The sequence below is a fragment of the Caretta caretta genome, chromosome 9 (assembly GCF_965140235.1).
Source record: "Caretta caretta isolate rCarCar2 chromosome 9, rCarCar1.hap1, whole genome shotgun sequence".
Classification (NCBI taxonomy): Eukaryota; Metazoa; Chordata; order Testudines; family Cheloniidae; genus Caretta; species Caretta caretta.
Genome location: NC_134214.1, coordinates 57,662,919 through 57,735,007, shown reverse-complemented (window position 1 = coordinate 57,735,007; position 72,089 = coordinate 57,662,919). Strand labels below are relative to the sequence as shown.

General features: G+C 46.0%; 1 protein-coding gene across 1 annotated transcript; it reads left to right on the top strand.

Annotated features, from left to right (window-relative positions):
• The first annotated feature begins 36,887 nt into the window (after window positions 1–36,887).
• Window positions 36,888–40,043, top strand: LOC125642776 (brain-specific homeobox/POU domain protein 3). Its single transcript, XM_048864553.2, has 2 exons — window positions 36,888–37,091; window positions 37,869–40,043. Exons 1-2 carry the CDS (start codon window positions 36,972–36,974, stop codon window positions 38,778–38,780), a joined length of 1,032 nt encoding a protein of 343 aa, XP_048720510.1. The 5' UTR covers window positions 36,888–36,971; the 3' UTR covers window positions 38,781–40,043.
• Window positions 40,044–72,089: the final 32,046 nt, after the last annotated feature.

Sequence of the window (72,089 nt, the reverse complement as noted above, 5' to 3'; positions counted from 1 at the left end):
GTCTGCATTGCCCTTGACGTGGACTGGATCCATTTATAACATCTATGATCCTGGGTGGTTGTAATGTTTCATTGCTAGTGGATCTTCTCAGTGGAAATCAGTTTGAACGCAGGGAGTTCTAGCATGTACTTGTAAACTGTGTTTTATCTGGCTGCATATAGAACAGAAATCCTTAATGCCTTGATATCATGACGAAAGCCAAGACCTTACTGCTGATCTATATGGCGTGACCTGCAGCTCTTAGTGGTCTAGGAGTTCTCTGACTTTTGGGCTGTGGGGGGCCACAACTTCTATTTATGATAACCAAGCCCCTGTCTTCCTTCCCATTCACCATGGCAGCTATTGCCTACAAAGACATTATTGTATGCTTAGCATCTTTTCATGTGGATTTGCAGGTGGAAACAAGGAGGAGGACCCAGCATCATGTGACCAGCTGGCACTCTGAAAGTGTTCTCCAGACTATCTGTGGTCCATTTAGCACAGTTTGAGAACCAGCTGTTTGTAGAGGAGGGGCAGGAGTCTAGGCCATCTTGCACACAGAATGCTCAGATTCTATATAGTGCACGATCCTTTACTATCACTGATGGTTTTATAATGGTGTGGTTTTAGGAAACATTCTGAGCTTAGAATTTATGTGAATCAAGGTGATATATAGTATGGCTAATTTAACAAATGAATCGTCATACAAAGTAGATTCTCTCTCTCTCTCTCTCTCTCTCTCTCTCTCTCTCGTCTTTATCTCCATACTTTTGGCCTCTTCTAAACCTTTGTTGCTCCATAAGCTAAGGTCCTGGGGGAGCCAATGAAAGCAGGGAAAATGGCAATAATAATCCTTCTGTCATCCCCTGGGGCAAGGAGGAGATTTGGGATGGCTCTTGTCTCTTAGTGTAACCAGGGACACTTCATTTTAAGAGGCAGAGGAAATTGGGCGAAAGGAGGGGGACAAGTGACATGGAATTGTGGGGGGATCACACACACACAAAAGCCATGCGGAGTCCCTGAACAATCAGGGTAATGAGGCAGAAACTCTCTGTAATTCTGTTTGCTCAACTGAGCAGTTGGCTGCATAAAAGTCAATAGAAAGAAAGGGGCATGTTACTTCACCAGTAGGTTTGCAGTTGCTGCTAATCCAGGTTGGATTAAACAGGACCCCTTGAATGGTTAAATGATGGTAGCCTTTTGGAGAGCCAGTTCTGCCTCCCCAGTCCAGAGAGGGGGAATTTCCATTGACTCTAATGGGCACTGGGCCTGTGTAACTGGCCCCAGAGGGTGTGTCTGCATTGCAGCCAGGAGCAAGCCTCCCAGCCTAGGTAGACAGACTCCTTCTAGCGGGATTTGAACTCCCATACTAAAGAGAGCCATGTGGCTGCTGCAAGTTGGGCTGCAGCACAGGCTCTCCAGACAAGGGGTCAAGTGGGCTAAAGAGCTGGGGCTGCTACATCCTTACTGCTGTTTTTAGCGCTAGTTCAAGCCCTGCTAGCACGAGTCTGTCCCCCAAGCTAGGAGGCTGTCTCCCGGCTGCAGCGAACATGGGATATTTGTGAGCATTCAGACCTGGCCAGCACTGATCCATTTACCATCTGAGTCCGGCCTGGACCATCCCCTTCCAAAGCTTGGTGATGTGACTTGGCCTGTTTGGAGCTGACTTCCGGGAGAGGTAAGGGAGCAATGCTAGCTCCAGGGAATTCCAGCAGCTGCTGTCAATCTCTCAGCCTCCTAAACGCATAGCTCTGAATCAAACCTTGGGTTCAAACACCCTGCAAGCTCTGGGGAAATTTGAATCCAGGTCCCAGCTCTGAGACCAGCCCCCTTACTCTAAAATCAGCCTATCTGAATCCCCCTATCACTCCACAAACTCTATGAAACCCTGCAGATTGGGCTCATCTCTACTGCATACAATGAGAAATAAAGAGAGCCAACTGGGAGCTAGAGGAGTTAACTGCACTGTGTATCCCTCCTCAACAGTAGAGACAAATACTCTTTCCCTAGCTCTTGCAATGAGGGTTCCAGGGTAGATATAGGCCCATCCCAGAACATGCTGGGGGAAGGATGCATTTCAGAGGTGCGTGTAAACCATGTAGCCAGGGCTAGCAGAGTTGCCTTCTATTTATATTTGTCCTGTGCAATGACAGCCTCTGCTTCTTCAAATGCTGCTTTGCATCATCACCCATTAGCATGGCATCATGGCTTGAAGAACCAAATCTCATGAACATGAGAAATCAGGAGGCAGAGAGCAGTGAGTCCAGAGTTGTGAGTTTTGTTCCGGGCTCTGATAATATGTGTGGGCTTGGCCAAGTCACTTGGCTGCTCTGTGCCTTGGTTTCCCCATGTGTAAAATAGGAGTAATACCTACTTATCAGGGCGTGGGTGAAGGTTAATTCACTAATATTTGTGAAGTGCTTCAAGAGCCTTGGCTGGAAGTACAGTGGAAGGTAACACATGCTTAGTACACACCTCTCCAATTCTTCATTCATTCATACATGCATAGGTCTGAGAGGCCCATTGTGCTAGGCACTGTACACACATATAACTAAAGATGATTTCAGCCCCAAAGAACTTTCACTAAGTAGTAACAATTTCTCATGTACAGTGTCACCATTTCATTTGGGGCAATCTCACCCCGAGATTTTGCGTGTCTGTGAATTTTGACAAAATGGCTGTTTGCACTGAAAAAAATGAGAGAACTTTGAATTTTGAAGTTTGCATTTGGACCCCCTCTTTTCTTTTCAAATAGGCCCATTTTAGCTATGGACCAGTTCACTTTCACTTGGAAAGGGACCCCTGGGCAAGTGAAAAAAGTCACAAAATATTTTAATGAAAATTCACCTGTGCTAGAATATTTTGCACCTCCCACGATATTGAAACAACCCCTATATACGTCATCCCCTTTACATAATGGTAGGCAAAATAAACATAGGAGATCTATTAGTTCCCCTGCTCACCCTTCGTCCTGGAATAGGGATCAGAGACCTAAGGAAACTGGGACCCTCCTTGAAGTTTGAGTCTGTAGGTGATGCTCATATTTCTGTCTTGCTGGATCATTTCATTCAAATGTGAAAGAAGATCAAAATGGAAGATCCCACAGGTTGGTGGTGCCCAACCTTATTACACACAAGGGTCGCATAAACCTAAGCACAGCCTTGTGTGGGCCAAACAGATTCTGTTTTGTATGGATTTAGATAGATACCACCTAGGTACAGAATTGTTGATTTAAAAACAAATAAAGAAATCAGTGCATAAAATATGTATCAGAATTATAGAAAACACGAAAAAACAGTTAAGAACCCAAAACTAAACTAAAATGATGTAAACATCACGACAAAACGTTAATGAATCAACTGTTAGTATATTGTGCTGAAGCAGGCCATGGGCCTTATGAAATACTCTGGTGGGTCATGTACGCCCCATGGGCTGCAGGTTGGGCACCCCTGCCACAGATGACAGACAATCTGTTATTGACTGAGTCTTGAGTGAAAATGACACAGCAAGAGAGTAGAAGGTGTCGGTGGCATTTTCTGCCTCTTGCTTGGCTGTGAAGCTGAGATGCGGGAGAACATAAAAAGGGGTCCTTTAGACTAGAGTACATATGGTGCTTTAGAAAATCAAACCATCTAGGGATCTGGGGCCACTGAGGTGAGTAAATCCCTCCTTTCCCTAAAACCTGTCAGTAGGGGTGTAGAGGCTCTGACACTCTGCACAATCTCTTAGCACCATTCTCTTCTGGGCAGCTTGTTAACTCCAAGCACTTGATCCAATGCCCATTGATGTCAATGGGAGGATTCTCATTGGTTTCAATGGGCATTTCCTCTCCTCTCTCATTTTAGTGTGTGGGGGTCATGGCTGAAATGCCGCCTGCTGTCTCTGCCATGGAAGAGGTTAGCTTTCTCAATTTGAGAAACTGATGGAAAGCACCACAAATCCATGTCCCAGTTCCAGATGTTCCTCTGATTTGCAGGGAAACATCTGCTCACCAACATGGTTCAGGTTGGGAACCAGTCCCTAAGCCTTAAAAAGCACAAATAGTCCCAGGTATTATTTTTGGCCACCAGAGGGTGTCCATATTGTTCCAGAAATGTACTAAAAATGGACAGAGATTGGTGAAAACACAACTGTCAGTTGGCTATAATGTGCAAGTCATTTGCTTCCCCCAGGTCACAGCTAGCTTAGTTCTGTGTTCACAAGAAATGTTAAGGGAATCAGAGATCATTTTGCTGGGTGTTTTGTGTCTTCAATGCAAAAAAGGAAAAAGGAAGGCCCCAGAGTTTTCTGTCCACAGTGAACCAAGAAAAGGGATTTGCTTAGTGGGTGATGTCTGAGTGACTGAGTCAGTCCCAAAACTAGGTAAGCGACAAGTCTCTGTTATATGTGAATCCCTCCATGCAGATCTGATTCCAAAATCTATTCCAGCCTGGCCCCATCCACATCAACCTTGTGATGTTGCACTCCATATGTTTTATGGAAAGATGCTTATGAGTGTGAATATGATGTAACTGGAATATGCTTTATGCAAAAGGTCTCTTGTAAGGTATCATAAAAAAGGTTATAACCTACTGAATATATTCCTCCTATTTGTATGCATGTATCATTCTTGTATCTGAAGCTAGAAATATGAAGTATAACTCTGAGGTCCTATTGTAATTATGCAAAGTGTGGGCCATTAATGGTGATTTAGAATCATGATGACTCCCACTGACTAGGACAATTGGCTGTAAATGGTTTATTTACCTGGAAGCCTGTGTACATGTGGGCCAACCCAGGAAGAATGAAGACTAGGGTCTTACAGTGACATGTGACCATGTCACATGATACTGGAATACATCTTAATCTTTGTACTTTTCCATTGATGAGGTAGGGGTGGGGACAAGCAGAGACAAAAGATTCCTGCCTTGTTCCAAAGCTATAAAAGGGGGTGCAGCCGGACAAATGGGGCTGCCAGTCACAAGAAAACCCCTGCTTACCACCTGAGATATCTGCTGGAACTAACAAGGACTGTACCGGGGAAAGGATTGAGCCCAGACTAGGAAGGAGTCTAGTCTGCGAAAGAAGCTTATTGGAACATTTCTGAGGGTGAGATTTACCTGTATTCAGTTTCTTAAATATATTAGGCTTAGACTTGCGTGTTTTATTTTATTTTGCTGGTGACTTACTTTGTTCTGTCTGTTATTACTTGAAACCACTTAAATCCTACTTTGTATACTTAATAAAATTACTTTTGTTTATTAATAAACCCAGAGTAAGTGATGAATACCTGGGGGAGCAAACAGCTGTGCATATCTCTCTATTAGTCTTTAGAGGGCGGACAATTTATGAATTTACCCTGTATATGCTTTATACAGAGTAAAATGGATTTATTTGGGGTTTGGATCCCATTGGGAACTGGGCGTCTGGGTGCTGGAGTCAGGTAACCTGCTGAGCTTTTTTCAGTTAAGTCTGCAGCTTTGGGGGCGTGGATATGTGCTGTCCATGAAAGAAACAGCACATAGATTCACTGAATCCCCAGCAACAGCCCCAAAGGGCCCAATCCTGCAAAGTGCTGAGTGCCCTCCATGTCTACTGAAATGAAGTGGCAAGTGCCCAGGACCTCTCAGATGAGGCTCTCAGGGCCCGAATCATAATTTCCCCATAGCTACTTTGTGCCATCATAGCCAATGCAATTTGGCCATTAAGCAGCCCCATGTTCTCCTGGGAAATAGTCCCAGTAACAGAGGGTCTTTCCCACCCTTCACAGACCTGGGGCTGCCAACTTCCCCTACATTCCCCATGGAGTTGGCCCTGCCACACAAGCATTCTTTTCCAGTTTGGCTTTAAATCATTACCCTGCGTAGACATGTCAGTCTCTCCCTAAACATTCAGTCACCTCCCACATGACCCAGATGAAAAGCCTTCCCTGGCTATATTCCCAAACCAGACTTAGCTCCTAAGTTACGGGACCCTCCTTGCGGCTCTGGAAAGCCTCCAACTCCCCAGGGATGTGACCCACTCCCAAGGGTTCAGGTTCTAGAGATTGCTGGATGCTACAGACTAAACTGCTCACAAATTGACCATGGATATTATTTTTTTCAGGTGGAAAACTGTGTTATCAGTTAGTCATTTCCCAGCCAGGCCTATTGGTGAGTGAATCTCTACACTGTGATCATAGACTCACAGAAATGTAGCACTGGAAGGGATCTTGATAAATCATTTAGTCCAGCCGGACCAAGCAAATCTAGACCAGCCCTCACATGTGTTTGTCCAGCCTGCTCTTAGAAACCTCCAATGATGGGAATTCCACAACCTCCCTTGGAAGCCTGTTTCAGAGCTTAACTTTCCCTAGTGTTAGAAAGATTTTCCTAATATCTAACCTAAGCCCATGGTTTCTTGTCCTACCTTCAGTGAACAATTGATAACTGTCCTCTTTAGACCATCTGGTAACCAATTTGAAGACTGTCATCAGATCCCCTGTTGGGATGTGACTGCAGTTCATGTAGACATAGCTGAGCTAGCTTTAATATAGCTCCTTCGGGCACCAGACCAATGAAGCCACCACAGCGTGGGCTTCAGCGCGGGCTGTACAACTCTAGGTAATCACTTGTGCGGCTAGCCCACAATGAAGGCCGTGCTGCTGTGGCTTCACTGCTCCAGCCCCAAAGCTCACAAGCGTAAAGCTGGCTCGGGTATGTGTACACATGCTGCAGTCACACCTTGTGAATGCAGTGTAGACATGCCCTGACCAGAGGTGAAAGTAAGCCGATCCGGTCCAGTACAGTACACCGCTGACTGTACCGGCTTCCCCAGGCCTGTGATTTAAAGGGCCTGGGGCTCCTGGTAGCCTTTAAATTGCCGACAGAGCCCCAATGCTTGAGCCCCTGGGTAGCAGCAGTGGCTGGAGCCCCGGGCCCTTTAAATTGCCGCCAGAGCCCCGCTGCCATAGCCCTGGGGTAGCGGTGTCAGCCGAGAGCCCCAGGGCTTGGGCGGCAATTTAAAGGGCCCAGAGCTCCACTGCGGTAGTGGTGGCTGGAGCCATGGGCCCTTTAAATTGCAGTTGGAGCCCTGGGGCTCCAGTGGCGATTTAAAGGGCCCAGGGCTCCCAGCCACCGCTACCGCAGCTGGAGCCCCTTCCACTTGAAGCCCCACCCACCTGCTCAGGACTCCGGCATATCAGTAAGTCCTTTAACTTACTTTCACCCGTGGCCCTGATAGGCAATGAGTGGCCTTCATCCGCAGGCCTCTAGCATGGACTGTGCTGCCCTCCAGCAGTGGGGCTGAACCAGCCTGTGCATTCAGTGGGCTTAGGCCATGATTAGGTTTTGGATTGGAACTTCCCCAAGGTTCAGGTTTGTCTGGACATGGGTTTGGACCCATCTCTAAAGAGTTAGGGATCTAGACCTTGAAAAAACATTAAAGAGAGGGAGCCTGGTCCTGTGGTTAGGGCATGGACCAAGTATGCAGAAGACCCAGATTCAGTTTCCTGCTCTGTCATGGACTTCCTATGTGACCTTAGCCAAACCACTTTCCCTCTCTTTGCCTCAGTTCCTCATCTGTTACATGGGGATAATAACGCTTGCCTACCTCCCAGCATTGTTGTGAGGCTCAATGCAATTAAAAGATTGAGAAGAGCTTTGAGATCTACTGATGAAGAGTACTATATAAGAAATAGGCATTATTATTTTATTTTATTTTATTAATTATTATTATTCACACCTCTAGGAGAGAATTTACACCTCCCACCATGAAGAGCTCATATGACTGCAGCAGCATTGCGAAAATTCCTAGAAACACCCCTGAATTTGGCCCTGTGGATTCACTCATCATCTTAACTGGCCATTGTAAGTTTCCCCACCATGTCCACACATTACAGATGAGTTTCCCAGCCTAGAGGGAGGGAAGAGAGAGAAACAAACTCTTTTTAAAAAGGAGGGGGCATCATTTTTACCAATTATTCTCAAACTGAGGTAGAGGAAGCCGTCATCTTGGCGTTCACTTTTTTTCCTCTTTTACATTTGTTGTGGGGTTTTTTTTAACACACTGCAGATGGCAGACTATCACACAAGTGCCCTGTCAAGAGGTATATTCAATAAATACTTGACACCCAAGCTCAAGAATACATGGCCCATGGCAAACATGAATTATTCAACCAGAAATCAAGATAATTTTGCTTCTTACTCAGAAAACCAAGACTTTCTTTCTTTCTCTGTTTTTCCTTGCCCTTTTTCTCGTCATTTGCTTCCTGTTCTTTCTTTCTTTCTTTCTTTCTTTCTTTCTTTCTTTCTTTCTTTCTTTCTTTCTTTCTTTCTAATTATTACACTAATTGGAAAAATTTACAGTAATAACTTCATTAAATAAACTGGAATGAAACACAATTAAAGTTTCAGAATGGTAGCCGTGTTTGTCTGTAACAGCAAAAACAACAAGGAGTCCTTGTGGCACATTAGAGAATAGCAAATTTATTTGGACTTAAGCTTTCGTGGGCTAAAACCCACTTCATCAGATGCATGGAGTGGAAAATACAGAAGCCGGTATAAATACAACAGCACATGAAAAGATGGGAGTTGCCTTACCAAATCGGGGGTCAGTGCTAATGAGCCAATTCAATTAAGGTGGAAGTGGGCTATTCTCAACAGTTGACGAGAAGGGGTGAATACCACAGGAGGAAAAATCACTTTTGTAGTGCTAATGAGGCCAATGTAATCAAGGTGACCCATTTAAAACAGTTGACAAGAAGATGTGAGTATTAGCAGGGGGAAATTAGTTTTTGTAGTGACCCATCCACTCCCAGTCTTTATTCAGGCCTAATTTGATGGTGTCCAGTTTGCAAATTAATTCCAGTTCTGCATTTTCTTGTTGGAGTCTGTTTCTGAAGGTTTTTTGTGGAAGAATTGCCACTTTTAAGTCTGTTATTGAGTATTCAAGGAGATTAAAGTGTTCTCCTATTGGTTTTTGAATGTTATAATTCTTGATGTCTGATTTGTGTCCATTTATTCTTTTGCGTAGAGACTGTCCTGTTTGGCCAATGTACATGGCAGAGGGGCACTGCTGGCAATGATGGCATATATCACATTGGCCTCATTAGCACTACAAAAGTGATTTTTTCTCCCATGGTATTCACCCCTTCTCATCAACTGTTGAGAATAGCCCACTTCCACCTCAATTGAATTGGCTCGTTAGCACTGACCCCCCCACTTGGTAAGGCAACTCCCATCTTTTCGTGTGCTGTGTATTTATACCTACCTCTGTGTTTTCCACTCCATGCATCTGATGAAGTGGGTTTTAGCCCACAAAAGCTTATGCCCAAATAGATTTGTTAGTCTCTAAGGTGCCACAAGGACTCCGCATTGTTTTTACTATTACAGTTGGTTTTTTTCGAAAGGGTATGTGGGGGGGGGGGGGGGAAAGTTGATTCCAGGAGCTTTGTCTACTCTGGATGCTTGTTTAAAATCTGGCTGGGTTGTGAAGTGAAATGGGGTCGGTGTACTCCCAGGATCACTTGTGGACCTTTCTCGATGCCACAACACTAGAACTTGGGACACAGACCCAAACTCCCCACTCAGGAAAAACTCCCATCAAAGTAAATGGTATTTTTGTCTGAATGAGTCAGGAGGCCAGGCCTGGGCCCTAGGGGCTCCTTGCTGCAGCCCTTACACCCAGAGTGAAATCACATAAACACAAATTAAAGGATTAGGCCTTTAATCTTGAACTATCCGCTCTGAAAGTCTCAGGCTGGCAATGGGAATGAGGGTCACAGTCAGGGTGGGGGTGCATTGGTAGAGTTAAAGGCTCAGGGCAGGAATGGCAGAGGATGTTGTGAGGCTGCATTGGCAGAACTGTGTGGGGATCCGAGCTCTGGGATAACTGGGGGTGTTGTAGCTCAGGACTGGCATCTATTTTACAGTGCAGCATAGGAGGCTCAGGCCTAGACTAGGAAGGCACAGTGGGAGTGAGGCTCACTGGGAGAGGAGTGAGGGGTTCCTGGGGCTGGAATATTAAAGAAGGGAAGAGACCTCTATTTCCTGCTTTTCTTGTGTCCCACCCCTTTTCCCTCCCTTTCTCCTCTTCTCCACATTATACAAATGCCTGTGTAGCCCCCCTCAGTGCCTGCCAGAGGTAGAACATCCCTTAATGCAGGTGCCAGGAGGCAGGACTATCCAAGGTGCTGATTCAGTATGGCTGTGCACAAGGAACTGGTGGCAGCAGCAGCAAGAGAAGAAGAGTCCATGTGCTTTGCCCTGGTGGGAAGCAGCTGTGCATACCAGTCTTCACTGTGGCATTAATGTACCTGTAATCACTGGGGAACAGTAGCATTTCCATGTGAGTCACACAAGGTCCCAAGGTAAATCCAGGGCATCTTTCAGCTTCCCTCTCATCTGCTCCTCTTAGAGGCCTGGGATGCTGCAGCTCTGTTGTTTGCCTGGCTGACCCACTGCTGCTGTTTGGCTATAACATAAAGCATCAATTTTGCAGATTATCAGGCCAGAGCAGCAGAAGCCAGCCACTTGGACAGGAATCCATTGAACCTGCAATGAAAATCTCATAGAATATCATGGCTGGTGGAAGGTACTGGACTGCCGCATTCTCTTTTTACCCACAGAACAGGTACAGCATGACAACAATAATGTACGTTTCCTCAATGCTCTTCCCTGCCAATGGGTCTCACCAATGCCCAGGATGGACCTTAAAGGAGCTGGAGGGATTCATTCTCCATAAACTAATCAATCGATGGCCTGTCTGCCAAGAGTGCCAATCAATGCCAACAGTAGAGGTGAGACCTGCCTGCTAGGAAGTTGACTGAGACCATCCAGCCACTTGTTTCACAAAAGCCACTGAACAGTAAAAAAAAATGAAAAAACTTTTACTCATTGTTGCCTCTGTGTGGATTTGTGCCAGTGACTTGGCTCTAAAAGGATCACATCCCGCAGGAGGAGCTCTCCAGACACCCAAAGGGACTATTAAAATAGGACTAATAATATCTTGGAGGAGACATTCCCCAGGGCAGAAGCAGAGAAAGAAGTGTCTAGAGTATTGCATACTGACCCACAATGATTTGGGAGCCATCTGATTGGGGAATGGTCACAGGAGTGGCAAATGCACTGTTATCTTACTGCTTGTGTTACAGGATCTTCTGATCCTTTCCTTGCCTCTGATGGGAGGAGGAACAGAGAAGTTTGCAATAATTCCACTTAGTCCCTTTAATTTGGTCAATGCTGTTAATTATTTTATTACTCCCCTGCCTTGTCTCTCTGCAAACATCCCTTGGACAGAAGGGGAGTGAGATCCATTTTCTACAACATCATCTCTTTCTTTTCTTCCTCTTCATTCCTCTAAGTCTTATTTTTAGTGCCGGAGTTTCCCCTTCTCCTGTTGAATGGCCATTTACAGCACATAGTGGTTACTTGTGAGGCTGGGACTGGCTGTCAGCCAATCAGAGCTGAGCAGCTGGGATCTAATAGCCCAGGCGCCAGCCATTAAGGAGGAAGGAGAATATAGGTCATTTGTGACATCATGTCTCGGAAAGGTGTTGGGGGGGGGGGGAGAGATAGGCAGGGGGAAGCAATTGTTTAAATTTGGAGAGGAGATAACTGGAAATTTGGGCCATCAGGAGAATAATGGGCATAGAGGAAGACAACGGGATATTAATAGAGATATTTTCTGTAAAAGAGATAAAGTGAAGGTGCAGTTTGCAGAGAGAGAGAGAGAAAGTCACAAGACGACTCAAAGAAGGCAGGCTCATGTGTTCTGGAGAGGTCTATATTCTGTAACATTCTGGAGGAGATGGCAAGGATCCGCTAGGAAAATGACATGGGCATATTAGGGCAAACATTCCCAACGTTCCAGGGAAAGACAGAAAGACCTGTTCCTTCAGATCCCTATTCTGGTAGCAAAATAGCCTTCACCTAGGCAGCTCCTTCAACACTCCCTTTTGGGAGTGGGTTGCTTTCTTCTTACACCACACAGCTCTTGCTGGCATTCCATGGATTGGCTTCTTCACCAGCCTGTGAAAGTCTACACACTGCACTGCCATGCCTCTCCAAGCCGTAACTTACAAGTTACAAGGGCTATGCCTTCCAGTTCTGGCACCAATCAGTCTGAGGGAAAGTCTTGGAGAAGGCGGACCAGGAGAAATGTAACTTCTACAACTGCGGGTGAGCTTACATTGCTCTGGCCCTCCAAGGACGGGGCTCCAGTAAGCAGGGCTCTTCTGAGCTGACATAACAGCACTCACCTTCATCAGCATCATGATGTCAGGATGCAGCACTGCAGCATCGCCACGGTTCATCTGCTGAACCCAAACCAGCTAAAGGGCTAGATGTCAGCTGGTACAGGTTGCTTCATACCCCTGCCCCACCCAGATCCCCATCTCACTCTTTACTCCTTCCAAGGCTTTACTGGGCCTCTGCTTGCTTGGCAGTGGCTTTTCCACAGTGTATGTGGCTCTCAGTGCCAAACAGCCTCTTCAGCTCATTTCCAGAGGGATTGTTTTCTCCCCAGTGCTAGAATTGACAAAGCCCAGGAGAGAAGTGATGAGAGGAGCATGATTTTGAAATAGATGCCATAGTTTAATATGTATGAGAAGACAAGAGAGGTGAAAGCATCTTCCCCTTGTTAAATATTAACCATGAGCCCTGGTTACATGATATTTTCTGTCCTCCAGGAATTCCTAGCTAGTGTAAGTGTTGCCCTGGAGGATTCTTAGAGAGGTAGCAAAGTTCCCAGCATGCAGAAACTGCCCCCCACCCCAGAATCTCATGTGCTGCAGATGACCCCAGGATAGAAAAATCTTGTTTAGAGGATCCCAATGCCAGAGATGTGTGAGGTCAAGGTGTGCTGTGAACTTGACTACTACCATTGGCAGACTTGAACCTGCACCCAAACTCCTCTTCTCTCTGCCTGGGCTCAAGGGGTGTGTGCCCAGAGCAAACATCTAAGAAGAGTTAACCCTTTGTCTGCCAAAATGAACTCACAATGTTGGGGAGGAGCTGGTTGGACTCCAGCAGAGCTGATTGTCTTGGCTTTCCTGCCTAAGCCATGAGTCAAGCTGTTGGTGGATGTCTGTTGCTGTTCATTACTGGAGCTGGGTCTAATGGGGCAGAGCTCATTAATGCATGTTCAGCTTCATCCATTTCCCTCCTTTCTTCACTAGTTGAATAAAACAGTGACATTTCCTGAACTCTCCTCTCAGAATTATGACAATGGTGACAGTGATTGCAAACCATGCGCTGAGGGGGCTTCAAAAGCAGAACCCACCTACCCCACCAGCCCTGCTCTTGGGGTGCATTGGCTGATCCCTCACCACTTGGTGCCAGTGTCAGTGGAAACCATGCCATGGGCAGTGAGACCCATAGGCCCTACTATTAACAGAGAGTAGACCCATGGGGAGGAGAGAGTTACCTAACACTCATGCAATCCCTTCCTCACTGTTGCTACATTTCCATGGGTGTCCCATGCCCAAATCTGCCCTCAGGTATGCCAGAAAAATGAAAATGCTGTATCTGCATATCCTAGGGACAGGTTGGACCCTATGTCTCTCTATCAAACCTGGGATACTTTCTGGAACTCTTATAAACATCCTCTAGAGATTGCATGGGGGTGTGAACCTCAACTGGAACCAAAATCCATTCAGTAACGCTGCAGAGGGGTGGTGGGTGGGGGGCAAAGGTGGTTCCACACCACCTCAGCAGTTCCTCTCTGTGGGGTTGGCCTCAAAGCTGTTCTAAGTTATGACCATCTGCCCCTAGCCCAAGTGTCAGATGTAGATCAGTGGATAGAGGGATGCCTGTGTCATGGGTTGGGGGAGGGGATGTCCCAGAACCCATTGGCTCTGTGCCATGACTGATTCCTTCTACACAAGGGGAATCTTCAGGGAACCAGGTCAGCTGGCTTCTGGCTGCTTCATACTGCTGGACCAGCCTGAGAGAAAGGAAGTGGTTCAAGCACTAGAGTGGGGCACTGCAGGTCTGGTTTCAATTCCCAGCTCTTTCATAGACTCCCTGTGTGCCCTGGGATAAGTCACTGTGCCTCGGTTCCCCATCTGTGAAATGGGGTAATACTCCTCCTTTTCCCTACCCTTGGTTTGTCTATCTCTGTAGGTTCTAGAGTGCAGGGCTCTCTCTCACTAGGTGTATGTACAGTGCCTGGCACATCACTGCCCAAGTTCAGCAGGGGCCTCTAGCAGTACAACTACTGGTGGTGGTAGGGTGCCCAGACAGCAAATGTGAAAAATCAGGATGGGGGTGGGGGGTAATAGGAGTCTATATAAGAAAAAGACTCAAAAATCTGGACTGACCCTATAAAATCAGGACATCTGGTCACCCTAGGTGGTGGTAAGGTGCCGCTAGAGAGTGGGCATTTCTTGCCAAGTTTCCACCAGATATAACATGTGACAGCTTCAGTCAATGATTGCATCCTGGGATCAGTACGGCAGAGAGCCTGCCGGCGTGCAGGGAAGTGTCTGATGCAGGTTGGCCACTTGTTCCAAAGGTTTCCATGTGTTTGCCATCGTCACTGCAAATGGTGATAAATAGGGGAGCAGCCTAACCTGACAATGGAGCTTTTCCATTCACTGCAGGCCCTTCCCTCCACTCTTGTATTACTCGCTCCAGTATCCCCATTCAGAAGGCTTAGCTCACATTACAGCTGTGACGTTTGAACTGCTGGTGCACAGTGGTCTTTGATCTTTTTCTATGGGTACTACGTCTCAATCCCAGAACAAAGGGGCAACAGGGAGGGCTGATCAGGGCTGCACAAGGGGATACCTGTCTCAACAACTGCAATCTCTAATCCCTGCACCTCGACCCCAAAACCCCAGCCCTCAGCTGGTGACACCCTGGGCCAGCAAAGTGGCTCAGACAAGCTCTTAGAACAAGGAGATAGCATTTTACTGCCAAAAGATAACTTCCTTCCTTTCTTTCTAACAGCATTCTACAGAGTCAGCTGAAATACTATGTGCCAAACCCTATAGTCCTTATACCTGTGCTTACGCAAAACAAGTATGATTACTGGATAAATGTGTAATAGTTTTAAAAGGGTTTGCATCATTGTTTTTGTATGCAAGTGAAATGATAATAAACTGGGGCCTTCTTTGGATGGAGATCTGGTTATTGATCACTGACGGAGGGTCTTCTTTTTATTGCAGGCTGCTGATCAGTAGTGACTGGAAGCTATTGCCATTAATGTCTGCTTGATGGCTTACAGGTAACAAACGGGGGGGGGGGGCAGGTGTTTTACATCAAATTCTTACTTAACAGACATACCCACTCCAAAAATCCACCACAAGTGATGCCTTGTTGGCAGACTGAGGAAATTAGGAAAAGAAGAAAGAGCAAAAGGTACCAAGGTGACTTTGTGGGATGCACCATTACCATTAGGTAAAACTTCACACTAAAGGCTGGAAACAATCTTTCATGTTATTATATTGGGTTTTCCTGTAGCTACAGATAATAGTGGTTAGTGCTGGATCCTGATGTCCCTAATGCAGCACTGGGTAGCTGAGGAAACCCAGCTCCTAATTCCTTGCTGATTCCTGAAATGAAGGTTGATCTACAAGGAAGCTGGATCACTACTGGATCACTCAGAGAAATCACCTAGTGAGCTGTTGGGTGTCTACTTGGGAAGACACGAAGGAGACAAGGAGAATCAGGCTGTGACATTCCTGACCTAGTAGAGTCTCCAGTTCTTTGCTGTATAGACTTTGATGGACAGTACTCTGATCAGGCAGATGTGTAGCTGTGCCAGCTGAGAAGTGAGAAGAACACATGTATTTCACTTTTTCGTCTCGCTTTCCCACTGTGGTTCATTTGCTTTCTGTGTCCTGCACCTTTAAATTTCTAAGAATTCCACACCTGATCTCTGACAGACTCTCCTTTGTTCGGAGTTGCTGCAGCATGTTACACCAGAAACACTATGGGAGGCAGGCCTGCTCTGCAGCACTCCCTTCAGGTGGGCCAGCCTGTATTCCACCTTGGTCCCGAGGCCCGTCAGGGACATTAGTTGGCGGCTCCTTCACGGAGCTGTGAGCACAGGCATGTTTTTGATGCTGTTCATCCCCATCCCGGATACTTGCCCTTTTTGCAACATGAGGGAAACCCTGGCACACGTATATTTAGAGTGTGCCGGCTGCAACCCCTTTTCCGGCTCCTCACGAATATTTTATTACGCTTTTGGCTGCACTTTTCCCCTCACCTTTTTCTTTACACACTCCCCATCCGTGGTCCCACAAAGTCACGGGATCTCCTGGTTAACCTCCTCCTAGCCCTAGCTAAAACAGCCATCTATAAAACCAGAGAGAGGAGGTTGGCCAATGAAGCATCCTGCGACTGTAGGCCGTTTTCTGATCCTCAGTACATTCACGTATCCGGGCAGAGTTCCTCTCTGCGGCATCCACTGACTCTCTTGATGCCTTCGAGGAGCGGTGGGCGCTGTCCAAGGTTCTCTGCTCGGTGACCCCGTCCGGTTCCCTCCGTCTGACCCTTTGATTGAGGGGAAGAGCGAGAGACCCCAGCCCCAGCTGTTGCCGCTGTGGATACCATCATCACCCTCACCTAGGAGGGGTCCTATCACACGTGGGTGTACGCCCCCCCCCCAACTGCCAACCCCGCAGCCGTGCCCATCTTGTCGGGCACTCTCAGGAGAGGAATAATCGGTGACACTGGGCGTGGCACTAGGTAACTTGAAGGGATGGAAGACCATGAGTGTCGAGGAAGCCCCCCCACTCTAGGCCACCAGGTAACTCAGGAGGGTGGAAGAACATGAGTGTTGAGGAAGCCCCCCCACTCTGGGCCTGAACACTTCTCCCTCCTGAAGGCTGCTGAGTTATACCTTGCATTTGCTTTTGTTTTGTTGCATAGTTTTGTTTTTTTCTTTTTGGTGATTCTTTGTAAGTGTTATGCAAATAAAATTCTTTTCTGCTTTAAAAAAAAAAGCACACCTCAGTCCTCTGTAAGCTTGGCATCAGTCTCTAAACTATCAAATATCAAAATAGCAGCTCTGGACTCAGTTGTCTGAGCCTTTCAAAGAAAATGGGGAAAACCCCTTCTAATGCAAGTGCCTAGTTGCAGTGCTTAGGCCTTGGCCTGGGTTCTCCCTTAGGAGCTCCTCCTCTATACCAAGCTCATCCAGCTCTGCCCCTGAACAAAAATCTGAAAGCCTTCTTAAGAGGCCTGCTAATTCTTGATTGGTCAGTATTTCCTCCTGGCCCTTCTAGCCCTCTGGAGGACTGCCTTGTTGGTTGCCTGGTCTGACTAGATTTTCCTTGGGCAGGGAGCATCAGGGTGCTGATGCCTCCCACGGGGGCCAGAGAAGGCCAGACAGACCCTGTCACAAACACACACACTGTGTTCTCTCCTGGAAACTTTACATTGGTTCTTTCCTGTTAATATTTTCCTTAATATAAAACAAAAACATCTGGAAATATGTAGCTGCTCTTGGAGCACAGAACCATGACAGCCACTGGGCTGTTCCAATCTGAAGTGGCTGAGTCCTAATATCAGGGCTTTGTACCCTCCCAGAGCATAGCACAGAATAGGGAAATGATCTCTTGGGAGATGGGCAGATCCTTAATGGCTGCGGGTGAAATCCTGACCCCTGTAACATCAAGGGGCATTTTGCCATTGATTTCAGTGGGGCCAGGATTTCACTTTGGGAGCCTCGGTTCACATGTTCATTTCTGCTGAATCTCTTAGAAGAAGCATGGTTTGGTGCTCATAGCACATGTCTGCGAATGAGGAGGCACAGGTTCTATAGCCAGTTGGGCCACCAAGTGTCTATCAAAGGCAAGTTACTTAATTACTCTCTGCTTTACAGTTCAATAGTCACCTACCTCTTTGTAAAGTACATTGAGTTCCTGGGTGAAAGGTGCTCTCTCAGTGGTTGTTGTGGGTAAATTTCATACGTATGGAAGGAGGAGCTGGTAACAATGGCTAGAGTCAGAAAGACCATAGCCAGGTGTTGTGCAGGCTTCCCCACACTGCTCTACTAGTGCACTGACCTTGTAATATTACCTGCATTTCTAGTCCTTGCCTCCCACATACCTCTGCCAGTGCACACAATCTTGATCAGCTGTGACACCCTTATCAAGTTCTGGGCCCTCCATGGCTCTGCCAATGTACCTACACTGCAGCATGCTCCCTTGTACAGACATACACACACTCCTTCAATCAGCTTTGAGAAATACATGTTTACCCTGCCTGTGTTTCTGTACAAAGGTGCCTATGGAGAGGGAGAAAGAACATGGGTTTCTAATGGAAACACTGAGGCCAGGGAATAGACCATATTTCCCAATGGGAAGCACTTTCCCATAGAAATTAGGCATGCCCAGCTTTCCAGAGATGAGCTGTGACAAGCGCTTTTGCAGTCCATGTGGGCTCGAAATGACAATTCCTAATGCTAGGTCTCAGGTAATCTCCGGCTGCATGAGCAAATACATTTGATACACTGAAAGGGTTGCATGAGCATATCAGACGAGGCTTCCTCACTTTGCCCAGGCAGCCCATAAAATATTTAACAGGCCGCCATAGGCAATTACATTAGAGGAGATAGTTAAACACCCCCTACCCTAGGGCACCCCCCCTGCAATGTAAATCAAACAAATTGGACTCTTTTCACAATTGACACACACAATTTTACTTACTGTAAATAATTTAGTATTAAAAAGTAGAGATACACTTTGCCCCATCTGTATTTTCTTTTCTCTCGCTCTCTCCTTCTCCACTGAGTCAGATTGGTGCAGGCTCCAGGTTCCTAATGCAGTAGATGGAATGGGAGAATTTTGCTGCCTGGGTGAGCTGTTAAAAGATTCCCATTTTCTAATGGAAGAAACCACGCTCAAGAAACTTACAAAGTTGCCCATTTAAACTAAGATGTTCCCTGCCAGCTAACACTGAGGGATGAAAAGGTTCCCCCCTCTGGAAGAGCCGCACTATATTTCTGGTTGGCACATCTCAGTGATTGAAGCATCTTCCTATAGACTTGGATAAATGTTTGCACTCTTTAATTAAAAGCTATCTTTCACAATTGGGTGCAGTGGGATTTTAATAAGGATTTTTACAAGATGGTCTGAATCTCTTGACTGCAGGGATATTTTTTTCTCCTGGGTTAAATCCCTGTGTTAAATTGCAGAGCGAGAAATCAGGAAGAGATGGACCTTAGCGTTGCTGGAAGCTGGTTCTATTTCCCAACCTCCAAAACGATTCAGTTGAAAACACATTGTTTTAAATGTCCACTTGGTGGTTTTTAGCCAGACTATGAATGGAGCAGTACAGAGCACTTGCACCTAGTTCAGTCCTGCTGTAACTCCACTGCTTTCTGTGAAGCTGCACTGGGGTCACTTCCTTTAGCTCATTATAGGCCCACTTCTGATCTCATACCAGCTTTAAACAGAGGTAACTCCATTGACTTAGATGGAGGTGTTCCTTATTTACAAGTATGTAAGTCAGAGCAGAATCAGGACATAGAGTTTAGTGCATCATCTTTGAAATACATAAGGCTTGATTTGATTTTCAGCACTTCCTTTCCTGCACTCAGTGCTGGCTATTTAAACCACCCTTCTGCTCCCTGTATTCCATGAACTGCCAAGGGCCCATCCAACCCCTTGAATATGGAAACAAAGAATGTGGAGCACGGGTGCTCTGTGGCTACACTCATCGTGTCCCCTATGCCAGGGGGCCCTATAGATCCATTCTGCCAGCTCTAAACCAGTTCAGGGAGTCATTTCTCCCACCTTTATGACCTCTTTGCCCCACTGGAGTGAGAGACAAGCAGGCCCTAGACTTTCTGAAATGATAGTTTCAAAGCCTGACAGAGATGACTCAATCTTTCATCCTTTTTTTGCAGAGGGCTCTTATACTGTCCCTGGCTGGACTCCAGCATCGGTGCCACAGCAGAAGGGGACTGGTGAGCAGCGGGGAAGACTAGAGACCCTGCTACAGGTGATCCAGGAGAGCCAGAAGGGACAAAAGGAGATGTATTGGGCCCTGCGGGAACAGATGGGGCAGCTGCTTGATGAACAACAGGCCCTTGTAAGATTCCTGCGGAAGGAATCCAGGAGAGATCACAGAGAATGGTGGGAGAGGCACTGCGCCAGGGCCAGGAGGCCAGTGGCAGAGTACAGGGCTTGTTACACCTGCGGAAGGTATGGACATTTAAGGAGGGATTGTCCCTATTGGGATGGGGGCAAAGAGCCTCACCCAGAGCAGGGGAAGGGACAAGGCCCTGGGAAGGCCTATTGGGTGAGGAAACCCAGGGGGCAATGGATATGTTGGGCCTGTGGGCAACGTGGACACCTGCAGTGGGAGTGCCCAGGCCCAAGGTGGAGGGTCCAGTTGAGCCCCAGCGAGAAGCAGGGACCCAACACAGACTATGAGAGGCCTAAGGCAGCAGAGGAGCATGGACTCTGCTTTGGCTGCCACAAGTGGCGTCATAGTAAGAGGCACTGCCCCCTCAGTGGAGGGACAGCCAAAGAAGGAGGTGCCTGGGGAGCCAGAAGGGGCAAAGATGAGTGTGGTCAACACTGCAGTGAAGGCAGTAGACCTGCCCGAGAGTCACCAGCGTGAGGTGGCAGAAAAGGGCACTGAGACAGAGTGGGCCCAGCAAGGTGTCGGAGCAGGGAGCAGGCTATGATGGGAACCCAGACCCTGATGTTAGAGGGTCTGGGGGACATTAGCCTATGTACGTGGCTGACAGTAGCAGAACAGGCCCGCTGGACAGCGGAGGTGGAGCTGCAGAAAGCCAACAAGGAAAAGGAAGACCTGGGCCTGAAGTTGAAGGAAAGTGAAGAGAAGCGACTGCAACTGGTGGGACATCGCTAGGTCTCACATGCTAGAGGACCCCCCCATCCCCGGGCTTGGAATTTTGAGGGGAGAGGGGTGTAGCGGGGCGGTCACCCTGCTCCAGTTTGGAAGGGGTTAAAAACAGCCCTGGGAAAGGGCTGCCCCCAGGCGCCAATCACAGGCGGACTTGAGGCAGCCAATCAGGGCCCGGATGGGCCAGTATAAGAAGGACTCCTGGGGAAAAGGAAGTGAGTCTTGCTCCAGCAGTGGAGCAAGAAGAACCTAGCTGCCTGGTAGAGACAGGGGTACCTTGGACAGAGCAGTACTTGGAAAGGGCAGGCTGAGCTGGAGAGCTCTAGCCTGGTAACCTCCCAGGCTGAGGCCTTGCAGCAAAGGCCTGAGGAGGTTCTAGGGAGGCAGCCAGGCCAAGAAAAGGCAGCAGGTCCAACCCCCTTGCCAGTGATGAGCAGCCATTTCAGACTGCAGTTTGCCCCTGAGAGAAGGGGCTAGATGGCGACTGGCAGTAGCCACTGAGGCAAGGTGGGTATAGGGGCTTGGAATTCCCCTGGGATGGCAAATCCACTATGTGGGGACACTGCCATGGGGCAGCAAACCAAGGGGCACTGGGAAGGACACAGGGCCAGAGATGGTGGAGACAACAGGGCAGATAACCAAGGGTGAAAAAACAGCCAGAGGAAGGTGCTCCTGAGCTGGATGAGCTAATTCCTGGACTAACCAGCAGGAGGTGCTGTGCTGGTGAGTCAGCAGCTTGCTACACAAGCTATAAGAATGGCCACACTGGGTCAGACCAAGGTCCATCTAGCCCAGTATCTTGTCTTCCAACAGTGGCCAATGGCCAGATGCCCCAGAGGGAATGAACAGAATAGGTAATCAAGTGATCCATCCCCTGTCGCCCATTCCCAGCTTCTGGAAAACAGATGCTAGGGCCACCATCCCTGTCCATCCTGGCTAATAGCCATTGATGGACCTATCCTCCATGAACTTATCTAGTTCTTTTTTGAACCCTGTTATAGTCTTGGCCTTCACCACATCCTCTGGCAAGGAGTTCCACAGGCTGACTGTGCGTTGTGTGAAAAAATACTTCCTTTTGTTTGTTTTAAACCTGCTGCCTATTAATTTCATTTGGTAACCCCTAGTTCGTGTATTACGAGAAGAAGTAAATAACACTTCCTTATTTACTTTCTCCACACCAGTCATTATTTTATAGACATCTATCATATCCCCCCCTTATTTGTCTCTTTTCAAAGCTGAAAAGTCCCAGTCTTTTTAATCTCTCCTCATATGGAAGCCACCCCTAATAATTTTTGTTGCTCTTTTCTGAACCTTTTCCAATTCCAATATATCTTTCTTGAAATGGGGCAACCACATCTGCATGCAGTATTCAAGATGTGGGCGTACCATGGATTTATATAGAGGCAATATGATATTTTCTGTCTTCTCTATCCCTTTCTTGATGATTCCCAATGTTCTGTTTGCTTTTTTGACTGCTGCTGCACATTGAGTGGACTTTTTCAGAGAACTATCCACAATGACTCCAAGATCTCTTTCTTGAGTGGTAACAGCTAATTTAGACCCCATCATATTATATGTATAGTTGGGATTATGTTTTCCAATGTGCATTACTTTGCATTTATCAACATTGAATTTCATCTGCCATTTTGTAGCCCAGTCACCGAGTTTTGTGAGATCCTTTTGTAACTCTTCGGAGTCTGCCTGGGACTTAACTATCTTGACAATCAGAGACCTCTTTCAAGCCAAGGGGGTGGGATCCAGACTTGCTTCTAGGCTCAACAGAAGCAATCAAGACTTGTTATGGAGTAAAAACAGCTAGGGGCTGGGGAGGGTTGTGACCAGCTGAGGTACCAAGCCACATGGCAGGTCAGAGCTAAGCCATGTGAACAGAGGGATTTCCCTGGCTGCAGACATGGGGGCTAGGAGATTGGTTGCATACTGTGTGTGCTGGAGGCAGAGCAAGCCAGCATGAGGAGCTGTGAGTGTGATCTTGAGCAGGAGCCGAGAGATGGTGCTTTTTGGGTACAGAGCTTGCTGGAGTGGCGGACTTGGGGATTTCTGAGCAAGGAAAGTGCCTGTTGCTGTTTGTTTCTGTGATGTCCAGGGAAACAGGACTCTGTGTGCTTTTGTTGTAAATAAACAGAATTGTACCACGGACAGGCCTAACTCCTAGGATCCACTTCTCCTCACAGTGGAAACAACCTTGCAGCATGATGATGCCCATGGCACAAAGGACACCCATAGGGGTTTGTCCCAGTGTTCTCTTCCAAAGTTTCCCCTTCCTTTAATGGTGTGCTGGATGCCAAGGATTTGCCTGGAAATTGGGCTCTATCACAGAAGTGACAGCATTTCCGAGATGCCAGATCCTAAGCCCTGGTCTACACTAGGACTTTAGGTCGAATTTAGCAGCGTTAAATCGATGTAAACCTGCACCCGTCCACACGATGAAGCTCTTTATTTCGACTTAAAGGGACCTTAAAATCCATTTCCTTATTCCACCACCGCCAAGTGGATTAGCGCTTAAATCAGCCTTGCCGGTCGAATTTGGGGTACTGTGGACACAATTCAACGGTATTGGCCTCCGGGAGCTATCCCAGAGTGCTCCATTGTGACCGCTCTGGACAGCACTCTCAACTCAGATGCACTGGCCAGGTAGACAGGAAAAGAACTGCGAACTTTTGAATCTCATTTCCTGTTTGGCCAGCATGGCAAGCTGCAGGTGACCATGCAGAGCTCATCAGCACAGGTGACCATGATGGAGTCCCAGAATCGCAAAAGAGCTCTAGCATGGACTGAATGGGAGATATGGGATCTGATTGCTGATATGGGGAGAGGAATCTGTGCTATCAGAACTCCGTTCCAGTTTTCGAAATGCCAAAACCTTTGTCAAAATCTCCCAGGGCATGAAGGAGAGAGCCATAACAGGGAACCGAAGCAGTGCCGCGTGAAACTTAAGGAGCTGAGGCAAGCCTACCAGAAAACCAGAGAGGTGAATGGCCGCTCCGGGTCAGAGCCCCAAACATGCCGCTTCTATGATGAGCTGCATGCCATTTTAGGGGGTTCAGCCACCACGACCCCAGCTGTGTTGTTTGACTCCTTCAATGGAGATGGAGGCAACACGGAAGCAGGTTCTGGGGACGAAGAAGATGATGATGATGATGAGGAGGAGGTTGTAGATAGCTCACAGCAAGCAAGCGGAGAAACTGCTTTTCCCGACATCTAGGAACTGTTTCTCATCCTGGACCTGGAGCCAGTACCCCCCGAACCCACCCAAGGCTGCCTCCTGGACCTGGCAGGCAGAGAAGGGACCTCCGGTGAGTGTACCTTTTAAAATACTATATGTGGTTTAAAAGCAAAAATGTGAAAGGATTACTTTGCCCTGGCATTCGCGGCTCTCCTGGATGTACTCCCAAAGCCTTTGAAAAAGGTTTCTGGGGAGGGCAGCCTTATTGCGTCCTTCATGGTAGGACACTTTACCACTCCAGGCCAGTAACACGTACTCGGGAATCATTGTACAACAAAGCATTGCAGTGTATGTTTGCTGGCGTTCAAACAACATCCGTTCTTTATCTCTCTGTGTTATCCTCAGGAGAGTGAGATATCATTCATGGTCACCTGATTGAAATAGGGTGCTTTTCTTCAGGGGACACTCAGAGGAGCCCGTTCCTGCTGAGCTGTTTGCCTGTGGCTGAACAGAAATGTTCCCTGCTGTTAGCCACGGGGAGGGGGGAGGGTTGAGGGTTGAGGGGGTAGCCACGCGGTTGGGGGAGACAAAATGCGACCTTGTAACAAAAGCACATGTGCTATGTATGTAATGTTAACAGCAAGATTTACCCTGAAAGAGTGTAGCCACTGTTTTATAAAATGTGTCTTTTTAAATACCGCTGTCCCTTTTTTTTCCTCCACCAGCTGCATGTGTTTCAATGATCACAGGATCTTCTCCTTCCCAGAGGCTAGTGACGATTAGAAAGAAAAAAAAAACGCACTCGTGATGAAATGTTCTCGGAGCTCATGCTGTCCTCCCACACTGACAGCACAGACGAATGCGTGGAGGCAAATGTCAGAATGCAGGAAAGCACAAAATGACCGGGAGGAGAGGTGGCGGGCTGAAGAGAGTAAGCGGCGGGCTGAAGACAGGGCTGAAGCTCAAATGTGGCGGCAGCGTGATGAGAGGAGGCAGGATTCAATGCTGAGGCTGCTGGAGGATCAAACCAGTATGCTCCAGTGTATGGTTGAGCTGCAGCAAAGGCAGCTGGAGCACAGACTGCCACTACAGCCCCTGTGTAACCAACCGCCCTCCTCCCCAAGTTCCATAGCCTCCACACCCAGACGCCCAAGAACGCGGTGGGGGGGCCTCCAGCCAACCAGCCACTCCGCCACAGAGGATTGCCCCAAAAAAAGAAGGCTGGCATTCAATAAATTTTAAAGTTGTAAACTTTAAAAGTGCTGTGTGGCATTTTTCTTCCCTCCTCCACCACCTCTCCTGGGCTATCTTGGTAGTCATCCCCCTATTTGTGTGATGAATGAATAAAGAATGCATGAATGTGAAGCAACAATGACTTTATTGCCTCTGCAAGTGGTGATCGAAGGGAGGAGGGGAGGGTGGTTAGCTTACAGGGAAGTAGAGTGAACCAAGGGGCAGGGTGTTTCATCAAGCAGAAACAAAGAGAATTTTCACACCATAGCTTGGCCAGTCATGAAACTGGTTTTCAAAGCTTCTCTGATGCGTACCGCGCCCTCCTGTGCTCTTCTAACCGCCCTGGTGTCTGGCTGCACGTAACCAGCAGCCAGGCGATTTGCCTCAACCTCCCACCCCGCCATAAACGTCTTCCCCCTTACTCTGACAGATATTGTGGAGCACACAGCAAGCAGGAATAACAGTGGGAATATTGGTTTTGCTGAGGTCTAAGCGAGTCAATAAACTGTGCCAGCCTTTAAATGTCCAAATGCACATTCTACCACCATTCTGCACTTGCTCAGCCATAGTTGAACAGCTCCTGACTACTGTCCAGGCTGCCTATGTACAGCTTCATGAGCCATAGCATTAAGGGGTAGGCTGGGTCCCCAAGGATAACTATAGGCATTTCAACATCCCCAACAGTTATTTTCTGGTCTGGGAATAAAGTCCCTTCCTGCAGCTTTTGAAACAGACCAGAGTTCCTGAAGATGCAAGCGTCATGTACCTTTTCTGGCCATCCCATGTTGATGTTGGTGAAACGTCCCTTGTGATCCACCAGAGCTTGCAGCACTATTGAAAAGTACCCCTTGCGGTTTATGTACTCAGCGGCTTGGTGCTCCGGTGCCAAGATAGGGATATGGGTTCTATCTATGGCCCCACCACAGTTAGGGAATCCCATTGCAGCAAAGCCATCCACTATGACCTGCACATTTCCCAGGGTCACTACCCTTGATATCAGCAGATCTTTGATTGCGTGGGCTACTTGCATCACAGCAGCTCCCACAGTAGATTTGCCCACTCCAAATTGACTCCCAACTGACCGGTAGCTGTCTGGCGTTGCAAGCTTCCACAGGGCTATCGCCACTCGCTTCTCAACTGTGAGGGCTGCTCTCATCTTGGTATTCATGCACCTCAGGGCAGGGGAAAGCAAGTCACAAAGTTCCATGAAAGTGCCCTTACGCATGCAAAAGTTTCGCAGCCACTGGGAATTGTCCCAGACCTGCAACACTATGCGGTCCCACCAGTCTGTGCTTGTTTGCAGGGCCCAGAATCGGCGTTCCATAGCATGAACCTGCCCCATTAGCACCATGATGCATGCATTGGCAGGGCCCATGCTTTCAGAGAAATCTGTGTCCATGTTCTGATCACTCATGTGACCGCGCTGACGTCACCTCCTCGCCCGGTATCGCTCTGCCAGGTTCTGGTGCTGCATATACTGCTGGATAATGCGTGTGGTGTTTAATGTGCTCCTAATTTCCAAAGTGAGCTGAGCGGCCTCCATGCTTGCCTTGGTATGGCGTCCGCAGAGAAAAAAGGTGCGGAACGATTGTCTGCCGTTGCCCTGATGGAGGGAGGGGCGACTGACAACACGGCTTACAGGGTTGGCTTCAGGGAGCTAAAATCAACAAAGGGGGTGGCTTTACATCTAGGAGTATTTCAGGCAGGACTTCACGGAGGGTTCCAATAAGAAATGGTGCACCTAAGTTATTGTCCTTATTGGAACAAGAAGGTTAGTCTGGCCTCTGATTGATACGTGGCTAGATTTACCTCGCTGCACCTTCTCTGTGAGTGACTGCAGTGTGACCTAGAGGAATGAGTCCCCTAGACGGGTGTAGAGGGGGAAGCAAATGAGTACAAAACAAGTCTGGTCTATTTCTTGTTTTGATCCACTCCATCTATCTTTTACATCTTTGGCTGGGAGCAGATGGTGCAGAAGGACTGCATGCCATCCACATCTCAGGGCTGCTTGGCAGAAGATGGTACAATACGACTGCTAGCCATCCTCATCTCTTGCCTACCTGGCAGAAGATGGTACAATACGACTGCTAGCAATCCATATTGCCTGCCTGCTCACCATAAGATGGTTCATAGGACTGACTGCAGGACTAAAAAGAATGACTTGATCAAGTCACTCCAAATTTAGTCCCTGCGCCCATGTCTGCCCAGGTGCTCCTCGCCGATGTGGCCAGGAGCACCTCGGATATGACAATGACGGGTACCAGTCCTATTGCACCGTCTGCTGCCACAAGACAATGGGTTGCTGCTACTGTGTAGCAATGCAGTACCGCATCTGCCAGCACCCAGGAGACATACGGTGAGCTGAGCGGGCTCCATGCTTGCCGTGGTATGGCGTCTGCACAGGTAACTCAGGAAAAAAGGCGCAAAACGATTGTCTGCCCTTGCTTTCACGGAGGGAGGGAGGGAACGGGGGCCTGACGATATGTACCCAGAACCACCCGTGACAATGTTTTAGCCCCATCAGGCATTGGGATCTCAACCCAGAATTCCAATGGGCAGTGGAGACTGCGGGAACTGTGGGATAGCTACCCTCAGTGCAACGCTCCGGAAGTCGACTCTAGCCTCGGTACTGTAGAAGCACTCCGCTGAGTTAATGCACTTAATGCACTTAGAGCATTTTCTGTGGGGACACACACACTCGAATATATAAAACCGATTTCTAAAAAAATGACTTCTATAAATTCGACCTAATTTTGTAGTGTAGACATACCCTAAGATTCTTTATGCAGTTTTTAGTCAGTCCTGACACAAGCAGAATTCTCAATGGTCCTGATTTTCCTCTCCCTCACGCCTGCATTTACACTGCTGTAGCTCCTTTGACTTCACCGGTGTTACTCGTGATTCATACCTCAAAGGAGACTTTTGCCCATTGCATTCAAAGAGCAACCAGTGAGTAACACCGTACCACCAAAGCCAGTGGAGTTATCCCAGTGTAAACCGAAAGGAGGAGTGAACATGGGTAATGATCTGAAGAGTTGGACCATTTCTTTGCAAAGCATTTTGGATTGTTCAGGGTGAAAGATGCTATGGAAGTGGAATAATTAATACAGTTGTTATACTGCAGCCCATTTTTGGCTCGATAGCATCAGTCTGGTTTTAAGATGTCCAGCTTCACCAATCACAGAAGAATCTGCTAAACTTCCAGCAAACCCACTGGCCTTGGTGTGTTGCATCTGTGATACATCTGCTCTCCTGGCCAACTGTAACTAAATCACAGTGTGTTTTCTTTTAAATACCCATAGTTGTATCATAGGGCTTCCACATGATGCAAGAGATGGACTATCTGACCGACTTGAACATGGCAGGACCACAAGGCAATGTAGCTACAACATTTTGAGAGCTTGCAAATCAATAGCAAAACTTTCCCTATCTGCACTGGGAGCAGGAAGGGGCACTAAGAAAAGGTTGTGCTCATTTGGAGGCAGGAGGTGTGGAGTGGAGGGAGACCATACAAGCCAGTTAATTATGGTAATTAAGGTACAGGAATAAGTTGTTTAGGATGGGTTTATGCCTCCTTTGAATTATGGGAGCCATTCAAAATAGCCAGAATGTCCCAGAAAGGCTGGTCCCCTGTTCCTCCCTCCCCCCACCCCAAAACCATCAGGTCCAAAGAGCTTCCCCTCCCTAGCTGGAAAAACCATTGACGTCAATAGATTTTAGACTCTGTGCTGTCTGGGGTTTGCCATGTGGTTAAGTACTTTGACCCAAACATCTATTAAAGATATATCATAGATGATCAACATATATGCAGATCTGAGCAGTACATCTAAACTGCAAACAACTGTTAATTCCTTCAGTCTGAGTATGAGCAAAAATTCCACCTGGGGCCTGGGAATGCCAGGCAGGTCTCTGGCAGTGAAAGTCTCTGCCTAGCAATGCCCTGGGAAAGCTGGGTAGATGTCCCCCCCACTAATATAAATTTCCTCAGCTGGTGGCAGCTGGAACTTCAGCAACATTCCCTCTTTCCCAGCAGCTGTGCCTTCTACAGCTGCAAGGGACTCGTGCCCTGGGACTTCCCCACCAGAAGTTTGTGTGGATGTTATTGCTGATATCAGCTGAGTCACACACACGAGGCGGGTGTTTGCCAGCACTGCTGGGAGATCACACACTGTTCACTCAGAATCCAGATATGCTTTTCACCCAGGACCAGTTTAGATCACTCCAGCACTGGAGATATGTGTCTACCACCAAAATGGACTCCAGAAATGTCCTAGCCAGGGATCCTGCTGCTGGAGAGGCATATTGCATGATGCAAAGGTAGAGTAATAAAGACTTCCCAGGGCAGAGATAGCACTTTTCTGCCTTGGTGAACCCTGCTGAGCCTTGACTTCCAGGGAAAGGCAGGTTGTGTTTCAATAACTTCCCTCTCCAACACAGTGCAAACACATGATGGTAATCCATCTTGGAAGTATGGATTACCAGGCGTGGGGGTGGGTCTCACAGGAAGAAGTGCAGTCCACCAGCCAAAGGAAGCATGTCTGAACACAGCATGGACACAGACCCTGAAAACCACCTTGATGATGAGAAGGTGCTGGGTGCTCCTGTTAGCATCTGTGGGTCAACAATTGAGCATGGCATAGACATTAAAACAAGAGCAATAGTCACTATTTTTTGGGTCCCCATGAAAACAATGGGTATTTATTCATGTGGTCAGACTGCTGGCTCTGTGTCAGTAGTTAAGCATAATAAACAGCAACCCCAGACTTGTATATGTTCCTGATTTGGACTGCAGGGTTAGACCCCAATTCATGTAAAACTCCCACTGATGGAGTGTAAAAGCATCCCTTTATCAATGCATTTAATATGATTACTGATGACCTGATTGATGGTGGGAGTGCACACACATGGAATTAAATCTCAGAGAAACAGGTGTGTACATTTTAGCTCCACTGGACTCACTGGCGGTAAGGAGTGTGTGTTTGTGCTGGTATGCACATGTGTGTTTATGGGTATGGGTTTGCTGTGTGGGTATTTGTGAGTATGTATATATGTGTGCATGTTTGTGTATATGTGTATTTGTATGTGTGCACTTGTGTGTTTGTGGGTATGTGTGTGTGTATATATATATAATGTATGTCTTTGCGTGTAGATGCCTGTGTACTTTTGTGTGCTTGCATTTGTTTATATGCGTTTTGTGTGTGCATGTGTGTATATGTGTTTGTGTGTATGCACATATTATGTGTATGTGTTTATGTGCATGTGTGTGTGTGTGTGTGTGTGTGTGAGAGAGAGAGAGAGAGAGAGAGAGAGAGAGAGATCAGTGTTTACCAGACAGGAAAGGATGACAATCCCAGGCAAGGTCACGAACAAGGTCAGCTCCCAGACTGCTGCGCTGGGCATCACAACATGGGGAATAGATGGCCAGCCCTCTGTGGAGAAAGAGGTGGTTAGGGACTATTTAGAAAAGCTGGATGTGCACAAGTCCATGGGGCCGGACGAGTTGCATCCAAGAGTGCTAAAGGAACTGGCGGCTGTAATTGCAGAGCCATTGGCCATTATCTTTGAAAACTCGTGGCGAACGGGGGAAGTCCCGGATGACTGGAAAAAGGCTAATGTAGTGCCAATCTTTAAAAAAGGGAAGAAGGAGGATCCTGGGAACTACAGGCCAGTCAGCCTCACTTCAGTCCCCGGAAAAATCATGGAGCAGGTCCTCAAAGAATCAATCCTGAAGCACTTACATAAGAGGAATGTGATCAGGAACAGTCAGCATGAATTCACCAAGGGAAGGTCATGCCTGACTAATCTAATCACCTTCTATGATGAGATTACTGGTTCTGTGGATGAAGGGAAAGCAGTGGATGTATTGTATCTTGACTTTAGCAAAGCTTTTGACATGGTCTCCCACAGTATTCTTGTCAGCAAGTTAAAGAAGTATGGGCTGGATGAATGCACTATAAGGTGGGTAGAAAGTTGGCTAGATTGTCGGGCTCAACGGGGAGTGATCAATGGCTCCATGTCTAGTTGGCAGCCGGTGTCAAGTGGAGTGCCCCAGGGGTCGGTCCTGGGGCCGGTTTTGTTCAATATCTTCATAAATGATCTGGAGGATGGTGTGGATTGCACTCTCAGCAAATTTGCGGATGATACTAAACTGAGAGGAGTAGTAGATACGCTGGAGGGCAGGGATAGGATACAGAGGGACCTAGACAAATTGGAGGATTGGGCCAAAAGAAATCTGATGAGGTTCAATAAGGATAAGTGCAGGGTCCTGCACATAGGACGGAAGAACCCAATGCACAGCTACAGAGTAGGGACCGAATAGCTAGGCAGCAGTTCTGCAGAAAAGGACCTAGGAGTGACAGTGGACGAGAAGCTGGATATGAGTCAGCAGTGTGCCCTTGTTGCCAAGAAGGCCAATGGCATTTTGGGATGTATAAGTAGGGGCATAGCGAGCAGATCGAGGGACGTGATTGTCCCCCTCTATTCGACATTGGTGAGGCCTCATCTGGAGTACTGTGTCCAGTTTTGGGCCCCACACTACAAGAAGGATGTGGAGAAATTGGAGAGAGTCCAGCGAAGGGCAACAAAAATGATTAGGGGTCTGGAACACATGACTTATGAGGAGAGGCTGAGGGAACTGGGATTGTTTAGTCTGCGGAAGAGAAGAATGAGGGGGGATTTGATAGCTGCTTTCAACTACCAGAGAGGTGGTTCCAGAGAGGATGGTTCTAGACTATTCTCAGTGGTGAAAGAGGACAGGACAAGGAGTAATGGTCTCAAGTTGCAGTGGGGGAGGTTTAGGTTGGATATTAGGAAAAACTTTTTCACTAGGAGGGTGGTGAAACACTGGAATGCGTTACCTAGGGATGTGGTGGAATCTCCTTCCTTAGAAGTTTTTAAGGTCAGGCTTGACAAAGCTCTGGCTGGGATGATTTAATTGGGGATGGGTCCTGCTTTTGAGCAGGGGGTTGGACTAGATGACCTCCTGAGGTCCCTTCCAACCCTGATATTCTATGATTCTATGATTCTATGACAATGATAGGACACGAAGATGTGTTTTCATCCTCCCTAAGCCCTGGATCTACTCATTCCTGAAGAATCTCACATTACAACGAGCCCCAATAGTTCTAATGGGCTGAACAAAAACCCTGCAGCTGAGCATGACAGAGCTTTGGGAAAGGTCAAGTTCAGACCCAGACCTGAATTCCATTGCATGGGCGAAGATTTATGGGAAAGGTCTCCCTCATCAACGCAGCTCTGAGAGTCAGCTTGAGTAGGGCTGGTATCAGAACAATGGGAGAGCCTGCCTCTCTGAAGTGAGTCACCATATTCCATCTGAAGTGGTCTCCGTACCTGGTGCAAGGCTTGGGCATGTTCAGCTGCAGGGTTTGTGTTCAGCCCATTAGAACTATCGGGGCTGGTTGTAATGTGAGATTCTTCAAGGCTGAGTAAATCCAGGGCCTGGGATCAGGCCTGTCTCCATGTCCAGACTTCCTTGCCAGAGGCTAGAATTGCTGGAATGCAGAGAACAAGGATAGAGAGGGGCAGATGGAGAAAAACTGGGGTATCTGGGAGGCTCCACAACTCCCCAGATGGAGAAAAACCCAACTGCCAAGAGATTATTGCAGCCATCAGAGGTAATGATATTACAAGCTATTAGCCGAGAAAGTGCCTGACCACATTGCTCTCTCTGTCATGGAGCACGAGGCAGTGAGAATTCCCCCTTGCAGTCATTCCACAAGTCTCTAGTGTAAAGGGAGCATAAAATGAACCTCTCTGGCAGTGTCTTTCCTTTTCCCATCATCCAATGCTGTAATCTCTCTGCAAGCAGCGGTGGTAATTCCAGAATGACTCAGACAGCTGCACTGATGGAAAACTGAGTTCTCCTTCCCCACACAGTAGAAAGCATTCCATTCCCACATGCTGTAGGCTCTGCAGGCAGTTAGTATAGAGAAGCCATGTTGGCAAGGAACAACAGAGGTCCCAAATATTCTTTACACATATATAAGGTTCAAGAAAAGGCGATTGGGTTCTGCTGCCTGTTTTGCAGTGATGACACTCTAGGCCTGGATCTAATATTGTCAGTAGGGATTTTTGTTTAGAGCAGAGCCTAAGCTCAGTCTGGAGAGCCAGGCCAGGCAGGGCATTAGTCAGACACATAAAAGAGGAGCAAGAATCCTTCCCAAGACTGCAGAGTGGGTTTAGAGCCATCCTGCAGAGTTTGCTCCAGACCAGTGGCTGTGATCACCCGTTATTGTCCCCACCCATTGTGAGAGGACTATGTGATCTCCAAAGATGCAGATTTTATGGCCCCAGCTCTGCCCCACCCTTGCCTGCCTATTGCCTTTTGCTGCCACAGGGAGCTCCCATGGACTCTGTGCCATAAGGGAATGGGCATTCCACTGTAGCTCCCAGATCCTGCCTTCTCACTCCAGCACAGCAGAGCATAGCCAGTTCTTCTGCCAAGGTCTTTCCACAGTCATGGAGTTTAATATTTCCTCGGACACAATCTCTAGACACTCATCAGTGATGTGCTACATAGACACAGTTCATTGATTCATTGCACACTTCTTTGGGCAACCACAATCCAATGGCTTGAGAATGGATCACAAGACTAGAGCCTCAAAGGCTGGCTCCAGCCCTGGACTTGCCTAGTCTTTGCTGGTGTTCAGACTCTGGTTTTGGTGTCATCTCACCCAATTAGACTGTGTTTTGGTTTTTCTTTCAACCATCCCTTCCAGGCTGCCCTCTTCTCCTCTCTCTTCCTCCCCATAGTTTTTAAATCTTCCAGTTTCCCAGCTTTACTACTGTGTGTGCAGCCACACCTGCCACCTTCTTCTGTGGCCGTAGAAGATCTCAGGTGCCAAGCTGGGTCAATAGTGAGAGGGGAGGCCAACAAGAAACACCTACATTCTGTAGAAATCCCGCTGAGGCCGTTAGCTTTGAACCCACTGTCTCATAATAGCCTTGGGCATTATGTTGGTACAGGGCCAGCAGGAGGTGTGTAATACTAAGGCCTTGCCTGCATGAGAGCATGCAGGTGTTGCCTGCACTGCTGCAACCCCCACAGACCTGTGACATGCTATGTGTGTTCAGTGCTGCACATTGCACGTGCTCTGAGCAAGCATCTTTTTATCCACCTTCCTGTCACACTGCACCGTTGCAGTGCCACAGTATACAGCAAGCACTGGGAAAGCGCCTGCAGCAGTGCACCTAGTCTTTCCCTGCAATCCTTCAGTGCACCTGCTCACCCTTAGTGGCAGCTTGGACAGCTTAGTGTAGTGTCTTTGTTGCCTGTCAAATGGCTGCATGCAGGCCTGAGAGCATCTAGAGGGCTTGGCTGGGCTTGGATTTGTAAATTCCGCCAGTTCAGAATGGGCCCGAGCATTATCTCCACGTAGACTTTAGTTGAATGGATAAATTACAACAAAACAGTGAAGATGGGGGTGGAGGCGAGGAGTTTACTGAAACACAGAGGATAACTAGCTAGCTAAATCCATAAGCATGGTAAGCCATCTGGTACTGCACTAATTCTTACAGAATAACAGAGTACAGATAAATACCCCATATTTATGATTGCTAAAAAAATTTATTAGAGTGGGTAAAAAAAATCATTGAAATATTTTTTCAACAAAGAATTGGCTTTTGGATCAAAATGAAATTTTGTTGTAGAAATTTTTCATTTTGGTTGGAATAGTCCAGATTTTTATGGAAATTGAAAGCAAAGATTTTTGTTAAAATGTCAGGTTTTGGTATTAAAAAACTAAACTTTTTTTTCTAGAAATAATTTTTGAAAACTGACTTTTTCTCTCAGTTTTTTTTTTTAAAGTGAAAATGTTTTAGCTTTTGGTTTCTCATTGAAAACCAAAATAAACAAATGCATAAATAAATTCAACAGAAATTTTGAAAAAAAGATTTAAAAAAGTCCTCTGGAAAAATAATTTGTCTTTTTAAAAAATCGATACCATATACTTAAATATATTCACCATTTTTATGTGAGACATTGCTAGTTATTCTGTGATGACAACCCTTTGACAAACCATTTTTTATTACAGCCAATACCACTTTAAAAGAAGTCAAAATATGATTGATCAATAAATAAAATAAATTTCCTTTAGTCATGTGTCTGTGTTGAAATCCTGGTTTCAAACACCCTGAGTCTTTGAGACAAAGTTTGCATCCAGATTCATATCCAAACTTTGTGACTAGCCTCTACTCAATTTTTGAAATCAATTTAATTTAAAAAACCAATACGATAGGAGCAAAAGGCACAAAAGCAGTTGTTTATAGCACTGTACAGATATAGCACAATATTCTAGAACAGACAGATTCTGATTTAGAATAATTAGCACAGCCTCAATCCTGCAAACACTTTTAAGGTGTCTGCTTACTTGGGTGAGTATTCCAGTTGACTTCTCTAAGCAGAATTAAGTCAGTGGGTTAGTTTGGTTCATCATGAGAAATATACAGTAGCCACTTCAGAAGAGAAGATATCACAACCAGGATATTGTTAGAGACTAATATTTTAATTAAATCAATGGCTGAACTTATGGGAGACACATAAGTACACTTAGAGCTTGTTATTTGTTAAAATGATACTATTAAATTAGCTCCTTTCTTGGTTAACAAATTGTTTGGAGCCAATCCTGATTTTCTTCCCAGACAGTCTTTATTTCTAAATATTTACTGGAGTGTTTGGACAAAGGGTTTTTCCAACTATAGATGGGTTGTGAACTATTTTATTTTTGATGGGCGGGATATGCTTTTTGTGTTGTCTGATTGGTGATCTAAGTCACATGCTCCTCAACCCTGACTCGCTGACAAACTTTTTATACAGGAGGCGAAGGAAATGATGTACAGAGTGGGGATAAAACATTCGAAGCTGGCTGGAGTGGAAATTCAGCCGTGAGTGAAGTGCCCGGGTTCTACAGGCAAGAGGCCCATGGAAGCATACAGCTAGGAAGATAAAGAACAACAAATGAACAATGTACTTTCAGGTACAGCTCTTCAGAGAATTAACCATTCCTGCTAGCATATCTGGACCCAGCCAGGATTCATGAACATTGTCATGGATACTCGCTGACCAGAACTCGAAGCATTTATCCACCACCAAAATATACAGATATCCATTGACTTTGTGCTGTTCAGGCACCCTTCCTCAGTGAGCCCTCAGACTGAGTCAGACGTTAGGGCTTGCCAAGAATATCCTCGCCTTCATTCCAAATAAATATGGGGGAGTTGCAAACGAATGCAGACGCAGAGACAATAATTATTGGGTGATTCATCTAACCGGGTGCTCCTAACCAGTTTAGCTCAGGCCAAGAGATCAAGGAACTTTACCTTGTTTCACCCATTACCGGCGGGAAGCATTTTTCAGCGAGTTGAGGTGCTGGCAGCTGGCCCTCGCACCCTGCTTGGGAGACATTCGGGCTGGGCTCCGAGGCAGTGTACCAGTCCCGCTGCACAACGGCATCAATGCACCCGCAGCCACCTGACTGCCTGCTGGGGCGGGGACGGGAAGGGGTGGGGAACGCTGGGGCCAAGAGGCTAGTGAGATCACAGGATCCTGCTCGCCTTCCAGGGGAGTGGTGGGAAGAGGAGGCGGAGTCTGCAGCCAGGTCCCCCAATTGGAGGGGCTGGGGGCGGGCCAGGGTAAGTCTATAATGCCATTGATGCTGTGATCAGCAGTCAGACAATAACAACAGACCAAAAGAGCAAAGCTCAACGAATTCCACCTGCCCATGCAGTAGCCATACGGTGCCACTGCGTCTCTTTTCCTCTCTGTCACTATGATGTCTATGAACAGCAAGCAGGCTTTCAGCATGCACCCCATCCTGCACGAGCCGAAATACACCCACCTGCACACCAGCTCGGAGGCCATCAGGAGAGCCTGTCTGCCAGCCCCCCAGGTAAGCGGCACAAACAGCCCAGCACGCCCCTTAGAACGGGACTGATGTCGGGGGTGTTGTCTCCTTGAGAGGGCTTTGCTGCAGGCTGCCTGAGAGCCCCGCGCTAGATCTACATGCATTTCAATTTATTTCATAGGCAAGTGAAAGATGCAGGACAGCGGATGGATTATTTTTATTTAGTGTCTTCAGCTAATGCTTAGACCCTCTGTGTGATGGGGATTCCGCAAACTGCCTCTAACTTTTTTAAAATAGTTTATTATTACTATTATTATTACTATTACTATTACTATTTTATTATTTTACAAGCAGTCACATTCAGCAGAATCTCTCCAACTAAATTGGCGATAAGTTTGTCGGGCAATTTCGATTCCTTTCTCCTGGAAGGAATATAAATTCTGTGTGTTTGAGGGGCAGTTTGCTCAGTGCTTCCGGTTTAAGAAATAAGAAATGGTTTGCAACTATTTGGAGTAAGAAAAAGAAATGGTCTCCCTCACTTTCTGGGCGTGTTTGCAGGATTTAGGTCCATGGCCTGATTTTATTCGTTTTTTCAAAAATCTCTTTGCTTTCGAAGAGCGTTCCCTTGAAGACTGGGTTAGATCATGTTGTCATTGGCTGCTAATTCTCCTAATGGGATGTTGGGGTCCTGACACCGAAGCCTCTCCTGCTCCCCTAGTCTGGGGTGCCCGTTGCCTGTCACCAGTCTTGCCCCCCCTTCCATTTCAGAGGGCTATCGCGTGCTTTACACTCTTCTGGCATTTTTGTTTCTTTGTTTCTCAGATCCAAGGCAATATCTTCGCGGGTTTCGATGAGACTTTGCTGAGAGGGGCTGAAGCTCTGGCAGCTGTGGATATAGTATCTCAGAAAACCCATCCCTTCAAACCAGATGCCACCTACCACACCATGAGCAGCGTCTCCTGCACGCCTACCTCTTCTTCGGTTCACCTGCACCACCCCTCGGTGCTGACCACCCACCACCCTCACCACCACCACCACCACCACCAGCCCTCGCAGGGCTTGGAGGGGGAGCTCCTGGACCACCTCAACTCTGCCATTCCGCTGGGGGGAGTGCCCGGACCCGAGGTGGGCTCCACGCCCTCCCACCCGCACTCCCACATGCCAGCCCTCAACCACATGGCTCACCACCCTCAGTCCATGAACATGTCCCACCCCCACGGCTTGGCCTCCCACGCTGTCATCTCAGGCCCCGAAACAGAGACAGACCCCAGGGAGCTGGAGTCCTTTGCTGAGCGGTTCAAGCAGAGGAGGATCAAACTTGGGGTGACCCAGGCAGATGTGGGCTCCGCCTTGGCCAACCTGAAAATCCCAGGTGTTGGCTGCCTGAGCCAAAGCACCATCTGCAGGTTCGAATCCCTCACCTTGTCTCACAACAACATGGTGGCCCTGAAGCCCATTTTGGAGGCTTGGCTGGAGGAGGCTGAGAGGGCGCAAAGAGAGAAAATGACCAAGCCCGAAATCTATACTGGCGGGGACAAGAAACGCAAGCGCACTTCCATAGCAGCCCCGGAGAAGAGGTCGCTGGAAGCTTATTTTGCTGTGCAGCCCAGACCTTCCTCGGAGAAAATTGCAGCCATTGCAGAGAAGTTAGACTTGAAGAAGAACGTGGTGCGCGTCTGGTTTTGCAATCAAAGACAGAAACAGAAAAGGATGAAATTTTCTGCAGCCTACTGAGAGCTGGAGAGGGGATGGGAGGGCAGAGAAAACCTGTGTAAACCCCCCCCCCCCATCCCCCAAGCCGGCCCTGGAATGATCTGCCTCCCCAGCTCCTAAATCAGGCAGATTTTTTTTTAAGGGAAAACCACCAAGAACTGGTGACTTCTTTTTCCCCTCGAATCCGCCGTTGTATCTGCAAATCAAGGAACTGGGCATAACAGTGTTACTAATAAAGACTTTTTTAAAAAAAACAAAACCACACAGGAGAAAGGTATAGAACTATCCAATAGTCCTGGTGAGTGAATGTCAGGGCTTGTGTCTTTGAGATGAAACCCGCTTACCCCCTCACTGACTACTAGAAAATGTCAGAGGAGAAAAAAATTCAATGAAACTTGAAAAAATGTTTTTTCTCAGTTTCTTTTTATTCTCTTTTTATATTTATGATTGTAAATATGTCCTTGTGATGGCACTCCACCGGGGTTGGAAAGTTCCGTTCTGTTAGGTTTCTGTATAGCACATGTCATCAATGTCAAAGTCTTTTTATTTAAACAAGCATTCACTTGAAGGGCTCCTCACCTCCACACACCCTTGCATGGTTTACTTGTCTTTCCCCTCTCTCATCTAGCTGCAAATCCGTCGCATTTTTGCAATAACTGTTCTGTTTCTACCTCACCAGCTAAAAAAAAAAAAGGAAAAAAAGAGAAAAGGAAAATGATATCAGGTCAATGGATTAATGGTTTGTTTGGAATATTGGGGTCTTATTTTGCTTTTGTTTTACTTGAAATATTTAACGTCCATATACTTTCACTGTAAAAACGCTTTGACAATCAAATAATTAAATCTCATATTTATATTTCCCCTTGAAATGAGTGTGATAACGTGTCAGTAACTGGTCTACTTGCTTCTCACCATAAAAGCTCTTGGATTTGGCATATGAGTTTCTTTTCTCTACACAATTCACTCGTTTCTGTGCGTTGGTTTTTTTCCGGGATGCATTGACCCAGGGGAAAGTTTTATTTTTGAGAGGTCTAACTTATATGTAACTTAAAGAAAACTCACTATGGTTATCAGAAGTTATTAGTAAATAACTTGTTACTTTGCAAATATTTAAAGCTGCACTTTCTAAGGCAAGATTTTTTTTTTTGCTTTGCTTATTTAATAGAGAAATTTGCCTTTGTTTCCTTTTTAATGATTATTTAATTTTGTTGTGTGTGTGCTGAATGAAATTTTGTGTCTGTGTATGCTACAGAATTTCAAATAAACCATGCACGTTTTACCTCACTCATTCCTTGGCTCGTGGTACTTATTGCAGGGGGAGCTGTAGGGAACAATATCCAAATAGAAATGCCCCCCTTTTTAGCAACTACATATCCCGCAGAGCAAAAGTTCCCAGTCGCTTATGCTGCCTACTTCTGGCTTGCTACAAGGTAGCTTCTTTAGCAAGCAACTGGGAGGGGGAAAAATCCAACTACAAATGTTTTTAAAATTGCCAGGACCGCAGCCTCTTCTTTAACCAAAATTGCGGTCTGTTTGATTCGCGGTCACAACACCTGATTTGCCGTGATAGCAGTTGAATTGCAGGCACTATATTTCTTGAATCGGTTGTATTGTGCTGTTGGCAGAAGAAACCCCAAATGCAAAGCATTTTAAATCGAACAAATTAATTCACCTTTCGCTAAACAAGGTTTTAGTTGTACCATGAAAACGTAAACACTGAATCCAAAAATGTAAACACTGGATTCCTGCTAGTCAGGGGAAAGAGGTATTTCTCCATTTAAGGAAACCTTCAACATGCACAACGTATTAGACAGAGAGAGAACTAAGTTAGCACCGGCCCAGGAATTCTAGTCGACTCCAGCGACTGTAAAATGTGATACCGAAATCAAAGAAATATTTAATTACAGGCATTTAGTTGTCAATAAAATGTTTTAACCTGAAGAGCTTTACATGAGCTTTGAAATTACAACACCCGTCCCCCACCCCCCATCTTAACGTTCAGGCATTTCTTGGTTATTTCATAAAAGTCATCTCGGGGCAGGGGCGGAATCTTGTTCCATTTGACAGCTAACTTGCAGGGGGAAAAACACGAATCGCAGGTTCTTTAGCAACAATCAGAATGATAGAACTGCTGTGGGATATTGGTATTACTTTGTTTAAATGCAACTTGCGTGTACACGCCGATCTGACTTAAGTGCGTTTACTTCTAATGCACTTTGAAGTGTGTGGTGTATACATACACACTGACATGCAGATGTGTGTGAATCTTTGTTCTTCTCTCCTGTGAGTTTTCCTCAGGAGTTGCCAGCTAGAATTAAAGCGGGGAAGAGAATAGAAATGGCCCGGAGAAAACTCCTATCAGTACTGAAGGCAAACCCACAAGTTATCAAACAAGTGTAGACCTCTGTTGTCTGCCAATCCGACTCCAGCAGGTTTACACAGACACACAGACCCCCGCCTCCCCAGGGCGCGATGCTGGCTCAAATGACCCATGTCTTCTCTTCGATCTTCAGCAACTGCACATGGAAACTTCTCACCGCATGAGCGCAGAGGGAGCGTCTCTCTCGGGAAAGCACATCGGCGCTGTTGCGAACTGGCCGAGTGTCCTCTTGCTACAGTGCCACTCTCCTCCCGCTCTCAGTCGGACCAGAAGAGAGCGGAGCTGTTCAGGCCGCATCAGCTGTAAAGACAAGTGCAGCCGGAATGGCCTAAAGTACCTGGGATCACCCGCCTGGGACTGCTTAGAGCAACCTCGCAGCTTGGGGCAGGGGTTTCTAGTGTCATCTCCGTCCCCACGTGGGAGGCTAAGGAGCCAGAGTGAGGGGCTCAGGCGGGGAGGGGCGTTGCTGACACACACCTGTTAGCCCAGCCTGGCCTCTCGTGCTTCCTGAACGTTGTCTTTTTGTGCAGGGGCCTTTCTCCGATCCCTTGGGTCAGACGGGCAGCACGTGTGTGTCTCATTCAACCAGCGCTGATTATGGACCCTGCCCGCACAACTCCGGGGGAGGAGGTGGGGAGACAACACCAGAGACGCTTCCAAGTTTCCAGCCCAAACCAAACCGCAAAGGATCTGGGGAATTTCCCTTGTTTTCTTTTGAAACCAGCCCAGGGCTTATCAAACGAAATTTTTTGTCATTAATCGGGAAGCAGATGAAGCCGTTTGACCCCCAGCTCGAAAGCGCGCTCGTCTTGCTGATCAGAGCCAGGTACTGGTGTTTCCCCCTTTCCCTCGGAGGTTGTCGTTCAATAACAGATACCAGGTTGGTATCTTTCCCCCTCCTCCCTTGAGCTGGGGGTCTGTTCAAGAGGCGTTTGCAGTGCTCAGCACTATGGATTCTTTTGGCAGACTAAAGACTCACCGCCCCATAGCAGCCTCTATTTCTTGCCTGACATGAGCGAGGCACTTGATTTTAGATCATTTCCCTTCTTCTCTGAGCTGAAACTGATCCCATGGGTGCTTACAACACTTCCCAGTGTCTCCGCTAGAGCCAAGAGCCCCAGAAGACTGCCGTGGACCGGTGGGTATGTCCCGGGGCCAACGAAAGTGATGGTACCGAGCTGTTTCTTTTCAGCCTGCCTTTTCGTTCTGACTTCTTAGGAAACCTCCCCCTTCCAAATGTGCGCGCTAGAAATACCCGGGTGTGTCTTTCTTGCTGGGAAACACTCTTCACAACCCCCCTTGCACTCTGCTGGAGAGATTCGATTTAACCCGAAATCAATGTTTCTTTGTTGTTATTGTTATTATTTAAATGGGGGAGGGACTTCCACAAGGAATATCAATGTCCCAGCGTCTAATCACTTGCCTTTGCATACTGAATGAAGCCCTTAGCGTTTTCATCGGAGGACCACTGGTAACTGTGGTTGCGGCGTTCATAGGTTTTCCTGTAAATTATGAAGCGGGGGGCAAAACACAAATGTCAAAAATTGATAGCAAAAGATATAAGTGCAGGGAGTCGCCTTATCGATCAAACCGATTGCAATCTGCATCAGCCCCGAGAAGGGGAATCCAGGAGAAAAGCACTCACTCCGCACCGGTCCCTCAGGCTAAGGTCTGACCCGGGCTCCGGGACTCTGTGGTGCTGCTGGCACAACCACGGGGCTTGGGGGACCACAGCTCTTTGCTTTGCTTTCACCCTCTGAACTTCGGTGGGAAGTTTGCGTGGGAAGTACCCCCAGAATTTTCCATCCCTCCCCCCTCTGGCAGAGGAAGAAGGCCGCCACTTCGTCGTCTTGCACGCTCGCTGAGCTCCTCCGCTTGGCATTCCGCCTGGGACCACATTAAACCCTCCCCGGCAGGCATTAGGCAGAGGGAATATATGGTGCTGGAGCCCTTCTCCATGAATGAGAGGCTTGGGTTTTAATCCCTTAAACCCTTGGGCTAGCTCCCTGTGAACACTGCAACAGGGACGCTCGCGCCCCCTTTCAGCCGCCGGGCCTTTTCAGCACCTCGGACAGATCCAACACGCGGAGATCAGCAGGAGATTCTCCTCGCGCTACCCTGCTCGGTTCAGGCCGGGCAAGGAGCAGAGTCACAACCCTAGCGCTGAAAGGACGCATTTCCCGTGCCCTCCCCTCCCGTGCCCTGCCCATTCACATATATCTGACTGTGCAGGAAGCTGAGGAGGGCTGGGGTCTGGTGTCCCTGGCAGGTGTACGGGACTGTCCGGCTGCCCCCACCCCCACTATTTACTGTACATAGGCACATTAGAATCTCATCCTCTCCTTTGTTCTTTCGCTTGATTCCTGTTTTTTCCATGAAGCGAAAAGCGCATTTTCATAAATAGACCTTGGCCAAGTGCTAGGTATGAAATTTTAATGAAGTCTGGATGCTGAGTGCTGCCTGGGGGGCCTTTGAGAATCATCTCAGTGCAACATTAGCAGGGCCCTTTTCTCTCTCGTTTCCCTCCCTCTCCTCGTAGCTCTTTCCCTCTCAGACAGAGCACACTCCGGTCTGCTGCAACCCTTGTGCCTCAGACCGAATTCCGTTCCCCACCCCCCAGCCCAAAAAGAAAAGGACACCCAGTACTACCTTGGATGCCATGAAACAACAAATAAATACATGACACCAGCGCAGAGTGACTTCAGCCCCAGCCCACATTTGGTAGGAGGCAGAAAGGAAAGCACTCGCAGGTGCAGCTCACACCCCTAGTATTAAAAGTTTTAAATGCAGGCGATGCAATATTTATCACCTGAGATAATAAAAAGGCAAGTCAGTATTTTCCAGTTACAAATTCAAACAGCTTAAGCAAATGCCTGGGCTGCAGAATCAATCTGAAGGGTTAGTTGGGGGAAGATCTCTCAATTTTTATTTTTCCAGGGGACTTAAAAATAATAACTATATCCAACAGAATTATGTTGACAGCAGCCAGGTAAGGGCGATTTTATACAGATCTGGGGATCTTTGAGAAATCAGGAATAGCTTGAACAAGGTTTAGATAAAAGGAAGGGGTTTCCCTCCCCCATTACCTCTGAATCTAAATACAATTATGCATGTCTTGATCTCTTGCGAGTAGAACAAAAAAGAGTGCATGTTTTTACAATGATTAAATATAACAACATAATTAGGAATATAATCAAAGTAAAGACATTGACTGAGCACTTGAGACTCCAGAATCAGAAAAGGAGCAGCTATTAGGCTTAACAATTAAGAAAACTAGCAAATTAATCACGTCTAATTTAGTATTGTCAGTACCAAGATTTTTTTCCCACCCCTTTTCTTGATCTTTCTTGTATCCTAGGGAAATTATCCTAGCAGTATTTGTCTATGCACATCTACAAATGAAGTGATTTTAGACGGTCTGTTGGTTTGTCATGAGAATGGGGTGGGAGAGGAAGAAAGGAAAGTTGGTGTTAAAACAACGTCGGTGTTTGACTTTTTATAAAAGTGGCGGACTGGGTGGAGTTGCTAAAAATTTGGATTTTTGTTCCGACTGAAATAGCTCTTATTACTGTAATCTAATCGATCCGAGTGAGTGCTTGCAAATGTCATGTTTGACAAATATGGCCCCAACAAAAGGAAAGTGAGGGGATTGTTTTAAAGAGATCAGGTACTTTCTTTGCATGGACAGGTGCAAAAGATCAAGGGAATTGAATGGACGCAGTTTCAGCACCAAACATCTTGCATTAACTTTAGGTTCATATTCAGAACATGAGCTCTACTAAATGCAAAATAAATAAATCAATAAAATTTACCTCCACCGCAAAAAATAAGTGAATTTGCTCATTCTTAAATAAATATAGGAAATATTTCTTTAACAACAAAACCACGACAAAATCCACTTCAGAACAATGTAGCTCCAGAATTGCTTTTCACCGAGGAACTCTAGGATGTTATATTTTTAACTGTAAAAATGTGTCACCGGGAAAGCACAATTGGGGATCACTGGTGAAATGAAGCCAACAGAGGAACTATTTAATAATGGGTGGTACCTTCATTGCCCAAAGAAACCATTCATGAATTATTTTGGTCAGAGATTTACTCCTTCCAAACCCCAAAAAGCTCCGAAAATGACCCTCCCTCTAACATTTATTTAACAATTTATAGATTGAAAATTGTCCGAGAAATCAATGGAAAAAGGCAACTCCCTTGACGATTTAGACATAACATTTGGATTGGATTTTTTTAAATCTATAATCGTAATTAATAATACTGGAATGCAATGAACTCAATGACCTGCTCAATATGTGCTACCTTTGGAGGCTAGTTATCCCAAAAACTAATTTCAAAGTTCCCCGAAGTAACTAGGATCCATTTAAAATTATGCCTTAAAATAAGCAAAGGGATGGGGAAAATTTTCACTTAGCGGATATCTGACGGGAGGGAGGGAGGAAGACTGAAAGAAAAAATAGACTCTTGCTCTGGAGGCGAAAAAAAAAAAACAACTGTGAAAAGTTGTTGTAAAGGGAGAGCTCTAAATAAAAAAGCCCTCACATCTGAGATAAACAGCAACAAGGCTGTTAATTTTTCATTTTTGAAGAGTAAAAAAGGAAAGAAAGAATTAGAGAGATGACATCAATAAAATAATAGCCTCATTTTGAGCACCCCGGACAGGTAAATCTGCAATACAAAGGCAAAGCACCAAATCCCCACAGTTCTCGTTCAAAACTATTTGCCTCTTCTACTGCTTTTGCGTTATTCTTTGCACAGCCTTTGTTTTGTTTCATTTAGCATCTGAGTTTGTAAATGAATGCTGAAAAAACAACAAACCACAACCTAAATCACTGCAATTCTTGGGAGTGGAAGTAGGGTTAAAATATAATTCGATCCAGTTTTCCAGCAATCAATTGCCAATCTTCGTTTGGAAACAGGTCAGATGGCAAGATTTGTATCTGTCTCATTATATTTTACAACTTAATAAAAGATCATTATCTCAGAGAAAGACACACTGAAGCAATTGCTGTTCCTTATTCTGTTTCTCTTCTCCCAGGTGTGGCTTAGAATCCAGGAGCTGGGATAGAGTGTTGGCAGGAGTATGCCTTTTAGGAAAAAAGACAAAGATTTATCCTCCTTAAATTCAAATTCAGTCAAATGCACATTGCACATGATTTGATTTTTAGTTTGTTAACAAGGCTCCTATGAAAATAAGAGGGAACTTTATCAGCCCAGAGAAATCTAAGGAGCTACATATTTTCTTTTCTCTTTAAATATTCCTTTTTATTCCATTTTTTAAAACCACAGCACACATGAATATTATCAACAGAGCATCTGAATCCAAATTTACAAATCTAAATTTATCCCCATGCCACCTTAAAATTCAATCTCCACTCTTTGCATGCAAGACAGCATGAGCAGAGTTTATGAGAGTCCAAAGCAATAACAAAGCAATAGCCCCAGAAGGATCACACACACACATACACACACACACACACACACACACACACACACACACACACACACACTCTTTGTGCTCCTGGATTGCAAAGGGAACCTGTGAACCATGACCTCAGTGCTGAAATTGTATTAAATTAACAGATTATTGATTAGCAGGGCACCCAGCACTTGCAAGTTCTTTACTTGAGGTTTTGATATATGAGCTGTTTTGTCTTTTGTCCGATTTGTGGCTTGGTAAGTAATTCTTTGATTAAGGAAACCCTCTCTCTCTCCTCTATACTGAAGGCCACTGTGCCAGTGACAGAGATAGAGAGGAAGCTCTTGGAGGAACCAGTTAAAATTCTATCACATGGGGGATGGGGAGGGGGGGAGTCCCTTGCATTGCATGGAGCCACCACCCCTCTCATGGTGCTGCTAAACCCTCTCTGTCAGAAGTGCCTTTTACAGTGATTCTAAGTATTCTGAAGAACACATTTTTTAGGAACATAGTACTTAGGTCTGGAAGGCACTTCTTGGGACATCAGTTCAGTCCCTTGCAATTGCAGGCAACCTGAGCATATAATCCCCAACATATCATTTTTGGCCTTTGAGAAATCAGGCCAGTTTGCACTTATCAGGAGGTGGTTGGAAAATACATCTTGAGGTACCCCTACAATAGAGGTTCTCATCCTATGGTCCATGAAACCCATTTCAGTGGTCCGCTGAATAAAATGCTTTGAGAAGCCAGCAATGAGGGGACTGGGATCTTGGGAATGGTGTGTTTCTGAGACAGGATCTCTCTCTTGCCTGGACAGGATGTTGGGGACCCACTGGCCTGTTCACACTAAGTACCCACATCACTTCCCAGCTATTGAACGTTGTGCCATGCTGTCCATGCGCAGAATGCCTGTGGCCCCAATTCACCAAAGCACTTAAGTACCTGCTGAATTCCCATTGACGTCTTTAGTGACCTGGTAACTTTGATGGAGCTGAAGCAGGTGCTTAAGGCCCAGATTTTTAAAGGTCTTTAGGTGTTGCTTCACTCAGCCTGGTGGTGCCTAGCTGCTTTCAGAGCTGAAATAACATTTTCAAAAGGGATTTAGGCTTTTAGGCACCAAAATCCCAGTCCATTGACCTTTACATATCTGGACTGAAGTGATTTGCTGAACTGAGACCTACATCCCAGACACATGCAGAAGGTTGTTTGCCCAGCAGTGCTGCTACCTCCCTCTTTGGATATGGCTCTGAGGAAGCATTTTTGTCCCAGTGGGTGTGAGAATGAATTGATCACACAGCGCTTCCCTACACTCTCTGCAGCACATGTAACCCTCATGCAGTGAGATCATCACTGGCTATGGGCCAAACACTGCTTCTGGTGCCCCACACTGATATGTCTGTCTTCGTGAAGTTACTCCAGATTTACACTGGTGCCACTGAGAGCAGACCCTGGTTCTGAGGAGCAAAATGTTGATGCAAGCCCCTAGCTAAAGTGCTGGCAGCATGTCATGCTCCACACTCTGGTTCAGGGCTGAAAGAAAGAAAATTTCCAGTGTTCTTTTAAGAGACGCCTTCCTTTGAAAAAAGAAAAGGAGTACTTGTGGCACCTTAGAGACTAACCAATTTATTTGAGCATGAGCTTTTGTGAGCTACAGCTCACTTCATCAGATGCATACGTGAGCTGTAGCTCACGAAAGCTCATGCTCAAATAAATTGGTTAGTCTCTAAGGTGCCACAAGTACTCCTTTTCTTTTTGCGAATACAGACTAACACGGCTGTTACTCTGAAACCTTCCTTTGAAAGACATCCTGGGAAAGGGTGTCCCTGCTGACGGACTATATTGTATTATTCTATGTGTTTTAGTTTAGTGCAGTGAAGATGTATTTTTAAACAGGTATGTGCTTGAAGTAGGCTCTGTTCCACTACAGGGGGGAGGGGGGTAGTAGCAAAGCAGTAATTGCAGGCTTTGGAGGTGTGGTAGCATGAAGGAGGACAGCAGGGTTTAAAAAGGAAACCCAGGGAGGGAGACTATAAATGAGCTGCCTGCAGAAGAATGCTGGACAGTGAGCAGGTTAATTCTTGTATTTGAGAAGATCCAGTGATTAATTTGTAAGGGGGAGGCATCGAGTAAATGTTCCACCTATGAATTATTTAATAACTTCTCAACCAGGCATGCATCCCTCCCTCCATTCATTTTTTCTTGGTCTGATACTAAGCCTCTTACACTGGCTGAATCCTCAGTGAAGTATATGGTGGGGAGGGGGGTTGACTGAGTAGGGAGTGCAGGATTGGATCCTATGTTTTGTCTTTCTATTTCCTGTGTGTTTGTATCTGGTCTCAGGATGTGGGTAGAGACAGGGCTCTCCTGCTTGCCCACCCTCTTGGCAGGTGCTGACGCAGCAGGGCATTGTGGATTGACTGCTGTTGGCTCAGGGTACATTGCAGAAACCCCCCACCTCCTGCAGCAGGAAGTCTCAGAGCCCAGGTCTGACTTGGGCTTGTGGGGCTCATGGTACCAGGATGAAAAGAGCAGCCTAGATGTTCTCACATGGGCTTTATGGGTGGGCCTCAGAGCCCAGGCCACAGCCCTGGTAGGAACACCTACGGTGCTCTTTTTAGCCCCACAGCATGAGCCCGAGTCAGTTGACTCAGGCTCTGGGACTCGCTGCTGTGGGATTTTTTGCAGTGTAGACATACCCTCATAGTGACGAATCCAAGTCGTTACCTCCACACTGGATATTTGGGCAGCGGGAACTGGGCTTTAGGACAGATGAGGTCCTGCAGGGAAGCTGTAAGCAGAGCCAAGCCTGGGGAGAAAGTTTAGACAGATGTTCAAGTTTCTGTTCTTGCAGAAACCTGTCTAGCAACTAGCACACTAGACTGGGATTTACGAGACCTGGGTTCTATTCCCAGCTCTACTGTTGACCTTGAGTAAGTCACCTCGCTTCTCTGTCCCTCAGTTTCCCCATCTTTAAAATGGGCATAATGATATTGCTTTCCTTTGTAAAGGGCTTTGAGATCTACTGATGATAAGAGCCAGCAATTAGTATGTTTGTGTTAGTAATAAAGCCAAGCCCTGGAAAGGGGTTAGATTTGGATTAAATATCTTGGGTTAAATTCTGCTCCCACTTACACCTAGGTAAATCCAGAGTAACGCCACTGAGGTTAATAGATACATCCACATTAAATCCAGAATAACTGAGATCAGAAACTGGTTTACAGTGTGTTGATGCAGTTCAGAATAGGATGGGATCTGCAGCTGCTTACACGACTGTTTGCCTGAGCTTACAATTCTGAAATTTATGTGTGGCTTTTATTTCTAGTGGCTCAGTCCTGCTCATTTTACTCATATGACCAACACCACTGAAGTCACTGGATGGGATTTTTGACAGTGTTCAGCACTGGCCTAATTCTGGTCTCACTGGGGTCAATGAGAGTTTGACCTTTGACCTTTGTGGGAGCAGAGTTATGGAACACTTAGGCCCAGGTACACAAAAGTACTTAGGTGCATAACTTCTGTTGAAATCAATGGGAGCTAGGTGGCTAAATCCCTCTGTGAATCTAGGCCTGAGACTTTGGAAAAACCCTCCCAGTAGGGCTGGCCCATAAAGGTATGGGAGGTCAGCAGGAGTGGGCTCTCAGGAGTGGGCTCTAAGCTAGTTAGGCACCTAACACCTATTGATTTCAGTGGAGGTTAAGTGTCAAAATACCTTTGAGGATTTGGGATTGGTCCTTACTTGGGCAAAACTCCTTTGCCTGCATAAGAACTGAGGCGTTGACCCAGCCAACCCTTCCTTGCAGGAATAGGTCTCATTCAGGTGTACGGTCCCAAGCTCTGGGCATAACTTCATGGAGGGATTGCAGTATTAGGCCCTAAGGAAGGGCTGCAGGATTTGGCTTCAGCTCATTAGGGAGCTCAGAGATGGGAAGTGTGCACTGGGCAGTTAAGAGACACTGGACACCTGGAGCTAAAGAGTGAAGATCAGAACTAAATCCATAGTTCAGAGAGCAGCTCAGAGCTCATCAGCAGTATAGCCAGCAAGTCAAAGAAAATCAGCATTTTCTGAGAAATATGAACATGATGAACATGATGACTAGCAATGGGGTTTTATTTACACCAGACAAAGAGTTTTGTAGTTTCACCTAGGAAGGAAGGAATAAAAAATATTCCTTAGGCATTATGTGACTCAGAAATGAAATTCATTTTACAGCAGTTGTTTTCAGTGATGTTCACCGCAGCTGGGTACCAAACAGAAACGCTGCCTCATTCATCATCTAGTCGACAAAAAGTGCTTTCCAGTCCTGTTGCAGATTATTGTTTGCTAAATATTGAAGCAAGAGAGTGAAATTTACATGAAACTTAGCTCACAGCTCAGGAAGGATGTGGACAGCTGATGCTCTGCAATGCAATATGATACAGACATACCTACAACAGTGTTTGCACAACGTCTCCTGCTTTTGAATAAAAGTAGCACTAGGAATCTCAGCCAGGAGTGGCACTCAGGCCTTGGAGATGTGAAAACAACCCTCTCTTTACTGTGAGTTGAATTGCAGTAGCTCCCAGAAGCCACAACTAAGATCAGGACACCATTATGTCAGGCCAGGGGTGTCAAACTCGTTCTGGAGAGTGCCATATTCCTCTTTTAATTACGCTCCATGGGTTGGGGTATACACTGAGAACTGTACACTCCCCCCAGAGCAGAAGAGAGCACCTCCTGATATCAATGGAAGGGTTGCACAAAGATCAAGGGGAGAGTATGGCCTTTAGGTATTCACTAAGCTTCTTACTATTATTCATTGACTCTTTCAGTATCACTCAGTGAGAAAATCTCCTCCTCATTTTTTCACCACTATTTCTGCCATTGATTCTTTTTCTGCCCCATACATCTTTTCCTCTTTTTCTTCCCCTTCCCTCACTTTGTGTGACTTTTCTATTCTTCCTTCTGCATTTCCTTCCCTACAGCAACTCCAACCCCCCTGGGTTTCATTCCTATCCCTTCCGCCAACCTATCCACTGAAAAGATCAATAGTGAAACAGTTAATGTTGACACACAAGTGTCATTATTGGGTTTTAAAGTTAATCCTCCAATAAGATTACTGGGAGGTGGGGAGTCACAACTCTGCATCATTGCTTCAGGCTCTCAGCAGACCCAGGCAGACCTCACTACATCAGTTACCCTGGGATCATATCTGGGAAGATTTCTTTACAATCACCAGAGCTAAAGACTTACTTTTCACAACAACAATAAAAAGCTTAGATTCTGCAGAATCTGAATATACTATATTCACAAGCGGGACCCCTTGAGTAGTTAGTTTGACATCCTAGTGCTAGGTGTTATACATCAGAAGAGACAGTCCCAGCACTGAAGAATTTGCAGTTTAAATAGAAAGAGTAGGAGGAAGACCTGTGGCACAAGGAGTTGCTATCTATGGAGGATCAGGTCCTCCTGGATTTGGTGCCTGATCATTAAAGACCACATATGGTCTGAGTCACAATTCCCAGACAAGTGCAGAAGAAGCAAGTGAGCTAAAATGGAAAAAGGCATTCCCCGCTTCATGCACTAAGTTGTAAGCTATTGTTTCTCTGCTCTGTTAAACAATTGCTGTGTTCCACCCCAGAGGCAGCTGCAGTTCAAAGCTGAGTCCTACATATAGTCCGAGTTTATAATGTTTGTAAAATGCACTGGAATCCTTCAACATAAAAGCTGCTATATAAATATAAAGCCATTATTGTCAAGATATTCTGTTATAAAATCAAAGGGGACTTTATCCATCTTCCAAACTGACCAAATAATTTACACACTGACAGTAAGTTGGTGTTGATGTACTATATTGTGCTTTTAACGTCTGTGTTTTCCCAATGTCATAGTAGTTTACAGACAGCTTTCAATTTTCTGCCATGGCATGAATTTCTGACTATAGAGGAGGAATTTGGACTTTGGTACCCACAGAGTGTCTGGGAAAATGGTGCCATTCATCAGATTCTCTTATATGATGTGACCAATTCCCAAAATATTTCCTTTATGTTAAGAAGACTGAACAAAGCAGAGGCTCTCTATCCTCTGAAATGCTGTTTGACTTGCTGGAGAATGGCTGAGAATCCATGAGGAGATGATGGTAGGAGCACTGCATCCCAAATGTGCTTCACTGGTGAGATTTCATTTCCTCTCCTCTGATGTTTGACTTTATGACAGGTTTGGTCACAGAGACCCCCTTGGGACTGTCACCTGATGTGTTGAAACTATCTCTCAGCCTGTTTTCCCTGTCAGCTTGGGACTCCAGACACGCAAGCCTGCTGAAACACAGACCCAGGGTCTGAACCACGTCCCCAAAGCTGCAGGCTTTAACTGAAAACAGCTTAGCAGGTACTCCTGTCTCCAGCACCCAGACACCCAGCTTCCAATGGGATCCAAACCCCAAATAAATCCATTTTACTCTGTATAAAGCTTATACAGGGTAAACTCATAAATTGTCCACCCTCTAGAACACTGACAGAGAGATACGCACAGCTGTTTGCTCCCCCAGGTATTAATCATAGAATCATAGAATATCAGGGTTGGAAGGGACCCCAGAAGGTCATCTAGTCCAACCCCCTGCTCGAAGCAGGACCAATTCCCAGTTAAATCATCCCAGCAAGGGCTTTGTCAAGCCTGACCTTAAAAACCTCTAAGGAAGGAGATTCTACCACCTCCCTAGGTAACGCATTCCAGTGTTTCACCACCCTCTTAGTGAAAAAGTTTTTCCTAATATCTAATCTAAACCTCCCCCACTGCAACTTGAGACCATTACTCCTCGTTCTGTCATCTGCTACCATTGAGAACAGTCTAGAGCCATCCTCTTTGGAACCCCCTTTCAGGTAGTTGAAAGCAGCTATCAAATCCCCCCTCATTCTTCTCTTCTGCAGGCTAAACAATCCCAGTTCCCTCAGCTTCTTCTCATAAGTCATGTGTTCCAGACCCCTAATCATTTTTGTTGCCCTTCGCTGGACTCTCTCCAATTTATCCACATCCTTCTTGAAGTGTGGGGCCCAAAACTGGACACAGTACTCCAGATGAGGCCTCACCAATGTCGAATAGAGGGGAACGATCACGTCCCTCGATCTGCTCGCTATGCCCCTATTTATACATCCCAAAATGCCATTGGCCTTCTTGGCAACAAGGGCACACTGCTGACTCATATCCAGCTTCTCGTCCACTGTCACCCCTAGGTCCTTTTCCGCAGAACTACTGCCTAGCCATTCGGTCCCTAGTCTGTAGCTGTGCATTGGGTTCTTCCGTCCTAAGTGCAGGACCCTGCACTTATCCTTATTGAACCTCATCAGATTTCTTTTGGCCCAATCTTCCAATTTGTCTAGGTCTTTCTGTATCCTATCCCTCCCCTCCAGCGTATCTACCACTCCTCCCAGTTTAGTATCATCCGCAAATTTGCTGAGAGTGCAATCCACACCATCCTCCAGATCATTTATGAAGATATTGAACAAAACCAGCCCCAGGACCGACCCTTGGGGCACTCCACTTGATACCGGCTGCCAACTAGACATGGAGCCATTGATCACTACCCGTTGAGCCCGACAATCTAGCCAGCTTTCTACCCACCTTATAGTGCATCACTTACTCTGGGTTCAATAATAAACAAAAGTTATTTTATTAAGAATAAAAAGTAGGATTTAAATGGTTCCAAGTAATAACAGACAGAACAAAGTAAGTTACCAAGCAAAATAAAACAAAACACGCAAGTCTAAGCCTAATGTATTTAAGAAACTGAATACAGGTAAATCTCACCCTCAGAGATGTTCCAATAAGCTTCTTTCACAGACTAGACTCTTTCTTAGTCTGGGCCCAAACCTTTCCCCTGGTACAGTCCTTGTTCCAACTCATGTGGTAACTAGGGGATTTCTCATGACTGCAGCTTCCTTTGTTCTGTTCCACCCCCTTTTATGGCTTTGGCACAAGGCGGAATCCTTTGTTTCTCTCTGGGTTCCACCCGTTCCTTCTAAATGGAAAAGCACCAGGTTTAAGATGGATTCCAGTATCATGTGACATGTTCACATGTCCTGTGAGACTTCATTACTCACTGGAAAGAATGAGGAGTACTTGTGGCACCTTAAAGACTAACAAAACAAAAGGTGAGGGATAGCTCAGTGGTTTGAGCATTGGTCTGCTAAACCCAGGGTTGCGAGTTCAATCCCTGAGGGGGCCATTTAGGGATCTGGGGCAAAAATTGGGGATTGGTCCTGCTTTGAGCAGGGGGTTGGACTAGATGACCTCCTGAGGTCCCTTCCAACCCTGATATTCTATGATTCCTTCTGCTGATACAGACGAACAGGGCTACCCCTCTGAAACCAATTACTCACTGGCTGGCACCCATGTATTCAGGAAGACTTACAAGTAAACAGAGCCATTTACAACCAATTGTCCTAGTTGATGGGAGCCATCAAGATTCTAAGCCATCATTAATGGCCCACATTTTGCATAATTACAGTAGGACCTCAGCGTTATATTTCATATTCCTAGTTTCAGATACAAGAATGCTATATTCATACAAATAGGATGACCACACTCAGTAGATTATAAGCTTTGTAATGATACCTTACAAGAGACCTTTTGCATAAAGCATATTCCAGTTACATCATATCCACACTTATAAACATATTTTTATAAAAATATGGAGTGCAACATCACAGACTTGGCTCCTAATAATCATGGGTGCTCATCTGGTGACTGTGATTAGTGATTGTGTTGGTGACTTCATAAATTTATTCAAGGTTAATCAAGTATATGAATACCTCCGCTTGAACCCTGACTACATAATGGACTGACTTGCATTAATTAGTAATTGATACAAGTAACTTTTTGGAAAATTGTCCATTTATGTTGATCACATCTTAATTATATCCCTTCCACCACTCCAACATTGTAACATACACCATTGCCCTTCTTCTACTTGGGGAGGACTTTGTTAGAAAGTTTCACATTTGTGCTGTTGAAAGGTATATGATTTGTGATGTATAACGATGGTAATAATGACACCTAGCTCAGACATAGTGCTTTTCATCTGTAGATCTCAACAGTGACATGCAATACAATGAAGAATGCAGAAAGGAAATATGCCATTCATTCCAGCTACAAGTTCATTGATTTTAGTTGCTTTTGCCCAAAATGCATTTAGCTCATTGGCATCTCCGGTCTCCAGGAACCTGACTCTGTGAGCTGCTCAGTATCTCATGGGATGGGCTGAGCACCCTGAACACTGATTACTCACCACATCAAAGGATCTGGCCCTTGTTTGGAAAGTGCATTTGAAGTGCACTTTCAAATGCACATTTGAAGTGCATTTCAAGTGCATTTGAAGGCTAATCTGCTCTGATCGTAACAAGTGGGCATTTTGCTATTGGCTTTAATCCGGCATGACTGGGAATTATAATTGGTATGTTATATTGTAATTTATAACTGGTTATTTTATGTTGCAAGTGGAAAACTAGGACACTAGAGATAGCACTGAGACCCTGATCTGCCAGCCCTTACCCAGGAAAGATCTCCATTGAACTTAATGGAAGTTTTACCTGTGTAAGAATTCAAGGTCAGGCCTTAAAATGGGAAGCTCCAAGATCTAGGGTAAAATCCTGACCCCACTGAAATCAATAGCAAAACTTCCATTAACTTCAACAAGATCAGGATTTCATTCCAAGTGTGTTTCCTCTTGTATTAGGATCTTTTGGAAAACAAAAAGTTCAAAACAGAAAAGCCAAGGCAGAGAGTGTTAAATTCAAACCCAAGGAGCAAAACCACTTGCAGTGAAACCATATTGCTAATAATCTCCATACAGTGCACAAATAAAGCACAGATATTTTATAGCACTATTAACTTATTTTATTTCCTTAGCAACAAGTTTATGAACAGCACTTATTTATTTCTAATAAGCAGATCATTGCTGTACATTCTTCCTTAAATTTTCTCCAGAAATGGGCATTTCAGCCTAAGTCGGTTTCTACTTAACAAGTGTTTTTCTTCCCATTGTGATACCAATGATGTTGCATTCTCGTTTTCACATTTCTGACATTTGCAGGTTCTGTATAACATATTCTCAAAAAAAAAAAAATCTAAGTGAGATGCATTTCTGTTCTATCGATCTATCTCTGTTTAAGTACAATCTCTCTCTCTCTCCCCACCCTCTAGTCAGTAAGGGACATAGTGGCTTCTCCATCACTTGCCATCTTTATGCCTTTCTAAAAGAAATGCTAGAGCTTCAATCAGAAGTGATGGGCTTGATGCAGAAATTCCTGGGTGAGGTTCTTTGGCCTGGCTTATGGAGGAGGTCAGAGAAGATGATTGTTTCTGGCCTTATTGTATATGAACCTACCTATGTGTAAAGATAGTCTAGAGCTGGTCAAAAAAGGTAGTGAACCTTTCATTGAAAATTCCTTTTTCTCACCTCTCTTTTTGTTTTTGGGGCTGTGCTGTTTAAGTGAAGGCAGGACCCACTGGAATACACTGAAATAAACTGGCTAGTGTGTATGAGCATCACAGACATACTGAGACCACTGCCTATCACAGTGGCAGATTAAAGATTTTGCCGCCCCTAGGCCCTGAAATAATTGCCCCCGCCCCACCCCAGCTCACCTCCGCTCTGCCTCCACCTCCTCCGCTGAGCGTGCCGCTGGTCCTGCTTCTCCCCGCTCCCTGCCTGTGCTTGTATGTGAAACAGCTTCACGAAGGAGTGGGGAAGAGGAGGGAACGCGGTGTGCTCAGGAGAGGAGGCAGGGCCGGGGCGGGGATTTGGGAAAGGGAACCAATAGGGGCAGGGAGTGGGCGGGGAATGGGGGTGGGGATGGGGTGGACTTGGGGCTGGGGCGGAGGGTGCGAACTGGCGCTGGGGGAAGCAGCCTCTGGCTGCTATTATAAATTTGATGCCCATGCAAGTTTGCCGCCCTAGGCCTAGGCCTTGTCAGCCTAGGCGTTAATACGCCACTGGCCTATCATGCTGACTAATATTGTCTCATTGTTTCCTTGCACTCCCCTGTTGGTGTGTGTGTATCCATCTGCTGTCTTGTATTGTATACTTGGATAGTAACCTCTCTGGGGCAGGACCATCTTTTTGCTCTGTTTTTGTACAGTGCCTAGCACGGTGGGGTCCTGATCCTTGACTGGGGCTCCTATGTGTTCTGGTAATACACATAAATAGTATAAATAATAATGTCTACTGGATAGAAACAGAACTGCTCAGCTATGTGTCATAGGCCTTATGCTGTGAGCATCTCGAGAATCTCCTGTAACTCAGACTCTAGGCAGCAGCCCATGCTTTGGGAACAAGGAGGTCTGAGTTCTACTCCCACTTTTCCCATAAAGTTCCAGATGGCCATACTGTGCAGCATAGTGACAACATCAAAGTCTCAGGTTTGTTCTAGTGCAAATGTGTGCTGCCCTGCGTCTCACACTGAAGCAGCTCATGGATCCTGTGCAGTTAACAGATAGGAATGGTGCAAGAAGGTAATTCAGTTTCACCTTGGTGTAGTAGTTTTCCAGGGGCAGAGAAGCCACTGAACAAGAATAGGGGATTCTGTGAGATAATTTCCATACTTCCTTTTCTGACTGTAATGGCACTTTACTAGCCAAATCCACTTGCAATTACTGCAGCATCCCTTTTATTGACAGCAATGTTCCCCTGCACATCTCATTTCAGGTTTGTGCTCAGATGGAAACTTTTCCAATGATCCCATCTGACTGTATTGTCCACTGTGAGGTGTATTACACTCTGAACCACTCTTGAGAGCTTCCTGTACAGTGTTGTGGCTGTATCTGTCCAAGGATTAGAGTGACAAGGTGGGTGAGGTACAGGAATATTGAACCAACTTCTGTTGGTGAGAGAGACAAGCTTTCGAGCCACACAAAGCTTTTCTTCTTCAGGTCTTCTTGGAGTCATCAGCTTTCTGGTGGCAATGATTGAAAGACACTTCTGCTTTGTTTCCTTTGCGCTTTCAGGAGGACCCAGTTGATGTTGACCCCTTTGCCACCCAAAACTGCAAAGAAATGTTGAAACCTACTTGAATTCTGGGTAACATGATGACTTTGGAAACCTCAGCCATATTCAAAGGCTTTGCTGTCTCAGGTTTTGATGTGCCTATCAATTGCTTGACTTATGAACTTTCCCTGCTGGAAAACATAAGAACATAAAAATGGCCACACTGGGTCAGAACAAAGGGCCATCTAGCCCAGTATCCTGTTTTCTAACAGTGGTCTATGCCCAAGTGCCCCAGAGGGAACAAACAGAACAGGTAATCATCAAATGATCCATTCCCTGTCGCTCATTCCCAGCTTCTGGCAAACAAAATCTAGGGATGCCCTCCTTGCCCATTCTGGCTAATAGCCATTGATGGACCTATCGTCCATTAATTTATCTAGTTCTTTTTTGAAAACAGAGCTACAATGAGACATTCAGAGTTAGCAAGGAGCCTTCCACACTTACAGGCCTATTATACTTGGGACAAATCAGGCACGTTAGAGAATGGAAGGAGAATATTGCTACTGAAGTGTCAATGAAATTCCATGTTGAACTTGCTCTGAGAGTCCGAGCTGCAGTCATGCAAAAATGGGATCTCTGCACTATGAACTTGGTCTGAATTTGCTCTTGCTTTTGTTGCAGGTGCATAAGAGGGAAAGCCCAGTCTGCTAACAGACATAGAGAAAAGAAGAGTCAAGTTTGAACCCCAAAATAAAAGGGGTATGCCATATGATTTAGCAGAGAATGTTCCCCATTCAGAAGTCCCTTGCTTTATGAAGGTCCTCCTCCAATGTACCCTGATCTCTAGGAACTGTAGGACCAAGAGCTCTATGAGTTTAATTTCACTCCACGCAACTCTTGGCGCATATCAGCCCATCTGTCCAGGGAAATGGTATTATTGGCTGTTAGATAGCAAACACCATTTTGAAAGGCTCAGCACAGTGTGGGCAGCAAGGGAGCCAAGGGTAATGCAGTCTTCATCACCTAAGCCAAATAGATGTGGAGTTACTCCTCATGTCTCCATTAATTCTTCAGTGCATGAGGAACATTAATACAGTTTGAGTGATGTACCTTATTATCCTACTGGAAAGAACATTAGCTCTATGATTAGGGCTACAAAGAGTTCCAGCATCCATCCTTTCCTGTTGTGGGGTCATAACAGCAGGGATGGAAGACTTCCCTGAGAGGAATGTTATTGAATACGAGACTCCTCTGTAATGGGCAAACAACCTTTGGTGACTATTTCTTGACTGATCTAAATCAGGTTTGCAAATTTTGTATTTTTTTCTTTGTTTTGCAGTTAGCGCAGAAACTGTTTCATTTTAATGCTGGTTCCATCTCTTTGACCCCCATCTCCTTGTCTTCTTACCTCTGTTAAACTGTCTTGGTGTATTGAATTTAACTAGGCCTCCCCTCCCTGGTTATTTCCCAGCTGGCAAAGAGGGTGAACGGTTGTGTTTGAAATTGATGTCAGGTTATTATGGAAATCACCTGCTTCACTGAGCAGATCTGCAGTCAGAATCAGATCCCCAGGGAGCTAGACAACCTAATCTCCCATTGCTGTCAGGGACAAGAGCTGGGAATCCATTCTGCCTTCTTGGAAGCCCTCAAGAAGAACCAGTGTGTTCAAGGATCAGAAAAAGGGTGTGGGGAATGGATGGCTTCACATGGATGGCACGAGAAGTGTCCTACTCCACTACATATACCAGAATTTTGCTACTCCTGATGCCATCCAAGGGAGACACCACTAGAGGTGGCTGGAATTTTTTTGACAAAAAGGTTAGGGTTTTGTTTTTGCTTGCCAAAAGTTTTTTTTTAATCAAAAATAACGTTTTTCCTGTGAAAATCTCATTTACAATAACATTTTTATTTTTGTGAAATTGTGGGAAAATGCCCAATTTCTCTCAATTTTTGACTCCTCCCCACTTCCCCATGAAAGTCATGGTAAAGAAAAGAAAAGTTAAAAAGAGAGAGAATGTAACAATGTAATTTTTAAAAGTAACACTTTATCTACTTTTTAAGCTCTCTAAGTGAGAGAATGTAACACCACATAAGATCTTTACTTTTGTTTTTCCTATTGGAAAACAATTAGAAAGCATGAGAAATCAGGGAAAACCCCAGCTTTCATTCTTATTGTTGCTTAATTTTTCAAATTTTCCTGTAGGAGAAACACATGTTTTCCCCAATGGGAAATATTTGAATGGTTTCCCTCAAGGGAAAAAAAATCAATGTTCTGGTCAGCATTAGACACCACTTAACACTGGTGACTCTCCTGGGGCAGACATGCCACATGAGTTTGCAGCATATTAATTATCAACATTTATATGAGAGGCTGGCAGGTGATGCAACAACAACAAAACTGCACTGAAAATTAATTGGAATCTTTAAACAAATACATTTCAGTTGTCTGTTGGTGTCCACGCCCTGTGAACAGCTTCGTGTTCCAGTTTATTGGCAGGAATGTTGGCAAAAATAGTGAATTTTATGTGCCTTTAAGATAACATTTGCAGAAGTGGCAGTATCATCTAGTGATTAGGGCACTAGCTTGGGACTCAGGAGGCCCGGTTTCTAGGCCTAGTTCTGCCACTGACCAGTTGCATGACCTTGAGATTCTCATTTCAGTTTCACCTCCTGCCCTTTTTCTTGTCTATTTAGGCAGGGACTGGTTCTCACTATGTGCCTGCACAACACCTAGCCCAATGAGGCCCTGATTCCACTTGGGCTTTCTGTGTATTCATAGAATAATAGAATATCAGGGCTGGAAGGGACCTCAGGAGGTCATCTAGTCCAACCCCCCGCTCAAAGCAGGACCAATCCCCAACTAAATCATCCCAGCCAGGGCTTTGTCAAACCTGACCTTAAAAACCTGAAAGGAAGGAGATTCCACCACCTCCCTAGGTGACGCATTCCAGTGTTTCACCACCCTCCTAGTGAAAAAGTTTTTCCGAATATCCAACCTAAACCTCCCCCACTGCAACTTGAGACCATTACTCCTTGTTCTGTCATCTGCTACCACTGAGAACAGTCTAGATCCATCCTCTTTGGAACCCCTTTTCAGGTAGTTGAAAGCAGCTATCAAATCCCCCCTCATTCTGCAGACTAAATAATCCAGTTCCCTCAGCCTCTCCTCATAAGTCATGTGTTCCAATCCCCTAATCATTTTTGTTGCCCTCCGCTGGACTCTGTTCAATTTTTCCATATCCTTCTTATAGTGTGGGGCCCAAAACTGGACACAGTACTCCAGATGAGGCCTCACCAATGTCGAATAGAGGGGAACCATCATGTCCCTTGATCTGCTGGCAATGCCCCTACTTATACATCCCAAAATGCCATTGGCCTTCTTGGCAACAAGGGCACACTGTTGACTCATATCCAGCTTCTCATCCACTGTAACACCCAGGTCCTTTGCTGCAGAACTCTGCCTAGCCATTCGGCCCCTAGTCTGTAGCGGTGCATGGGATTCTTCCATCCTAAGTGCAGGACTCTGCACTTGTCCTTGTTGAACCTCATCAGATTTCTTTTGGCCCAATCCTCTAATTTGTCTAGGTTCCTCTGTATCCTATCCCTACCCTCCAGGGTATCTATCACTCCTCCCAGTTTAGTGTCATCTGCAAACTTGCTGAGGGTGCAATCCATGCCATTCTCCAGATCATTAATGAAGATATGGAATAAAACCGGCCCCAGGACCAACCCTTGGGGCACTCTGCTTGATACCGGCTGCCAACTAGACATGGAGCCATTGATCACTACCCGTTGTACTGCAATACAAATAACAACTTAAAAAGTACAGTTTGAATTCATAAACAGAGAGAGTTGTATTAGAAAGCTGACAGAGCAGTCATGCTACGTGGATAAAGCACTAGCCAGTGACTCAGGAGTTCTGGGGTACATTCCCAGCTCCACCATTGGCCTATTGGGTGACCTTGGGCAAGTCATTTTCCTTCTCTGTGCCTCAGTTTTCCTATCTTTAGAATGGGGATAATGATCCTGACGTCATTTGTAAACTGCTTTGTGATCTGCTGATAAACAGTGCTCCATAAGAGATAGGTATTAGTATTATTCTAGGTTAAGGTTTTGTAATGACCCAATCACTCCCAGTCTTTATTCAGGCCGTCACATTAGGCCTGAATAAAGACTGGGAGTGGTTGGGTAATTACCATACCTAAACCTAATTTCTCCCATACTAATTTCTCCCTACTGTTATTCACACCTTCTTGTCAACTGTTTGAAATGGGCCACTCTCATTACCACTACAAAAGTTATTTTTCCTCCCTTGGTATCCTACTGTTAATTGAATTGTCTTGTTAGACTGACCTCACACTTGGTAAGACAACTCTCATCTTTTCATGTATTTTCCATTTCATGCATCTGATGAAGTGGGTTCTAGCCCACAAAAGCTTATGCCCAAATACATTTGTTAGTCTCTAAGGTGCCACAAGGACTCCTCGTTGTTTTTCACAAATCTAAAATGTATCAAATTTCAACAACTTTAGTGCTTTACATTAAACATGCCTGCAGTATATGGCGTTTGGGCAATGGGGGATTTGTCCTGCTCTGAGTTAAATCCTAGAAATGAAAACCCAAGGGCTGCAGAAAGTGGACCTCAGAACCCATACTGGGCCAATGTCCCAGCCTGGCATTAGGATGCACTGCCACTGGAGGTGCCAACTTTAAGATTAAATATAATTCTAAGGCCTGGATCTCTTAGTCATTAAATATCCCAGTACACCTTTTGGAAGAACAGGTATCCCAGAGTTATCCTGGACAATTTCCAATTGGAGTGAGAACAGCTGGTCTATCTAAATTTACCCTACAGTTCTGACTAGCTGTAAGAGTTTACTTTACTTCTAACAGTGTTGCTGTGCACTGTTAAATAGCTACTACCTTCCACCCCAGAGGTGTCTGCATTTGTGGGTAAAGTGATTCCTACACATGCTGCTCTCATGTACCCCAGCATACATTTGGAATAACTGCATTGGTGTCACAGTAACAGAGAAGAATCTGATCTGGGACTTATAGGAAACCCCTTGGGAAATTTTCTGGATGAAAGGTGTTGTATAACAACAGGTTAGTATCATTACACTCTTCACCATGTGCATCCGCAGCTTATTGCTATCTGTCTCTGGACTTTGTTTGCTTCTTAACAGGGTAAATTCTTTAAAGGCAACATGGCTCAGAATCTTAACTGGGGTAAATCTGGGTAGCTCCACTGAGTAATCGACACCAACTGAGCATTTGGCCTTTTGTATTCACCTGCTTTTGTAAAGACAGCAGCAAAAAAATAAATGTAGCAAAGGCATAGTTGCACCCTGGGATGAATAAAGTAGGGCCAGAGAATGATTCCTACACACCCCCATGAGCATATTATCTTCACTGGCGTTAGTGCCATGCACCTGTGACATACTAGCAATGCATTCGGTTGTAGTGTGGGAGATTCCTCGGGTTTCAGCTAAAGCTTATAAACCTGGTCAATCCCCTTCCCACCTCCCTTTAAACTGCTTCTTTTAATAAATCAATGCTGCAGAACCACAAAGCTCATTTAGATCTAAAGCAAGAAGCACAGCCTGTGTAGGAAATAGCCACTAGCAAATCTTGAGGTCGAAAGTATACTCTTATGTTGGATACAACAGCCCCATGTAATACCAGTGCAGTGTCTTATTAGGGTAGAGAGCCGCTGAGCAAAAGAAAAGATCTAGATCCAGATTTAAAACGCCCCAAAGTCCGGAGGTGTCTGGAACTGGGGTTTTGGTTTGATCCACTATAGAGAAGCACCAGCTGTGGAGGTCCAGCTCTGGGGTCAGTGTTTGAGCTCTGCAAAGTTCAGAGGTGTTTGGATCTGGGTATCTGGTTCATACCTCTCTCTAAACAGAACTAGACCACTAGACTAAGCAGGTCGACTGCAACTCACAGAGCAGGGCCAGCGAACACTGAATTCTCCCCACTGTGTCATAATGGCAGGCATAGTGGAGTGTTATCTTGCTGTGCTGATTCATTGTGACAGTTAGCCGGGCCTTGACATAAGTGTAACTCCATTCATTTCAATGAGATTACACCCAATTTACAACAGTGTAAATTAGAGGAGAATTGGTTTCACTGTAGTAGAATGGATTGGTGAGCTACCTGTTCAAGACATAGGGTCAGATTCAGCTACTCTTATGTTGAGTAGCACTTTACCTCCAAAAGTATCCTGTAGATTCAAATAGGCCAGTTTTGAACCTACTCACACTGCTGAGGACTTACTTATTTGAGTAAGTGAACCCTAGAGTCCAGGTCACATGCCAGTCTGGATCTTTGCATTCTGCCTCCCAAAATTCCCCTACAGTATTCTCATCCACATTTTGTCCTAAACAATGCTGTGCTCTGTTAAACAGCTGCTATGTTCTACTCCAGAAGTGGTTGCATTTTGCTGATCTCTCGCCAGTAGAACCTTGCTAATTTGCACTAATGACTGGTGTCCCATTGCAAATTATTGAATGTTGTGAGAGAACCAGCACAATAAAAAAGCAAGAATAATTCATTCCACCACATGCTTTATAATATCAACTGTAGTTCAGTGTTATTTATTTATTATAATATTTCATAATGGACTACTAAACATACTGTAATGTATTTGGTAAAAATAAGGAAACCCTAAAGCTTGCTACAGGTCCCTGCTCTTCCATCTCTGCTGAGAGCGGTTGCAATCTGTGTGGAACTTGGAGAGAAGAGGCCAGGTTGCAGGAGGGAAGAGTCTGGAGGAGGCACCAGGCAGTCTGTCTGTGTGCACATGGTTGGAATGTTAGCTGCTGTTGCAGCAAATAGCTCTCCTAATAAAGAGACAGTTTTAGAAACCTGGAGTCTTCTCATGTTATCACCCAGCATGTGATACATAAAACATTCACTGAAACTGAATTAAGGCACTCTGGCCCAGATTTCAAAGGCATTTAGGCATTGTTGTGTTCTGTGTTGCAATGCCTAACTGATTTAGGAGCCTAAGTTTCATTTAAAAACTGATTTAAAATTAAATTCCCTTTGAAAATGAGATTTAGGTGCTGCAAAGTTGAGTGCGGCACCACCTAAAAGCCTTTAAAAATCTGGGAATATATATCTCTGCCTGAGGTCCCCAATTACTGCAGTCATGTGGCAGTGGCTATCAAAATCTCAGCTTTCATTCTTTTTAAATAAGTTTCTAGTCCACATGTTTGGAAGGAAAAGCTTGAAATCATGACCCAACCCTTGCCTGAGTCTGCAGAGAGCCTGAAACAAAAGCTCTGAGAGGGGGAGATGCTCTGAGAGGGGGAGTTCAATGGGATGTGAACTCAAAGCCCCACTCTGCCAACCCCATCCCAGCAGACAATTGATTCCCTGAACAGCAGGAGGAGAAGAGAGCAGTGGGCTTGGCCCAAACGTTCAATCAAATGGGTCCCCCCATTACTGACCCCAGCATCCAAGAGTAAGTAATGAGGCCCCTTTCTGCCTCTCTGGGGGGGATAACAGGTGACCTTGCTGCCGCTGATGTTGCTCCCAAGGGGAGGTGGACTTTTCCTGCAGCTTCTCAGGGAGTAAAAGGGATCTCACCCTGCTTCTCTGGAGGATCAAGTCCCTCCCCCCACAAGTGAGCGGGGTGGTGGGTCATGAGGTGGAGCCACAGTGGACCCTGAGTCAGGCATGCATAGGGCACCACATGTCTTCACCCAGCTAATAGGTGGAGTGAGGACTCCACTGTTTTCTGAGCCAGCCCCAGTTTCCCCTATGCCTGCTGTGGTGGATCTTGGTGCAGAAGAAGCTCCATTGACTTCAATGGTTGGGCAGTGACATGTCTGGGACAGAGTGTGCAGTTTAGCAAGTGCAGGCTGGTGAGTTCCCGCTATTTGTGTGGCTCAGTTCCAGCTGCTCCAGCCCAGCTGCACAGCACTGGGCAAGCACACAGGGAGACCCCCCAGAACTCTCAGAGGACCTGAGCCAAAGCTTATTGAAGTTCTTTCAATGAACACTTTTAATTGACTTCTCAAGGCTTTGAGTCAGGCCCTAGACCCCATGGAGCAATGCAGGCAGAACTAGCAGCCCCGGGGTGGTGAGTCTGGGCAGGGAGAAGATGGGATCAGGGCTGTGCCCCTCCATGCACACTGTGGACAAACTGTCAAGAGGTGTGTTTTTAAAATGCTTTGAAAGCATAAAGCTGTGGGCTTGCCTGCAGGAGGGATGTAGCTCCACCAGTGCAAATGCCCACAGCCACGTGTCCTGGCATGAAAGCAGAGTCAGTTGTATTGTTGACACTGGTGCAGCACATCTATAGTTGGGGGTTCTACTAGTGCAGAGGCTTTGGGGCAGCAATCCCTCGGAGAGACAAACCCATTCTCCCTGCTCACAACTGCCTATTCGTAGCACTGCAAAGTGCTTCCATGACTTTAAGGGCACCAGTCTCATTGGAAGTCTTGGATACTTTAGGAAAACCCACTGGGCTCTTCCTATTTGTGGCACATTCTCTTTAATTGGGCTGTCAGATCCTCCGAGCAGGGGCTGGTCCAGTGTACGTACCTGTAACATCACAAAGCACGTGTCCCTGAGCCTGACTGAGGTCTTCGGGCACTACAATACTGTTTCTCCCATTGCCAAATAAAATAGCTGGCTGCAATTTTTTAAAGCTGCAGTCTGGGAGCCTCTCCCCACACTCTTCTGGGGGCCTTCGAAAGCCTTGTGCATAAGGGGCCTGATTCTCTTACAGCAACATCACACTGAATTCAACAGTTACTTCTTATTTACACCCAGGCAAGAACAGAATGAGACCTGGCGCCTCCAGGGCCCTTAGTTCAGGCATTGAGCACCAAGGCTCTCTCTCCAAGCTCAGCTTCTTAAAAGGCACAGGAAAGCCTCTGGTTGGTGTGTTGGTTTGTTAAGCATGTAAAGCACTTTGGGGTCCTTCAGATAGAAAGGCTCTAAACAGCTGTAAACTGTTCTTACTAAACTGCAAGCAATTAGGCAGTCCCTTTGCAAAGAGGCCAGTGCATCCTGCAACCTAACTAAATTCCAAGTGCAATTCCAAGGCATTATGTTGTTTTAACCATAAACAAAGGTCTGTAACAGGTCTGCCCTTTTCAAACAAGGGGCAAGATTTATGATCAAATGAAGAGATCAGGGACCTGATTTTGGCCTCAGTTATACTGGAGTAAATGCAGAATATTGACTCTGATTCAGCTACTCAGGATTTAAGCCATCTGGAGAATCTTGACCATTGCTTGTTATGTAGAATCACCTTCAGAATCGAGCCTATTGCTTTCTATGGAGAGACTCTTGATTTACACCAGTGACTACAGGCTCAGAATCTGTCTTCAAGTCTTGACTGGCTTGTCACATCCCCACCAGGTTCAGTAAAACAGATGACATTTCTTCCGCCAATTCAGAGCTGGCTGCTGGTGTGCTAAGGCCACCTACTGTCACACTGCCCAATATTGTCTCATTGATTCCTTTCACTCCTACATTTGTCTGTATCCATGCTGTCTCTTGTTCTTTGGGTCAGGACTGTCTTTCTGGTCTGTGCAGACCAGTCAGCCTCACTTCAGTCCCCGGCAAAATCATGGAGCAGGTCCTCAAGGAATCCATTTTGAAGCACTTGGAGGAGCGGAAGGTGATCAGGAACAGTCAACATGGATTCATCAAGGACAAGTCTTTGACTTTGTTCCTTGACTTTAGCAAAGCTGTTCCTTGACTTTAGCAAAGCTTTTGACATGGTCTCCCACAGTATTCTTGCCAGCAAGTTAAAGAAGTATGGATTGGATGAATGGACTATAAGGTGGATGGAAAGCTAGCTAGATTGTCGGGCTCAACAGGTAGTGATCAATGGCTCGACGTCTTGTTGGCAGCCGGTATCAAGTGGAATGTTCCAGGGGCTGGTCCTAGGGCCGGTTTTGTTCAACATCTTTATTAATGATCTGGATAATGGGATTGATTGCACCCTCAGCAAGTTGGCAGATTACACTAAGGTGTGGGGAGAGGTAGATATGCTGGAGGGAAGGGATAGAGTCCAGAGTGACCTAGACAAATAGGAGGATTGGACCAAAAGAAATCTGATGAGGTTCAACAAGGACAAGTGCAGAGTCCTGCACTTAGGAAGGAAGAATCCCATGCACCGCTACAGGTTGGGGACCAACTAGCTAAGCAGCAGTTCTGCAGAAAAGGACCTAGGGATTACAGTGGATGAAAAACTGGATATGAGTCAGCAGTGTGCCCTTGTTGCCAAGAAGGCCAATGGCATATTAATTATTATTATATTATTATTATGTATTAGAAGGAGCATTGTCAACAGATCGAGGGAAGTTATTATTCCCCTCTATTCGGCACTGCTGAGGCCACATCTGGAGTATTGCATCCAGTTTTGTTCTGCCCACTACAGAAGGGATGTGGACAAATTAGAGAGAGACCAGCGGAGGGCAACAAAAATTATCAGGGGGCTGGGGCACGTGACTTATGAGGAGAGGCTGAGGGAACTGTGGTTATGTAGTCTGCAGAAGAGAAGAATGAGGGGGGATTTGATAGCTGCTTTCAACTACCTGAAGCGGGGTTCAAAAGGGCATAGAGCTAGGCTGTTCTCAGTGGTGGCAGATGACAGAACAAGAAACAGTGGTATTAAGTTGCAGTGTGGGAGGTCTAGGTTGGATATCAGGAAAACACTAGGAGGTTGGTGAAGCACTGGAATGGGTTGCCTAGGAAGGTGGTGGAATCTCCATCCTTAGAGGTTTTTAAGGCCCGGCTTGACAAAGCCCTGGCTGAGATGATTTAGTTGGTGTTGGTCCTGCTTTGAGCAGGGGTTTGGACTAGATGACCTCCTGAGGTCTCTTCCAACCCTAATATTCTAATATCCTATAACTGGACCTCTTAGGCATTACAGCTGTACAAATACAATTATCAATAACTAATGCCTAAGATAGTCACCAGGAAAACTCTGGTGTGGAATGCTCTTGACTTCCTCTCCTGTTGGCAAAATTCCTACTTCCAGCCGTAACCCAAATTAATCCCAAGTGCTGCCATCAAGGCAGTAGGCATTGCTCCTTTTTACATTTCTGACAAGCACTCTCAGCTTCCAGCTTGGCTTTGCTGGGTATTTTAATGCATCCATGCTGTACGGTGAATACACACAGACAGGGCTGCTTACAAGAATCATAGAATCATAGAATATCAGGGTTGGAAGGGACCTCAGGAGGTCATCTAGTCCAACCCCCTGCTCAAAGCAGGACCAATCCCCAATTAAATCATCCCAGCCAGGGCTTTGTCAAGCCTGACCTTAAAAACTTCTAAGGAAGGAGATTCCACCACCTCCTTAGGTAATGCCTTCCAGTGCTTCACCACCCTCCAAGTGAAAAAGTTTTTCCTAATATCCAACCTAAACCTCCCCCACTGCAACTTGAGACCATTACTCCTTGTCCTGTCCTCTTCTATCACTGAGAATAGTCTAGAACCATCCTCTCTGGAACCACCTCTCAGGTAGTTGAAAGCAGCTATCAAATCCCCCCTCATTCTTCTCTTCTGCAGACTAAACAATCCCAGTTCCCTCAGCCTCTCCTCATAAGTCATGTGTTCCAGACCCCTAATCATTTTTGTTGCCCTTCGCTGGACTCTCTCCAATTTCTCCACATCCTTCTTGTAGTGTGGGGCTCAAAAGTGGACACAGTACTCCAGATGAGGCCTCACCAATGTCGAATAGAGGGGGACGATCACGTCCCTCCATCTGCTCGCTATGCCCCTACTTATATGTCCCAAAACGCCATTGGCCTTCTTGGCAACAAAGGCACACTGCTGACTCATATCCAGCTTCTCGTCCACTGTCACCCCGAGGTCCTTTTCCGCAGAACGACTGCCTAGTCATTCGGTCCCTAGTCTGTAGCTGTGCATTGGGTTCTTCCGTCCTAAGTGCAGGACCCTGCACTTATCCTTATTGAACCTCATCAGATTTCTTTTGGCCCAATCCTCCAATTTCTCTAGGTCCTTCTGTATCCTATCCCTCCCCTCCAGCGTATCTACCACTCCTCCCAGTTTAGTATCATCCGCAAATTTGCTGAGAGTGCAATCCACACCATCCTCCAGATCATTTATGACGATATTGAACAAAACCGGCCCCAGGACCGACCCCTGGGGCACTCCACTTGACACCGGCTGCCAACTAGACATGGAGCCATTGATCACTACCCGTTGAGCCCGACAATCTAGACAATTTTCTACCCACCTTATAGTGCATTCATCCAGCCCATACTTCTTGCTGACAAGAATACTGTGGGAGACTGTGTCAAAAGCTTTGCTAAAGTCAAGAAACAATACATCCACTGCTTTCTCTTCATGCACAGAACCAGTAATCTCATCGTAGAAGGTGATTAGATTAGTCAAGCATGACCTTCCCTTGGTGAATCCATGCTGACTGTTCCTGATCACTTCCCTCTCATATAAATGCTTCAGGATTGATTCTTTGAGGACCTGCTCCATGATTTTTCCAGGGACTGAGGTGAGGCTGACTGGCCTGTAGTTCCCTCGATCCTCTTTCTTCCCTTTTTTAAAGATTGGCACTACATTAGCCTTTTTCCAGTCATCTGGGACTTCCCCCGTTCGCCACGAGTTTTCAAAGATAATGGCCAATGGCTCTGCAATCACAGCCGCTAATTCCTTTAGCACTCTCGGATGCAACTCGTCCGGCTCCATGGAATAGTGCACGTCCAGCTTTTCTAAATAGTCCCTAACCACCTCTTTCTCCACAGAGGGCTGGCCATCTACTCCCCATGTTGTGATGCCCAGCGCAGCAGTCTGGGAGCTGACCTTGTTAGTGAAGACAAAGGCAAAAAAAGCATTGAGTACATTAGCTTTTTCCACATCCTCTGTCACTAGGTTGCCTCCCTCATTCAGTAAGGGGCCCACACTTTCCTTGGCTTTCTTCTTGTTCTAACATACCTGAAGAAACCCTTCTTGTTACTCTTGACATCCCTTGCTAGCTGCACCTCCAGGTGTGATTTGGCCCTCCTGATTTCATTCCTACATGCCCAAGCAATATTTTTATACTCTTCCCTGGTCATATGTCCAACCTTCCACTTCTTGTAAGCTTCTTTTTCATGTTTAAGATCCGCTAGGATTTCACCGTTAAGCCAAGCTGGTCACCTGCCATATTTACTATTCTTTCGACTCATCGGGATGGTTTGTCCCTGTAACCTCAACAGGGATTCCTTGAAATACAGCCAGCTCTCCTGGACTCCTTTCCCCCTCATGTTAGTCCCCCAGGGGATCCTACCCATCCATTCCCTGAGGGAGTCGAAGTCTGTTTTCCTGAAGTCCAGGGTCCGTATCCTGCTGCTTACCTTTCTTCCCTGTGTCAGGATCCTGAACTCAACCAACTCATGGTCACTGCCTCCCAGATTCCCATCCACTTTTGCTTCCCCCACTAATTCTTCCCGGTTTGTGAGAAGCAGGTCAAGAAAAGCTCCCCCCAGTTGGCTCCTCTAGCACTTGCACCAGGAAATTGTCCCATACGCTTTCCAAAATCTTCCTGGATTGTCTATGCACCGCTGTATTGC

Excerpts from the sequence above, each read along its gene's own strand:
- LOC125642776 (XM_048864553.2), top strand. The coding sequence starts at position 36,972 with ATGATGTCTATGAACAGCAAGCAGGCTTTCAGCATGCACCCCATCCTG. Across the intron at positions 37,092-37,868 it reads CCTGTCTGCCAGCCCCCCAG|ATCCAAGGCAATATCTTCGC; the intron begins GTAAGCGGCACA and ends TTTGTTTCTCAG.